The sequence below is a fragment of the Phoenix dactylifera genome, chromosome 11 (assembly GCF_051530095.1).
Source record: "Phoenix dactylifera cultivar Ajwa chromosome 11, Ajwa_hap1_PhDact_Kaust_v1.1, whole genome shotgun sequence".
In the NCBI taxonomy this organism is placed as follows: domain Eukaryota; kingdom Viridiplantae; phylum Streptophyta; class Magnoliopsida; order Arecales; family Arecaceae; genus Phoenix; species Phoenix dactylifera.
The window spans coordinates 20664896-20725843 of record NC_143200.1 but is presented as its reverse complement, the minus strand read 5'-3'; the positions used below and the strand labels follow the sequence as shown (position 1 = coordinate 20725843).

The following is a 60948-nucleotide window of genomic DNA, read 5'->3' as shown; positions in this document are numbered from 1 at the left end:
ATTCATGAATTATCAAAAATAAAAAAATATTTTTGGCTAAATGTTTAACGATTAAAAATTATGTAAGCAGATATTATTGTTATCATGTGTAAAAATTTGGACTCCAAAACGTACACGCGGTCCTCTTGTTGGATTCGCCAATAACATTAACGGAATCAATCAGATCTTAACGTGGGCACACGCTGTGGGTTCCACACGCTCACTCCCCTATAATTCTTTCATTAAACAAATATAAATAAAGAATGAGTCAAGCGCAGCTATTCCCACCCAATCTCGCCCTCCTCTTCCCATTCTTTCTTCCCTCGCTTTATAGTAGTTAGTGGCCATCACGTTCTCTCCATCTCTCTCTCAATAAATCCATCACCTTCTTCTCGTTCTTCCTTTTTTTCCACAAAAGCTTGGAAGCAAAAACTCTTCTTCCCTCTTCCCCACTCTGCTTCCCTTCACTTTCCTCTGTTTTTTTTTTTGACAAGGGTCTCTATCCTCTGTTTGTTCTTAAAGTTGCCATTTTGGAGATTTTTGCTTGCTTGATTTGCTCTCTCTAAGTCAATTCCCATCTCTGGGATCCGTCATTCTTCTGTCTCTCCTGTGGGGGATCTTTCAAATTGCTGCCTTTTTGGAGCAATACTCTTATCCTTTCTTTCTGGATTCTCTCATTGTCTCCCTTTTGCTCTGTTTTAAATTTGTGAGTTGCTGGGTTTTCACTTTTGCGCTCCTTTGTGTTTTCGACCGTTGGTGAGTGGTTGGGTGGCTGGTTGCCTTTTTTGTTGCTCTGTTTTGGTTCTTGGACTCTACTGTTCATGTGTTGGGAGTGCTATGTCATTGGCCGTTGGAGCTCTTTCCAGTTCTGAAACCATGGGATTCCAGGAGAACAAAGAGATTGCTGAGAAAAATGGGAGTTTGATGGCAAGCGAAGGAGAAAAAGTGGAGAAGAGAGAGGATGGGGACGACGTAGAGGAGGGTGAGGGGGAGGAGGGCCTCAACAGGCAGATGAGCGAGGCCTCTCTCTATGCCACTGGGGATGATGATGAGGAGGAGGATGGGAAAGGGACCAAGGGAATCGATTTGGGGCCTAAGGTTAGTCTCAAGGATCAGCTGGAGAAAGATAAGGTTCGGTGCCATTTCTGTCCTTTGGGTTGCTTCCTTGTTCTTCCCAGTTTCATTCCTTTGTTTTGTTGTAATTATTGGTACTTATGGGTTGCTTTCCTTGGCATGTGTTCCTCTGGGGGGCAGGATGATGAGAGCCTGAGGAGGTGGAAGGAGCAGCTTTTGGGGAGTGTGGATTTGAGCTCCGTAGGAGGTACCCCACTCTATTTCTGCAAACTTTTGTTTGTTTATTATGTACTTATTAAAGGATCCATATTTTTTTATGTATAAATTTTGGCTTCTGTTGGAGGCTGTCCATTTTTCTCTCTCTCTCAAACTGTTGTTTTTGTGTAAGTCTTACTTGAGCAAGATACCTGTAGATGAATTACTAAGTTACTGTTTCAGTCTGTTACTTTGTCCATTCTGCTGTTTCTATCTCAAACTTAGTGAAGGTTGAGCTTTTACCCTATCCCCTCTGTGCTCTGTTTACCAGAAGTTTTCAGTATTACTTTCTGCCTTCAATTTTGTTGCTGCTTCTGCTCTGATCCTTTAACAAAATTTGGAAGTAGAGGTTCAGATATTAACTTATCCCTATCATTGCATTAAGCCATAGCTGAATTTTGGGAAATGGGTCCCCAGCAGTTGCTCCTTTTTTTGTTTATTTGTTCTTCTATGAGTTGTTCTGATTTTATTCTAAGCCAGCTTGGCGATCGTTTTGTGTTTGGTATACTAATTGCTCGACTTTATTATAGAAAATTTGGAGCCAGAGGTTAAGATCCTAAGTCTTTCAATCCAATCTCCTGGTAGACCTGACATGGTCCTTCCACTTCCTATGGTCACCAATTCCAAGGGTGTATGGTTTACCTTGAAAGAAGGCAGCCCCTACAAGCTCAAGTTCTCGTTCTCTGTGAGCAACAACATTGTCTCTGGCCTGAGATACACCAACAGAGTCTGGAAAACTGGTGTTAAGGGTGAGCTTTCCATCTCAAAGTTGGCATTTCAAATTGCGAATAGCCTCTTTAAATGCAATGCTTAATAAATTGCTTCAAACATGAGTTGATTCTATTATGCTCTTAAATCAATTCATTCTTCTTTTGTATCAGAAGAAAATTATTTTTTTCTTCTCATGCGATTAGAAAGAGGCACTATGTTTAAGTTTTAAACTCGTTGGTGTTAAAAATTGATGTCTGACTCGAGCGTTTTCTACTTCAGTGGACAGCACAAAGGAAATGTTAGGTACCTTCAGCCCTCAACTTGAGCCTTACACATATGAGGTACCAGAAGAAACCACTCCCTCTGGTATTTTTGCGAGAGGATCATATTCTGCAAGAACAAGGGTATGATCATGCTGCTCGTTCTACAAACTAATTAAACATGAGTTCTGTTTATATACATATAAGTTTCCTTAAAAGATTCCAATGTTTTAAAAATGAATTACCTGAAACTTAAAAAAAGTTTAAATGTGTGCTGATGAATTGGACATTGTAGTGGAACCAACTGTGCAGTCTTATAATCATGACCATACCATTTATTTCAATATTATTCTATTGTCATAAAATTATGATGGTATAATATTTATATAAGCTTGGTATGATCAACAATGTTTCAAGGCGCATTTCCAGGGGAAAAGCAAAAGAAATATAAGTCAGACTTAAATACTTCTTTGTTATCTTTTTCTAGAGAAACATATCATCCATGCTTGCTCTTCTTGCAGTGGTTCTCTATTGCACCACATCAATGTGCCTTGATCCGATTGCCTGTGAGGATTCGTGCGGGCGTGTGTTTAGTCCCACATTGGTTATTCGCTGGGTAGATCTTGGGTACTTATACAGGATCAAGGAACCCAAACAATACCTTCCGGCTAGCCATTTTGGGTGAGGTCCTGGGTTGTTACAAATGGTATCAGAGCGGACCCAGCCCATAACCTATGTGGACTGGGGGACACTGCAGCACGGATCCATTGGAGCTGACCACGAGCCAATCGTGGTGTTTGTGATTAGATTTGAATAGATATGAACCCTTAGCCTGACGAGGACGTCAGGGCTTGAACGGGGGGAGTATGTGAGGATCCGTGCGGGCGTGTGTTTAGTCCCACATCGGTTATTCGCTGGGTAGATCTTGGGTACTTATACAGGATCAAGGAACCCAAATAATACCTTCCGGCTAGCCATTTTGGGTGAGGTCCTGGGTTGTTACATTGCCATTCAAAGCCTTTATTGTTTTCCTAATGTCATGACTTTCTTGTGCCAGTTTCTTGATGATGATGGCAAGTGCTACTTAGAGATCAATTACACATTTGACATCCGTAAAGAATGGCCGTCGACGACCAGTTGAGAGCACCGTCTCCGTCTTGAGAATTTGCATGCCTTGAGAGGCTTTGAATTATCTCAGCAATTTCAGCAAAATCCAGTTGGTGATAAGAAGAGAAAGGCTAAATATCTCTGAGGGCATCACTTATGAGGAAGCTTGGTACTCTGAGATCTATCCTTTTCTTTTACTTGTTAGTCTGCAATGCCATTGTGGGTGAAGGAATTTATTTGTTTGGTTGTTTTCACTCCTTTCTTGTTGCAAGTTTTAACCATCTGTATATGGATTGTTAAGGAACAGCATTGACAGAGTCACATGAATTACTACTATTAGTCTATTTGGCAGCGCATAAACACCGGCTTGTTCTTGCACAGACGTCAGCTGATTTTGTTCCTTGAAGGAATTTTTATGCATGACTGTTCCAAAAATTATTGTATTCAATGATTGTTACCTATCAGTGAGTTATATATTATCTATCAGTGAGTTATATTATCTATCAGTGAGTTATATATTATCCATGACCAACCCTGTGGTAATTTTCCAAACCATGCATCTGCCTGTATACATGTACTCTTCCACTCAAATGCTTTTCCATGATCTCGAAGCATCAGCTCAGAAGTTCCCTACATTTTTGTTCCTACAAAATGATTTATGTTTGATTGAACATTTATTTTCTTAATAAATTTTAAAAAAAATTTAAAAAAAATATTTTAATTTTCAGCTAGTAAAAATTAAATTTTTTTATATCTTATATGAATTTTTTTAATAAAATATAAAAATTTTATTTTTTATAAAAAAAGCTTTTTCAATTTTTTTATTTTTTAATCATATTTTTCTTCCTTTGGTTCTTGAGAATCAAACAAGTCCATGATGTCCCCCATAAACCCACTTTATATAAATATATGCCAAATAGTGTTCTCCACCAGTATTCATGGCAATAAACTAGCATTTTGTTTTCTGCTCGGAGTGGAGGCTTCTGAGGTGACTGGTGAGGATATTCCAATGCTGTCACATCATACTGTCCCTTTTTTTGGGGGCAAGCTAGCGTAGACTTTAAGGATATATACCATCATGGTGAATTCAATTTTCTTTTGTGATCATTATTCTTCGCATGGAAGAAAATGTTTCAGATGTTATTAACATATTTGAATGGCCAACCACTAGATTTGTGTCTGAATGTCCTGTAATTCTATTTTGACTTATATAACTCTCACAAACTTTATGTGATAATATTAACATATTTTAAATTTAATTTACTTTCTATATAATAATAACTCTAGTTTGATGGTTCATAAAGTTTATCTATAAAATTTTAATCCATATTGTTAATATTCAATTTATATCTATATTTATTAAGCATTCCATTAATATCCTTATCTATATCTAAATATACTAAATGAAAATAGATAGATATATGGATAAATATTGATATACAATCCATTTTTATCCCTAACCGGCATTGTTAATATTAAGGTTTTTTGTTTTTTGATAGATAAGATTTCTTATTTGCTACTACACTAAAAATACATAATTTTGATCCTTTGATCAATTTTAATGCGACTTAGTATCAAAACTTTGTTATATGTGAATTAGTTTCATGGATCATATACTCTCTCTCTTTCTCTGATTCTATCCAATTTCTCTTTCTCTTATCCTAAACCTTATCTTTTCCTTCACATCCAACAAGACCCATGTAAATTAGTTTTCTTTTTTAAAAAATCCTTTTTTACTCCAAAATGCAAAGATTTTTGTCTCAATTTTTCAATTGGATCGAGGGGTATTTTTATCTCCAAATTTCAATCCAAGATTACTGCCCCTAAGGTGATATTGGAAACGTGATGTTAAGAATTGATTTTACATCCTTGGGTTGGGGGAATGAGGTTGACTTGAGATCGATACTATGTAAAATTACCATAGTGCAACTAAATATAGCAATCTCATCACCATCATTTATATCATCTATGATATCGAGATGATTATCCCATACCAAATGCCCCCTATATTTAACATGAAGCATGCGAACGAATTTTAGCGGTCGGCAATTCTAAGTTCTAGAATTTTCAAGTTAGTAGGCTCGGGTGAACCCGATCCAATTTGCTCAAGCCCACCCTGCCCAAGTTGCATATCCTCCAAACCCCTAAATTTTCTGCCGAGCCCAACCTGGAAGGAAATGGTCCCTTGTGCACCACCATGCGGGTCCCAATTTAGTTAATTACCATCCCTCGTCATTAATGGGGCTTTTTAAGTGCTCTTTTATCTTCACTAACCAAGAAAAAGGAAAACAGTGATTGTGTACAATAATGAATGGCCTAATATATTTGGTTTGTGTTGTTTCGAGAAGATACTTCATTCAAATAACTGACTTTAAACATTTTACCAACTCAAGAAGTCCTAATGCAGGGCAATCTATCATGTCTTAAATTTTCCTTTTTTAATTTAATTTAATTTTTTTTAAAAAAAATTCATGCGGTTTACTTAGCACAGGCTTTGTTACCAAGATATGATGCTAGCAGGAATGCTTCTTATGCATCATCAGAAAACGAAATTTTTCCTGCACTTTCGTAGCACTGTGATATTTGGATCCATGGCCTATGTCCACATATATTTAGTCGATTTGATTAGGGCTTGGCAAAATAAAGAACATGAGGAGTTTACTGCTTTGGCAGCAGTTGGTAATCTAATGCACTACAGAATGGATGAAGAAACAAAACGATGCAAAGCATCATTAGGCTAATTTTCATGTAATGAGACCCATAGTTGGTTCCTCTGCACATTAAAAACAAATATAAAGCATGGTCTCATGGAAAATATTCAGAATTCCATTAAAATCTTAATCAACCACTTCAGACCCAAATTGCACGCACCAAATAATTGCGCAACCTAGCGAAGCAAACCTTTATCTCCACTCCATTGCGGAGCTAATAACCTCCATTATTAACAATACAAAATTGTTATTGTTGCAACTAGGATCCAAGCTGAGGTCGGTCGGTACCGAGGTGAGAAAAGGGTTGGCCAAGAGCTGAGAAATTTGAGATGTTGAAGGGCTATCGATGTCGCTCCGGAAAGTCAGCCCAACTTGAAAAAGAAATCTGTTTGCCGGAAGGTTTTCGGTAGGGAACCCTCCGATGCTTAAGTTAGTGGAACTCTAGAGTCATAATGGGAGAATGAGAGAGAATAAAAATGGTAGAAGGTTCAAGAGAGTTTATCGGAGGGTACCCCTAGTCACCCCTATATATAGAATGGGGTGAGAGTGTGGGTGAGAGTGTGTTACCCTAATCGTCGGAAGGCGCAATAAACCTCGTTTCTTACTTGCATAGTGATGGCTCCTTGCGGCATGCATGTGGCAATAATTGCACCAATTATGCATTTATGGCCGAGCTGGTACGACCGTTGCCAAGACCATAATTGCAATTTCTTTTATGATCTTCAATATTACTCCATGGTTAGACCAAGCAGAATAATTCCTCCGACCAATACTAAGATCATTCACCTTGGACAAAATAGAGGCCGGGGACGTCGGGACAATCTGAGGTCAGGATGGCTGCATCTGTTATAAACAGAATGGAATTCATAGCTGCATCTTAAACACTACACGTATCTTACAATCTCTAGCTAAACAAATTTCTATTTCCACAACCTACATTCTTGATGAAACAGGTGCACACACGTGAAATCACAGTAACATAACTTTGGATTCATAAAGTAATGGATGGAGAAATAATATCGCATGTCTTCTGTGGTCGTGCATGCCGCCAATCATAACTGCTATTTTCTGTATTGATGCATCAATATGAGCATTTGATGTATGGAGTTCATAAAAATATGCTGTTATGATTGATGGAATGCATGCACAATAATAGTGCATGCTTTGTATGATATAATTTCTTCTCTTCAACCCTTGATCAATGCTTTGCAGCTCTCTGGACATAAAACAATGCACAGGCTTTTGGAAGACGATGTTGCTGGTTCATGGGTTCGGTCCCAACATTGCCATCCTTTCGGGACCAGCTCACGTGCTCGTCACGAACACCTGCTATTTAAGGTAAGAACTTCAATAATGGTGATAAAGGAACTTTGGATGAGCGGATAAAAAACAAGTAGTTCTGGGAAAGGTGGAAGGAAGTCTACGTTATGTGTTACAGTGCTCCGGCGGAATATTTGAACCGAGCTCGCCTATTAATAGTGTCGGTCGCGGAAAACAGCGAGGCTCGTTTGGTTGGAACGCGATATTCTTTGATTTTTAGCCATTTTATCATGAGATGATAGGAATCGTACCAAACCCAACTATTGGAAGTTGGACATGGGCCCAACTACATTGGAAGGTGAAAGTGCTTGGGAGGTAAAAAAATTGGATTGGGGCCCAAATATATTGGTATACTGGGACTATGATTAGGTTGAATTTTATTAAAGATTAGGTTAATTTTAAACTTTGAGGCCAAGGAATAAACTCTTGAACTAAATTTAGGTTATGTAGGTTGGATCTGGTATTTGTTTTACCAATCATAAGTCAGGGGAACTGAGATTGGGGTCTAGTATGGCTGATCTATTGGCTAACTTTTTAATTTTTTAGGTTGATACTCTGTCAGTCTTAATTAAGTGCAGTGGAAGCTATGTTTGATGGTGTCAGGATGGTAGCAATTAGTGCATAACTAGAAACCTTTTGACCTTTCCTATAAGATCAAACAAAACGTAAATGGCACTTTACTATGATGGTTTTAGTGAAACTAGTTACATTCTAATCCAATGTAACTGAAAAATATAATCCAATGTTCTGTTATCACATACTCTCACTTCTTTCCTATGCATCAAGATCAACTTGCAAGGATGGGCCATCAAAATAAGCTTTATGGGTGGTTGAAGGTATCTGAACAATTGAATATGGATTTCATCTTCATTTCATGAAGTTCTCGTAACCAAGAATATTGCAAAATTCTTCCTTGAATTAATGTCATGTGGCAAAATTTCTTCTTGTGTGCTATTTTGTGGTATGAGTATATGGCCACCTTTAAACCAAGTTTTAATGGAGTATTCATAGAGGAAATGGATCCATTGTTCACGAGAATGGAAATCAATTAATTTAGTATAAATCATGGCATCATGCACCAATAATTGTGCGTGTCCATCACAAAATGAATCATTTCCCCGAAGAATATCCAGCTCGCTGCACTTTAAAGTGGCAACGTAGTCCCCATATTTCTTCCACTCTTTGCATGAGAGCCCCACAGGATCAGAAACTAATGCACTAGAGGACAGGATGGGGACATAGCAGCAAGGAGACAGCTCTTTTATAGACTTAAAAGCAAGCAATGGGCCTTTTGACATCCCTTGATGGTGAAAAAAACTCGGAAGATAGAATATTGTTAAAGAAATGCTCAGATTATTTATTAGGCCATAGTAATTGGGGCTCTTGAAGTCGCATTTCCACAGGGCTATATATGCTGTAGAATGTTGGTTGGACCTTTGGCTTCATTAAAAACACAAATTTCTCAACACTAGCCCTTTATCAGTGACCATAATTTTCAGATATCAATGATATGGTCAACTAAGAAAATGATCATGATTAATTCTCAGCAATAATTTCTATATTTGTCAGAAAAAAATCAAAATATTTTCAAAATTTTAGAAGTTAAATCACACTCGTACTTTATAAATCTCTCTAGATTTTAAACAACTCATCATGTCATTCAAGTAAATTTCAAATTAAAGATTTCTAAAAATGTTCGGCAATGCAATTGCATGAATGCCAGCCATATCCAACAATGGATTTGACAAAATACTGCCAATTTTATATCGTATATTAGCATCATTATCATCAATAGACATCCAACCCTTGTTCTAAAGAATCACAAAGTGCAGGATTCATGTTATAGAATTATAGGCCAGCATTTCTTAGAAAAGAAAAAGATTAATGGCACCAACATATCTTCTAGACCAGAGCCCTCCAGATGTAGCCAAATCTCTTGGTGTCATCTTGCATTGCTGAGTGGTGATCCATCAATGTAGATACTAGAAATACAAGCCATGCATGGGCCCCTCGTAGCAATAACAACTCTCACGAGATGACAAGCTGCTGAGAAATTGCAAAGAACCCTCGACCGTGATAAATTTGGTGCTAAAACTTGGGGTAGAGGACAAGGTGGAACGCAACATTTCAATAAATAAAAAAGATCATTAGTTGGAGGGTCAGTTCTGAAATCTTACCTGACTTGTACTGTCTTGAAGCTTCCCAAGAAGAGCTAATGCTCGCTTCATTTGGTTCTTCTGAGTTACCTACTACCACCCTCACGGCATTGCCGAAGCTCTCCCATTTAAGGCCCTCTTTCAGGTCTGTGCTTCACACCCTTCTCCTCACTGCATTCAAGTTCTCTCGTGGTGAGTCTTAAATCTTGCTTGTGCTGCGACTCTTGTGGCATTCTCCTCGAGTGTTCTTCTTTCTAAAGGTGGCCTGTGTTTTATAGATGAAGTACATAATGTGTTTCTTTCTAGGTTTCTAGATCTGTGTCAATGGCTCCTTTTGTTATTATATTTGGCTTTGATAGAAGAGGTTTTTGTCTCAGTTCTATGTTTTCTACCTTCTTTTCTTCCTGCTGGCTCTGGGTTTCCTAGTGTTATACTTTTCTTTGTTGTATGGATTTTGGGGCTCTTAGACATTCTTTTGGGATCCTTTTTGGTTGGGTCTAAGTGCAGCTTTATCTTTTGCTGGAATTTTCTTCTTTTCTGCTCTCTTATTATGATTTATTTTTCCAAACTGAAACACTGTATAATTTAGTTTTTATCTTTCTCTTTGTTAGATCTAGGAAATATCTGTTTGTAGCTCTCAGTTATTTTGACAAGTTTTCTCAAATTCTCAGTGGATCTTTTTGTTTGAGATATTACCAAGTTTTTTTGTTGTAAGACACCAGATCTATGTCTTGCATTGTGTTTTGCCGGCTTGCATTTCTTTCACTGTTGTATTTTATATCGATAATCACTTTTAGGATGTAGACCATTTCTTAAAGCGCATGGCGTATTTTTGTATCTGTCCCTCCTTCGAACGTGGCATAACTCCATCTGTTGTGGTTTTATCTTAGAGGATTGCTCATAGATGATGCTTGGAAATGGTGAAAAGAGTCGAATAACTTAGATCTGCTCTTTTTAATTTCTATAAACTTGACTTAGGATGACACTAGATATTCTATTCCTCTGTTTTCCTTTTTCTTCCCCCCTAGAGATACCCAACATGGGAAAACGATTATACTCAGTTCAATCATGTTTATTAAGGGTGAAAATAGATGGGATAATATCCATTCAGATCTGAATCTATCTAGATATGAATAGAAATTCGAGTATCTGACTAATATTCATATTATTATCCATGTCCGTCAAAGAAAAAACGGTTGTAGATATGGATAGTTAACTACATGATTTGTATCCGAATATTTAATTTTATTTTTAATCCTATTTAATTTTATATAGCACGATCATATTAATATGCTATTAACTTGACTTATCATTTACTTAGTTATATCTTTAATTCTGCAGATATAAAGTTAATCATCTGACTTATATTGTATTCGTATCCATACTATCGATATGCAATTTGTATCCATATCCATTTAAAATAAATATATATACGAATTTTTGCACCCGACTAACATCAGAATCTGTATCTTTATTCGTCAAACAAAATAGATATGGATATGGATATAGTAGTACCCGATCTATATCCGATTCGATTTCCACCCTAATGTTCATGACACTGATTCCTTTTTTATTCTATTGAACAAGATATCCATGTTGTTTAAATTATACAATTATGCGCACGTAGGGTTCAAAAAGGGTAAGAGCAATCCACCATAGTTATAGGGCAAAAAACATGTTTAAGTTTGTATCATTGCACAGAGTAAATGAGTGAAGGGAGAAAAACTGTCTTTCAGAATGTGTTTTAAGAGAGCTCATTCAATTTTTCTAGCATAAGAATTTAAGTTCGCGTGGATTAGATTTGCTTATTTTGATGGGTCATGGTTCCTGCAGGGCCCTTGGGTGCTTGACCACTGAGAAAGCAAAGAAAAGTATTGGATCAATGGGGCTTACCACCATTCTTCTGGCTTGCAGTTTTGTAGCCATAATGACTTCTTCTCCAACAAATGCACAAACTACCCCAGCACCATTTCTCCCTCCTTCTCCGGCACCTGCCCCTGCTCCACACTTTGTAAACCTTGCCGATCTGCTCTCCGTCGCCGGTCCTTTCCATACCTTTCTCAACTATATTGAACAAACTCAAGTCATCCAAACCTTCCAAAACCAAGCTAACAACACCAAACAAGGCATCACCATCTTTGTTCCAAAGGACTCATCCTTCTCATCACTTAAAAAGACTACATTCTCCAACCTTACCCAAGACCAACTTAAGACCCTCCTCCTCTACCATGCCTTCCCCAAATTCTACTCCCTGTCCGAATTCAACAACCTTAGTGCTTTGAATCCTGTGAGCACATTTGCTGGCGGCGCATACACTCTGAACCTCACTGATAATTCTGGACTTATTCATGTCGCTTCCACATGGTCGAATCCAAAGATAACCAGCGGCGTGTACACAACCCCGCCTGTCGCAATTTATGAGGTTGACAAGGTTCTACTTCCAATGGCAATCTTCAGAACTAATCCACCTCTAGCACCAGCTCCAGCCCCAGCTCCAGACGCTACGAAGCCATCAGATTTAGGTCCATCGAGCCGGAACGGAATCGGGTCTTCTCCCAAATCTTCCGAATCCTCGACCACTGAAAGTTCTGCATGCAGCATTAGCCTCAGCCTGTTCAGTTACTTGGTCATGGCAATTTCCAGTCTCTTGATGTTTATGCTGTGAGAATGCCGAGTTATAGTGATGGACATGCAGTGCTTTGGTTGTGGCTCTATTTTCTTTCATTTCATGTTCATTTTTTTCAACAGAGTAGTTATGTTGTTGAAATGGGATTTCAGACATGCAATATGTTAAAGTTACCATTGTTTCATTGTATTTTTTGTTTTATGTAATGACATGGAAGAAATTTTCTTAATTGCCCCTGATTTGATATTTGTGTCCTCCTACTTGTTTTCATTGGGTCCCTGGAACATTATGATATGATGTTTGGCTTGCGAATATTAAGCAGTGGTATTGCTATGGGCAGACTTGATGGCAATCAAGTTTATCTGGCCAAAGTGTTGCAATTGAATTGTATACCACAGAATGAAACATCTGCAGGTCTATTCCAAAAAAAGAAAAAAGAAAAAAAAACAGCGGCAGTTCGGTAACTATTAGCCAAAGTGTCCGGGATTGTTTTTATCTTCTCTTATGTGGGCCGGACTTTCTGCACAACTTATGAAAGTTTTTATAATGAAGTTAAAGAGTGCAAAGACAAGGTTTGAAGTTAAGACCTCTATTTTTGATACTATGTTAAAATCACCAAATATCCCAAAATCTTAAACTAATAGAATAAGATAAATTTATTTATATATTTTATGTTTTCTTACCTAATGCAACTAGAAGTTTCCCAATATAATTGTAGCTTAGAAACCTATGGTTGTTTGCCATTGTACAATGTTCATTATTATGTAGTCAATTTTATAGCCTCATTTGAGTTATACTTATAGATACATTTAAGGCTTCATGCGCAGTTGGGGAGAAATGTTTGGATGCATTTACACCTGTTTATAGGCTTTCCGGGTTAAAGCCTGGTCTTATCTTTAATTTTGTTTGTGTTTTTTTTAATATTTTTTAGTTTTATAAGAAAATATAAAAATGCAGCACAATAACTGGTTTGAAGCCCAAAGTCCGGGTGGGGCTTGGGCCTAGAAGGTAGGCTCGAACGCCGATCTTTGGATATGGTTTTCATATAATTCCTTGCTGGATGTCAGTCAAAAAATTTATGTGCTAATGTAAGATTTATGTAATTTTGATTTTAAAAATATAAAAGAAGAAATAAAAGGGTGGCTTTCTTGGACTCACATGCACCCTTTTCCCTCGTAGCAAGGAATTATATGAATATTTCATGTGTTTTAACCTTTTTTTATTTTTCAAATAAAATGTTGGTTGTAATGAATATATGCAAAACCATTAAATCTAGGGCTGCAAATTGAAAGGGCTGCAAAAAAAGTGCAACCATAGTGCCACGACTAGTTCAAACTAACCCATGAAACTTCTCTATAATTTTGGTGTATATAGGTATCAAATTGTAGTAAAACTCTTGTGTTAACCCTTTTTTTTGGGTTAAAAACGGTATTTCATATATCTCTAATGTGAGTACAGCCTGTCAGGTCAAACGAAAGTAAAAGATATAGAGAAGGAGGTAAAACTGCCAATGACGTCCAGATGAACTTCCCAGAGTGGCGAGCTACAAATAAGGCGACCCAGTTTGCTGCTCCGAAACACATGTGTTGCCTGAAAAAAGGTAAACTCACTGGTCAGTCGACGTATCTCCCCAATCAATGGAGGGTCATCCCCATACGTATCCACACCACAGATCCAGTCAACCACCGAGGAGGAATCTCCCTCAAGACACACCCTATCGGCTCCGAGAACATGCCTTGCATAGGAGATACCCTCTCAGGCTGCCCGTAACTCTGCCCCGACAACGGTCAAATCCGGGGTGCGCCGGCCCCCAGCTGCAATAAGCCTGCCAAGATGGTCTCTGATCACAAACCCCACACCTCTCAAATCTCCATCCACACATACCACCATCGAAATTCACTTTGAGATAACCGGGGGTGGGGATATCCAAGAAAAAAGGGCAAACCTAGACGCTTTCGAAGCAGTACGAGTACCCCAGATGTCCCTAGTCATCCCAAGAAAATTCGGTGTTGTCACTGTGGAAACCTTCATAGCATGGATCAAAGCTCTCTCCGCCACTGTCCTCGGGGACGACCTCTTACCCTCAAACAAATGGGCATTCCTATCCAACCAAATGTGATTGGCTAAGTATGCTCTCATAATCTCCTCCTCTACGATGCTCGGGCTTCGCATAGAGTCCCTAATCTGATGTAGTAGATCCTCAGCCGACTCCCACCCCGGTGGAGGAGAAACATGCGACCACCTCTACACCTGCACCACCTTAGGGCACTGTAAAAGAACATGGCTAATGATCTCTTCAGTATCCAAACACAACTCGCAGCTCGAGGTAACCTGCACGCCTCACCTGGCTAACACACTCATGGTAGGTAGGCAACCCCAGGCCACCTTCTATATGAAAAGTGCCACACGAGGGTGAATCCTCAGTCTCCAAATCCATCTCCCATCAATCTGCCGAGCGGGCTCCCTCCTGATCAATGTCTGAACATCACTGGCCCGCACCCTCAATCGCCTTGTCGGCATCCATACTAATCTGTCTGACTCCTCCCCAACTAGGATAGGCAGGGCAAATATCTTCTCCGCTAGCTGCTTACCAAAGGCATCCTAACCAGCCCCTCACTCCACCTCCTTCCTCTAGGCACCAACAAATCACTGACCTGATATCCCGCTAATCTGACCGTGTCGACCATGGTCGACAACCGACTGATAGGTAGCTCGGTCATCCAACTATCCTCGAGAACATCGATAGACCTCCTATCGCCAATGGCCCACCAGATCACCGGAAGTACTAATGGAGCTCTGGCGTATATCTCCCTCCATATGGGTGAGTGATGATGGCCTGCTCGAACTCCGGTCACTAGGGCACCGTTCTTGGCCCTCAACAAGGAGGACCACAAATAATCAGGCTCCAGCAGAAATCTCGCTGCATGTCGCGCCACCAAGGCCTCCCTTCTCGCCACCAGTGAAATCACCCTCAATCCGCCCTGCCTGATCGGCTGACATACTACCTCCCATGCCAACAAATGGATGCCACCTCTACCGTTGCGCCTTCCTCAAATGAAGTTCCTGAAGAGTTGCTCAAGTGATCTCAGCGGCGCCACTGGAAGGATGGCGTTGGAGAGTAAATAAATCGGGATAGAACTAAGTACTGACCGTGCCAGCGTGATCCTGCCCATCATGGAAAGTATGTGCATCTGCCATCCCTCTAGTCTATGTATGATGCAGTCTCGATAGAGGAACAATCCTTGCTGCGGAGGCGTTGACCTGGTAATGGGACCCCCAAATATCTCAATGTACCCTCCTGCTCGCCAACCTCCAGTATCTCCTTGATGAAGGCCTTCACTTGCGGCTTGGTCTTTGGGCCAAAAGAAATAGCAGACTTATCGAAGTTAACCCTTTGCCCAGAAACCGAACAATAGTCCCATAGGATCCTCCTGATAACCTGAGCCGTCTGTCTGGTCGCCCATCCTAACATCAAGCAAGTCATCGGCAAACAACAAATGAGAGATCGGAGCGGCCTCTTGTACTGGCCTATAGGCCTCCAAGGCTTGGGTGTGCACTACATGTCGAAAAGCTCTAGAGAGCGCATTTGCACAAATAATAAAGAGAAAGAGGGACAAAGGACATCCCTGGCGAAGCCCACCCAAAGACTCAAAGTATTGGAAAGACGTACCGTTCACTAAAATAGCAAAGGAGGGAGCCCTCATGCACCCCATCAGGCCATCACCCATCTAATCCAGGTCTCATGGAAGCGAAAACCCTGAAGGGAGAGCCGAATGAAGTCCCAACTCATCCTATTATAAGCCCTCTCCATATCTAGCTTGATCACCATCAGGTTCCTCCTCATCGGAGCTCTCCTAAGATCGAATATAAACTCCTGAGCAATAAGGACATTATCTGAGATGCTCTGTCCCCCCACAAATGCTCCCTGCTCAGGACTGATAAGTCTCGGAAGAATGCCCCTCAACCTGGCTACTAGGATCTTCGTCGTCGCCTTGTACAAGGTGGTGCATAAGCTGATCGGACGAAAATGGCCAGGCTCAGTGGCATCCATCTGCTTTAGGATCAGGATAACAAAAGTCCTCTGCCAATCTGGGGACATCACGGCTGTGCTAAAAAACTACTATATTGCCTCCATCACATCCCGCCCCACTAGGATTCAATACCTATGGAAAAATACCGGTGGAAACCCATCCGGTCCGGATGCCTTGTCCCCCTTATGTTAACCCTGAAAGACTTGAACTAGCCCGAGCACGCGGCGTGCCGGGACTAATTCAAACCTGATAGGAAGTAATATTGCATTTAAGTTCTTAAAATTACTGATAGTACAAATAAGTTTTAAAAATTGATAGAAGGAAGTAATATTGCCGACGCTTCAAAAGTTTTGTAACATTCCTATCAATACAGAGACTTGTCTATAATTTCCTTCTATAATTGATACATGCTTAACATTCCTCAAGTTTACTCATAGCTAAATTGATGATCGTATCTCCTCTACCTCACTGCTTGACCCGTTTTAGTATAAAAGCATTTCATGCTAACAGTTCTCATGCTTAAGTAATTATAAAATAGATCACATTTATCTTAATAATTTTCAAAAGTATATGCAACTCCTCCAGCTATCATTCAAAATAAATCATACGAAGACTTGTTAATATACAATAAATCTTGAGTAAGACTTGACTTGTATTTAGTTAATTATCAGATTATATTTCATGCCGCATGGACATGATGAATTATTGCTTGTTTTCATAGAAAATTATGTAATGTACACTTTAGCATTCATACGATATTAATCAAGAAAAAAGCCCCGTAGGAAGTTCTTCTCAAGAAGAGAAATGAAGACCATGAACATAAACAGTAGTCACTACATAAACCTTGAGTTTATGCAAGATTTTTGCAAATTAGAGCAGTGGTTTACATTAAAGCTATTGGTCATGGGGCAAAGGGTGAGATATCTTATATAAATTTTCTTCTTTGGGGTGGGTTAGGTCTGATGCTCATTGAATTATCTGATGGTATAATATAGCATTAGCCCTTAGACCATGCATCAGTTACGCTAAAATATAGTCACATGTGAGATAAATATGAACATGGCATCAAAGCTGAAATGCATGATGAAAGGGCTTGTGCTGCATTTGATCATTAGATTGTCCAAACCAACTTCTGGATCCAACATTCTTTGTACTATAATTTTGAGTAAATTACAATTTTTTTTTGAGATTAAAGATAAATTATATTTATATCTAATAATACAAAAAATCTATACTTAACTCTTTGTGGTTTATTTTTTATCTAATACTTTCATACATAACTTAAGAGAATGTTAGTTAAATTGCTAATTTTTAAAAGAATTTAGATACCGTGTCAGAAAAATTTGAAAAATAACTAATATAATATTACCTGACATAACAACCATTTAAGAATACCAGGGAATATATATATATATATATATATATATATATATATATATATATATATATATATATATATGAGATAAATGGATTCATTAATATTATTAATATAACTAAAAATAAATATAAATTTTATAAATTATTAAATATAAATATAATCAATATGAACTTGAGAGAATTTTTTTATAACCGGCCGCCCGGTGCTGAAACCGGTCCACCTCCTTTACGCAGCATGCCCCCGGCGTTCGGATCGCTTCGAGATCTGTGCGGTGGGTGATCTAACGGTGGTGGATGCGGTCTACGGAAACGCCATCATGGTCATGGCACGGCCCCCCCGATTTTTGCGGTTCCGCAGAAAAACTGAAAAAATCGTTTTAACCCTTCAAACCTTATTTATTTATTTATTCAGTCTTTTCTTTTGCTTTCGGCAGAGAGCCAGTCAGCCAGATCAAAAGCCTCGGCCCCCACCACTCTCCCCTCCGTTCCCCCCACGATTCCTGGAGTTCGAAATAGAAAAAGGGAAAGAAAAGCCCGAAAGGAGTACGGAAATTTCGCTTTCTTGCATGTATCTTTGATTCCCACAGGTAGCTTTTCTTCAGATCCCATCAGCAAATCGTGAGGTCTCTTTCTTGTTTTGGGATTGTGAGGGCTTTTTTTCCTAATGTTATTCGTTTTCTTGGAACAAGATGCGTATTCTCGATTGGAATCGATCAAGATCATGGTTTATGATGATGTCGATCTGAAATTGATTCAAAGATTGGATTTTTTCATTGTGTTTTGATTATTTCGACTCTTGATCTTGTGAAACCCGGGGATTGAATTGCGAAAGAGATGTCAGCTGCTGGGGTCCTCGTCTCCGATCCCGGGCTCCAGAGCCAATTCACCCAGGTGGAGCTCCGCGGCCTTAAATCCAAAGTAAGCGTTCGAAACGACCCTCCTCCTGTTATTGGTTGTGATGAATATCCGATGGTATCGCTTCTTGACTTGAGAATTATATATTTATATTCGTGCTGTTCATTCTGTGATGGGATTGGATAGTTTCTTTCCGCGAAGGAGTCGGGTCCTGTGAAGCTGGGAGATCTGCCACCGATGATGGTGAAGTTGAAGGGTCTCAATGAGTTGCTCACCGAGCAAGAAATAACGGCGATCTTGGGCGAGTCGTATCCTGACACCAACAAAGATATAGACTTTGAGTCATTCCTTCGGGTATTGTTCTTGAGCTTTGGGTCATTGTTTCTTGGTCGAAGTTTATGTATGATGAGAGTCGGGGAAAGATTGATGGAGCAGAGTTGATTTCTTGGGCAGGTATATTTGAATCTACAAGCGAGGGCAGCAGACAAATTGGGCAGCACGAAGAACTCATCATCATTCTTGAAAGCAACGACCACCACACTCCTTCACACCATTAATGAATCAGAGAAGGCATCGTATGTGGCGCATATAAACAGTTATCTTGGGGAGGATTCATTTCTGAAGAAGTATCTGCCTCTCGACCCTGCCTCCAATGATCTGTTCAACCTTGTGAGGGATGGTGTCCTCCTCTGGTGAGTTATTGTTCTGTACGTTGTATATTTGTTTGACAAAGCTTGAGAGAAGAAACAGATAGTTATGATTGCTTTTGCATGTCAATGTTTGCAATTCTGTTCTGTAAATGCTACTGGTTTTTAGTAAGAGACCTGATTTTATCCACAACTATCAATAACAAAAAGTTCTCTGATATGATTTAGTAAATTGATCAATGTTGCGGTGCCGGGGACAATAGATGAAAGGGCAATCAATACGAAACGAGTACTCAATCCATGGGAGAGGAATGAGAATCACACTCTTTGCCTTAATTCTGCAAAGGCTATTGGGTGCACCGTGGTTAACATTGGAACACAGGATTTGGTTGAAGGGAGGGTAAGTGCGAGTGAAGTTGTCATTTGATAAAATGGCCATCTAATTTAATATTTCCTTTTTGGCTTCATTAGTTTTGGTGTAATTATTTATAAGTTTTTCTTGTCAAGTATCTTCTTGCTTGCTTTTGTTTTGAGGAAAAATATCCAGCTTGGACAACATGTTTGACAAAGACACCTACCATTTTTTTTATCTTCTTGCTTGTGTTATTAAAATGAATTGAATAGTTTTTTTTATTTAGTTATTACCCTTTAGTTAGTGCAACTTGTATCATAACCAAGCGTTGTCCCAACTATTTGGTTGATGCTCGTTGTGCAAATGTTCCTATTTAGGGCCATCCTTGATGTTACTTGAAGCTCTTTGACATCTTTTATCATAGCCTCCATTCATATTATTTTAGGTTTCCCTTTTTTCTGCATTTATCAACTCAAATTAAAGTATCTCTTATGATTTGAGCCTAAGCAGATCTTCATTATAAATGCCTATTACCATCTTCATTGATTCCCAGTCACTTTGTCCTTAGTTTGTGCAACTCTTCTAGCTCCTCTCACATATTGAATTCTTACTTTAGTCTTCCTATTTATACGACATATTCATCTTAACATTCTTACTTTAGTTTTCCCGAACCCTCTTTATTACTTAATACTTTGAGCAATGGGACACTGCTAAGATATGCATCAATCACATAACACCCAAGGCATATATTCATCGCATTGAACTAGTTCTAATTATATAACATATGTTTTCATCTATCTCTTTGTTATTTTATATAATAAAGACCAAATAACAAAAATCAGTCGCTTTATACTACCTCTTGTCCATCAATCTTAATTGAGGCCTTATCTTTTTTCTTTTTTTGTATTTCCAATAAAGTTGCATTCCATATACTTTATTTTTGTTTTGCTGATTTTTAAACATTTCTCCTCTAAAGCTTAGTTCCATAAATATAATTTTGTACTAATCTAGATTTTTCTTATTAATTGACGTTATATGGTCCATGCATAATATACCCCATGATACACCTTTTTGAACATTAATAATAAGTTAAAGGATTATACAACCTTAAGTCCTTAACTATTCTAGAAAGCTTCTGTTTGTGTTTGAAAATGGCTTTTGGTCTTTTAGTTTTCTTTAGAAGCTGCTTTCTACATTAGAAGTTGCTGCTATGAGGATCCTGTTTGAAAATTGTCTACTTTTTGTTGCATGTGGAGCACCCTGTGCTCTTATTTCTTAATTAACTCGGTACTGCATTTCTTGCCATCTGAACTGAGAAATTATTATTATTTTTTTTATGCAGCCTCATTTGGTACTGGGGTTGATATCTCAAATTATAAAGGTACACACTGGAACTCTCTCTCTCCTCCTCCCTCCATCCCTCCTTGCTCAACAGCAGTTGTTTGCGATCTTTAATTGAAGTGATTCAATGTTCTGAAAAGAGGGTTATTATAAGAAGAATTGATGGTTTCATTTGAGCATTGCAACTTTGATGGCTCAGGTCATGCAAGCAGTAGGCTAAAATAGTTGTTCTCTCTGGAAAGAGAGAACCTTATATATACAGTATGTATGATGATATATCAAGAATCCAGTAATGTACTTGACTGACCGGGTGACCAATAATCAGATACAACTGTTAGCGGATCTTAACCTCAAGAAGACACCTCAATTGGTAGAGTTGGTGGATGACAGCAAGGTCACGTAACAGTAACCTTTTTTTTCTGTTTTTTGGATGCCTATAACATAGCATTATAGGATAATTATGTAACTTATAATGCTGGTATTGTGATATGCAGGATGTGGAAGAACTGATGAGCTTGGCACCAGAAAAAATGCTACTGAAATGGATGAATTTTCATCTCAAGAAAGCAGGTTACAAGAAAACTGTAACAAATTTTTCTTCTGATGTTAAGGTACATACCAGAATTTGAATTAGAAGATTTTGTATCATTTTTTCTCCTTCAGTTATGCGCACCATGTTGACCTCACTAACAATGTTCCTAAAATATATTAGAAGATAGAGTAAATCATACGCGCATAGTGACAGCAACATTATCATTGAAATGCCATGATCCAGAAAACTTTTAATTCAGGTTTTAATATTGCATTCATGCTGGAACCCTTTGAGTTCAGATTAATGTTTATACTTACATGAATCCTGCTCGTGCGTGGACACTTTTGAAAGCTTTAATCATTTCCCAACAAATCTTAGTCCTGTTTTTTATGCGAGAGGATCAAAAAAACATCATGGGAGAGGGACTTATGGGGATCTGCTGTATTAGTGCGCTATTTCTTTTCCTGACCAGGAGTGTTAAGTACATGGGTGCTTCTGTTCTGAGTTCTGACAAATCGATACTTCTATTCTGTTATAACTAAAATGATGTCTCTCATACAGATAATTTACGATAGGACTTTTTTGAGAGCATCTTTATCATTTTATGGTTGTAAATTCGTGCCACATTGGATATGATCATAGATCTTCTGTCATCAAGAGCAGCATTTCTGTTTTTGCTAAAAACTTATATTTGGTTTCTGGTAATTAATATTATTAAGGAAGCAAGTCAGATGTACTTTTCTGCTCTGCAATTGACAATTGTGAACATCAATGACATTCTAAGATATATAATTCCTCGTCCATCAAAAAATTTAAAATTTACAGCTGTAACATTGGAGATTCTTTTCTACCTCTAAAGCTCCTTTAGGTGTATGTTCTGTTCCATATGATGGCACTATGTTTGTAGAATTTGATCAATTATTTGTACATTGAAAATAAATTTGGTGATATTTTTTAAACAGCAACTTTGTTGACTCATTTCATTTGTCAACCTGGAGAATTTGATAGACACCTTTATCGAGTGAGATAGTTGCTTTTCTAACCATCATGGAGTACTGCTCTTGCATGTACATGTGATTAATGTTTCTCTTCTTGGGATTTTCTTCTCATTCCTTTCTCTTTCCGTTATGCATCCGTTAGTTATTACAATGTTTTCTTTATCTCACAAATGCATATACTTACAGGATGGAGAGGCTTATGCTTACCTTCTCAATGCTCTTGCTCCCGAACTTTGTAGCAAAGACACCTTGGATACCAAGGATCCTAATGAGAGGGCAAAAATGGTACTGGACCAAGCAGAGAAATTGGATTGCAAAAGATATTTATCTCCAAAGGACATTGTTGAAGGCTCTCCTAATCTGAATCTTACATTTGTAGCACAAATATTCCAGCACAGGCAAGAACTTGCTTTTCCTTTTTCCCCTTATACATTGTGCATTGTAAAGAGCTCCATTGATTGTTTATGAGTGGTTTATTGCATTTCATTGGAATAATATAGTAAATATATTAAACTAATGGAGACATTTTAAAACAATAGTTTATTCTTCCTTTTTGGTTTTAGTTTTGCCGTTGGTTTTCATTTGATGTCAAATTCTCTGGCTGGCAAGTTCATGTCCTTTTGCTACTTCCATTTAAGTTTGCTATTGTCTTTCTGTCCTTGCTTCTTAATCAATCCAAGGTGATTTTTAGACTCCCAAAATTGTTTTCTAGTTTCAATGCATTTGCTCAGATTTAGAATATGAAAGAACTCAAATAAAAAAAATAAGCTCATATTATGAAAATTTTGTTTACAGATTGACTTCTCAATTAAAGAAGATAAATCCTCAATTTTTGATGGAGAAGTAATGAAAAAGAAGGAAACAGTGAACAAGAATAGACAATTTATATCTTCACTTATTTTTGAAGATTTACAACAACATTTTTCTTTCAAAGACCTAAAAGATACCCTTGTGGTAAAAGGAGTCTTTTAAAGACTTACATTACAAAAATAATCATAAGATCTTAGTTTAGATTGCTTTGATGGCCAGAAGAAAAATGGCAAACAGGAAGAATAGAGGCCCAAAATGCTGTTTGGTTACCTACGATCTGGGGTAAGAATAATAGTTTTTAGTGATGAAAAGGGGTGTAGCTTTCTCTTGAAAAAGAAAGGGTGTGTAGCCTCTGTTTTATATCTTCTTGTTCCATAGAAATTCTTTATTTTTCTCTCCAATGAGGGAGATCTCACTTAAAGGTCACCACCGAGTTCTCCTTTTTAAAAAAGCTGATGGTCTCACCTCTTAAAACTTTGCCTGTATCATTTATATCATGGATGCACTACTGTCTAAGTTATGTACCAAAAATATGATCCATTAGCTGGTATAGTATCATCCCTCAAATCAGTGCTTGAATTTGCAATTAACCCCTAAAATAATATGAAACTACTAAACTTTAAGAACTAAATTACAACCAACTCAGTTACTCCTAGATGGTTTCGTGCACATCAGTCCCTCCATTTTGGTTCATCACATGATCATGCTTATTGCATCCCTTCCTCCCCCCAACCCCCCACCCTTCCTGTTGGACCATTGTTAACTTGCATGACATGGGACAAAACCATATCTCTATCTGTATATGGCTTATGCTGTTATAGTGCACTCATTCTAACTCTACCCTTCGCAGGCTCAAAACATATCCTCCTTTGCAGTCTTTTCTTTGCATGCTCATTTATTCTAAATTTTTCTATATTTCCCAAACCTTCATGCGTATGGTATAATTGGTCTGAAGGTTCTGTGCTTAGCTGTCGCATTCAATGATTACAAAAGACTTCATGGAACTTATCCACTTTATTGACCATGTTCAAATATTTTAAAAAGATTCTTTTGCGAGCCTATTTGTATAATTGAACTTAGTGTAAAAAGATATCTGTTGAGGAAAACTCTCTACCTTTCCATATTCACCGCATTCTGCATTATGGCCATTCCTAGTATGCCCTTAGTTGGTGTCTATTTTTTTAGATCATTAAAATAAAAAGTAGATGAATTTAAAAATGAGCCAGTCTATTGTCATCACCACCTTGCTGACAGCAATCACATACCCAGCTCCAACCTCATAGCAATGGCCCTTTTATTGAGTATGTGTGGAGTATAAGATTGACCTCCAGTGATGGCTGATTGCCATTAGGAATTCCCTAGTCTCTTCTTGAGTAGTTTGTACATCTTTCTTTGCTCCCATATATTTGTTTAGCTTTTATGAATACTAGATCCTGACACGTGTGATGTGCATGATTTTTTTTCTCAAAAAAAAATATTGCATGGTCCTCATCACATCTATCTGTCTTCCAACACTTGGGATTAGGAAAGACTCTAATCTCTATTGGATATCCACTGTAAAATAAAAAATAAACACGGCAAATTTTCCCTCTTTTTTTGGTGCTGGATTTACATGGATTCTGGAGAAACAGAGAAGGAACTCAATTAGGAAGACTTCAGGCATGGAGGTCCGCCTCTTAGCCATTAGCATTACATATAGTTAGATAACATCAGATACGCCTTGGTCTCATGGCTTGATAAATGAGCTCCCTTGGTATATCAAATTTGTTTACCAGATCGTTAGCACTCTTGTGTCTGTCCCTTCTTTTCAAACTATTTTTTTCCAGTCAGTTGCATGGAAAGTGAAGCCGATATAGTTTCATGAAGTCCTTGTTACCTAATATAGTTAAAGTATTATCCCATGTTGTTTCATTGGAATGAATTGGAAGTTCTATTCCACAATGATCCTCATCTCATGTTTTTTCATGTTTATAAATTTTATCACAGTGAACTTCCTCCATTCATATAGCACAACTAGCTTCATCCTAGTCTTCAAAATATTTTTCCATCCCTGAGTGAAACGAAAGACAGAAAAGGTGGTGCCTGTTATCTTTTCTATTGTGGCACCTGTGCACAAGATGCCCGCCTGCGACACTCCCTTTTCTCCTGTTCCATTGCAAAACAGGGCCTCACCTTAAGTCTTCTGAAAAAGAAGGTTCCAATGAATCCAAGGAAAACAGCACATTTATGGCCATGACCAGCTAAAGATCACTGCCATCTCACAAATTGGATTCGAAGCAACTTTATTTTATGAGCATTCTTATAATGACCAAGGCCCATTCTTGTTTTTCTAACTTAATCTTAGAGCCTTTACAACCCTAAATGCCATTCATAAGCATCCTCCATTCCAAATTTTCATTGCTTTCCTACAAGCTTTACACATCTTCTATATCTATGTGGTTAATATTAGAGTTTTGATAACAGCCATTACTATTCATTGTAAAAAAAAAGTACCAAAAATCAACAGCAAAAAAACAACGTTATTTGGTTGTCACTGTTCATGGAATATTTGACAAACATCATGTTGGAGCAGCAAAAATCACCCTCACCAGGATGAAGAGTAGGGAAGGATGAAACATCTGAAAGGAAAAAAATACCTCCATCTTTTAATATAGGCAATAGATGTTCAAGGCTGGAAAAAATTGTCTCAAGCCCTGCCTTCTGATCATTATTTAAAAATAGTGAGGTGTTAATCTATTAAACATTTAGATGTATTTATATAATTACTTTCTTGTGGGAATATTGAAATGATGATCGGTAATATTCATTAGAGTTCTTTCTACTCTAATATACTCTATCTCATTTTAAGATGTAAATGTAGCGTAGTACTAATAATCTTTATGTTATACAGGAACGGTCTGTCTGCAGACAGCAAAAAGGTGTCCCTTGCAGAGATGATGCCTGATGATATCCAAGTATCTAGAGAAGAAAGAGCCTTTCGGTTGTGGATCAACAGTCTTGGAACTGCAATATATGTTAATAATTTGTTTGAAGATGTCAGAAATGGGTAAGTTATATTTGACATATGGTGATGGCTTATTTTGCTATCTTGCTAAATGATAAAAGTACATGCAGATGGGTTCTTTTGGAAGTACTTGACAAAGTGTCTCCTGGATCAGTTAATTGGAAGCAGGCAACAAAGCCTCCTATCAAGATGCCATTTAGAAAGGTGGAGAATTGCAACCAAGTTATAAAGATTGGAAAGGAGTTGAATTTTTCACTAGTAAATGTTGCTGGGAATGATATTGTACAAGGAAATAAGAAGCTCATTCTTGGTAAGTGGTAATGTTGTTCTGAGGGTACTGATTGTTCTTTTTTATTTTGTTAAGTTTAATATTTTCCATACTATATTAATTGTAATATAAAAAAAAATTTCCCCTTTTTTAGCTTAAATTCTAATGAGACGGTGGTCAGTCTTATTGCACTACTCTTAGAGGCACGAACATTCCTTTTAGGTAGCCTGATTGTTTTGTCTGCATATTGTGTATGTACAGACATACAGAGACATGCTCTGCTCCTAAATCTTTCTTTGCCCACATATTATTGTGTATGGATATTGTATGAGTGGAAAATTAATGATTCAGAAATGAAGTTTTCAGAACATATATCCGCCAGCATATCTTTTCCTTTTTTAGTTTCTTTGATAAGGTAACAGTGTGCTAGATGGCATTACAAATTGTTTTACTTTACTGAGCACTGGATTCTGTTGTTTCTTTTTTCTGGGGCATAGTTATCACATTGATACTTGAGGTGTTCGAGCAAACTTTTTATAGCAGATTATTTCTATAGATATGCCTGTTTCCATTGTTTACTAGTTTGGTGAAGGTCTCAGCTACAAATTGTTAATGGTGCACTGAATCAAGTCAATATGCCTAATTGAAGAAGATTGTTTATGGTAGATGAAATCCTTTGTTTTGATTCATTCTGTAGGTTATCGAAATTTCTGGAATAAACTTCAGCCTTCGAAACTACTTAGAGTTTAGCCACTTTTGAGCACTGACTAATTTAACTTTGCTTAATCATCTCTGTATATATATGGAGATAGGCTGTACATCGGAGGTATTGAACCAGAGATGATCACGGTAAAAGTGGGCCTCGTAAAATTCCTTATCTTCTGACTGCTATTTAAAGTTATAGCTATGCAAAATAAATTTGTTAGGTTTTAGGTATGCAGGAGTCACTACTTGGAAACAAAATAATCGACTTTGCCTGGTCATTTCTTCAATATATCATGCAAATATATTCAACAAGAGACTAGCAGAATAAAAGGTGTGCTTATGGGTTCCCATGTCCACATACTTCTTTTTAAACTTATTGATGCAAAACAAATTGTTAGCTGCCAAATATATGTTATTATACATTATAACCATTAACCCTCAGTTTCATCATCACCTTCTCATGGGTTGCTTTTGTTATATCTTTTGTCACATCTGGTTGATGTTAATCATCATTTTGCAAACTTCAAGCAAATGGCTACCTTGGTGCAATAAATTTTTAAAGCAAAAGGCAGTTGAGGAAGAGTGGTAACATGTGTTTGGAGTGATAGAAGATGCACTAAATAAAATTAAGCTTATCCAACTATTACGGTTCCATTTTTCTTTTTTCCATCTTTAACATGCAGAAAACTAAGAGGGTTTCCTTTGTATGACCTGAAGAACATAAACATAGAAGGTTCCGATACTTTTCCACCATGGAAATAGGGTGAGGTTAAAATACCCATCGGTGCGATTAAAAAACATTTCCACTACAAAATTCAATGCTTGTGATTGAAAAATGAAAATCTAAATATTGGATGTGATCTAGAATGCCTAAAATGTGTCTACTTACAGAAAATCATATGTTCTGGAGACCCCTAGACTAGGCAAGAGGCCATTCCAAAATCAACACGCTATATCATCCCATCATAATTTCATACTTGGGATGCCTTGATGCTAGGCTAGGGCTCTCCGAAATATAATCTTTTGTAGATAGATATTCTAGGCCATCTAGATCACATCCAAGGTTTAGATTTCCATTTTTCAACAACAAACATGAATTTGGTGGAAGATGTAAAGTCCTTTCTTTACACCCGGTGGGTAACATAACCACACCCATACACACAAAACATTTATACGTACATACTTACATATGCATATACATATACATATACATATACATATACATGATTGCTTATTTCTGCTGATCTTGGCCTGACCTTTTATTTTTTGTGCCATTAAAAATGGTTGACAGGTTGCTGCTTCAAGCAATAATTTGACTCTTTCATCTTGCTTTCTTTTAGCTTACTTGTGGCAGTTAATGAGATCCAATATTCTCCAGCTCCTGAAGAACTTGAGATGCCACTCCCAGGGAAAAGAGGTATCAGATGCTGATATCCTAAGTTGGGCCAACAATAAAGTGAAGAAATCAGGCAAAACTTCTCAAATGGAAAGTTTTAAGGTACTCTCATCAATTTCCCATTGCTTGTTAGCTCTTTTTTTTTTGAGAAATATTACCTGTCAGCTCTTTAAATATTATTTTTCTCTCAAGTTTTCCTCTTTTACTTTCTTTGTCCCACCAGGACAAAAGCCTATCAAACGGAATATTTTTCCTTGAGCTTCTTAGCGCTGTCAAGCCAAGGGTTGTAAACTGGAAACTTGTTACAAAGGGTGAAGATGGTATGCTCTTTCGCCAGTACACATCAAATCTAATATTCATCTGTTATTGTGTGGCAATCAATCTTGAGGTCCTGGATGTGCATGTTTGTGAGATAAATTTGTGGACTTGTTTGTATGTTTACAGAAATGAAGGTGCGAGAATGGAATTAGGTTGAATTTACTCTTGTTAATCATATACAGGATCACCCATTGTTATGATCTTATTGTCACATACAGGATCACCCATTGTTATAATCTTCTGCAGATGAACAGAAGAAGTTGAATGCTCAATATATAATCAGTGTCGCGAGAAAGCTCGGATGTTCCATCTTTTTGTTGCCTGAGGACATAATGGAGGTAAAATTAGTATAACCAAGATCCTCAAATGTAGCAATATACTTTTAGATCTTCATGTTGTGCGCACAACCCATATTAGAGCACAATTTACTTCTGATTTTTTTTTTTTTTGTTAATTTGTAAGCATAACCATGAATTTATCAAATCCTGGATTATCTATGCCAAGCATATTTTATTTTACTGGTCATTGGGATGCCAGCACCTTCCTGTACAATCACCTTTTTGGTAAAACTGCTCAGATGGCGAAAATCATCGGATGGAATTGAATAATTGGCTTGTTTATTAATTGATGGACCATCCTTCCTTTTGCCTTTGGTCCTGAAGAAGCTTTGGGCATTTTTTTCTAATTCAATTCTTATGCATTGAATGTTTCTTGCTGCTGTGGCAGGTAAACCAGAAGATGATCCTTACGCTAACTGCCAGCATCATGTACTGGAGTTTGCAGCAACCTGCAGAGGACTCTGAAGCACTCTCAGAAACTACAGAGCCTGCTGTTGAGGTGTCTGAGCCATCCACCTAGGATGCTGCCTCACAGAAATCTCCCTAAGATAAGATGAAAGTGATGTTGCAAACAGCATTTCAAACTGAACTGTTGATGATGTGGCTTCAGACATCTCAAAATTTGAAAATGGCAATTGTACTGTTGGAGAGTGACTCATAAACTCAGTCTGTCCAAAGATAAGCAAAGTGAAAAAAAAAGGAGAAGGCACCGAGCATTATGGTAGAAAATTTTTTATAGATCCACCATATAGTAGGATGCTTTTTTGTATCTCATAGTGCTTATAACCAAGCAAAACCTTTTTGCTTTAAGTTTCTCATTTGAGAAGGAAAAGAAAATTATAGGTATCAGAATGTGTTTATAGGTTTTTTAACTCTGTTATAGGTATTCTTTGACAGTCAAATTTTAACTCTTGTCGAATAATTTTTTCAAAAGTAGTGGCATTTTTGTGGCAGGTATGGGAGAGGACAGTTTCTTGGCATGTAATTTTTTTTATAAGAATTCTTGTATGACTTAGCTTGTGAGTCAATATTTCTCTCTTATTATTCAGAAATGTAGAGTCGACAGGTTTTTTTTCACCAGTGACTTGTTTTGGGTAATGGTGTGGTAGAATATTGCTGGTTAAAATCAGCTAACAGGCTCGTCTCGGCTGGTTGGCACCTCCCTCCATGGAAAGCTCCCAATTTTGGCTCAGGATGGTGGCACGTCCACCGAATTTCTGGGGCAAAACTTGGTGCATGATAAATTCAGAAGACTTCGTGGCCTGTGTTGTGATAAAGACCTGGAAGTGGCAATATTTTCTGTTTCTTAAGTTTGAAATCTTATGGAATGTTTCAAGCTATCTTTAAAGCAGATGGAAAAGGTTCTGTTCAATGATGTCGTAAATCACAGTGGCTGGCACATGTGCTTAACCATTGGATTTGAAGGTGCTTTACTTTAGGGTAAAAGATTTGAAAGGTTCTTTCTTTACCCTCTTTAATAGGAGAGCCCTTTTACGTTTTAGTTCTCACTAATGGGGAAGCCTGTGGTAAAATTCACGAAGGACCTGTTCAGATTGTGTTAGCCTAGATGCACAAATATAATTGATAAATTAAATATTTTTAATATTTAAAAACAATAAATAAGAAGAATAAACTAGCAAATAATTAACTTGACAATATACTAATAAAATGAAGAAAGAGAGAGAAGATGGCCTGTGGATCGAAGCACGCTGATGCGCTGTCTCAGGAAAGTTTATGCCTCCCACGCACGGGTCTGCTGGCACAGATCTCTTAGAGATACGACGACCCAATACAGAACCACGTCTTCCCCATTAGTGCGCCTCTAGGGAAGAAAGAAGAGCACGTTCATGCTTGCAGATAGTTCAAAAGAAACTTAGAAAAATTATGAGAAGAAGAAAAATTTTATTTTTTTCTTTTCTCCCCCAATGATCCCTAGAGCTCTTTTTATCTAAGACTCTTGGAATAGGAAGAAGAGAAAATTTTTGATTGTACTTTGAAATGATTCCTATAGCCCTTTATATAGGCTCAGGCACGTCAAAAGAAGAAGATTCTCCTCCCGTGGATTGATTATGTGTCTTCTTGTGCTCCTTTGATTTTTCGGCTTATTGCATCTTGGCCGTTCATATTTTCTTCCTTCTTCGAGGGGCCTTTACATGCTTGCTCTTGTGCTGGATGCATGACACTTGTCATGGTTTGCTTTCTTTGAAAATTTTTCCATGTTTGCTTCCTTGCTTGTGCACGAATACTTGCCACTTGGCCGTTAACCAATTTGGTTTTCAAAATTTTAAATTATTTGATTTAATTCAACAATCCCCCACATAAATTAAATATTTAAAAAATTTAAAGTCAAAATAAAATTAAAAAAAATAAAATAAAATACTGAGTATCTTATATTATGTAATAGGTATAGGTACCTTTCGGTTTGAACCTTCACTTAGTGACAATTGATTACACTACAGGAAACAGCACCTTACCCGACGCTTTTGTGGAGCTTTGCCGACGCTAATTAGCGTCGACTAAAATACCCCCGACGCAAAGCCAAGCGTTGGCAAAGCGTCGGATATACCAGAGTGGCAAAAGTTTGTGCCGACGCTTGAGTAAAGCGTCGGCAAAAACATGGCTTTACCGACGCTTATATAGCGTCGGCGATAAACCGACAGAGCGGTTTCCTCGACGCTTTTTTGCGTCGGCAATTCCTGATTTACCGACGCTTGTATAGCGTCGTCGGCGTTAACCTTTCCCCGACGCTTTTAAGCGTCGGAAATTGCTCAGTTGCTGGCGGTGCCACGACCTTTTTTACCGACGCTTAAAAGCGTCGGCAATTGTCTCGGTTTACTCGACGCTTTTTTGCGTCGGCAATTCCTGATTTACCAACGCTTGAATGGCGTCGTCGGCATTAACCTTTCCCCGACGAAATTGCTCAATTGCCGGTGGTGCCAGGACTTTTTTACCGACGCTTAAAAGCGTCGGGAATTTTTTATAAAAAAAATAAAACAATAATCAGTATTATAAAATACAAATTACAAAACCTATATTATAACAATATGAACCTGTATTACATTGATACATTGACACAAATACTCAGATCATTCAAAATATGAATATTGATATATCTGATTAAAACTCCATGTTTTTGACTCATATATCAGAAAAGCTGCCATACAAATTACAATGTACTCTGAAAAAGCAAATTACAATGTACTCTGAAAAAGCAAATTACAATGTACTCTGAAAAAGCAGAAACATATACATATCAAACTCATAAAAGATAATCTAGAATGCATCAGGGACGGGATTCAGCTCCATCATCATCTCTACTAGCGTTTGAAGTATCAGGAATCTACAAAAAAAAAAAAAAAACTTTAGAAGTTAAGAATAATGTGATACATTAACTCATATATCATAATTGATAATATATAAAATATTAAAATATATATAGTTATTTACCTGAGAAGGGAGAAACCGTTGTAACATGGAAGAAATATTCGTAAGCTGAGACTGCAAATTTGCTTGGTTTTGCTTCAACTCATCAATAGTTGCTTGAAGCCGACGAACTTCTGCAGTGTTACTAGATTCTCTGGCATTTCTTGTATATGTGCCCACTGAAGACAACTGAGTGGGGGTAACTCCAACGCCGTAACCCCTCACTCGACCATAACGCTCTGGGCCCATCAATTCAGCGAGCACTTCAGCTTCAATATTATGGGTCGCGTCGGATGATGATGACCCCCCGACGCGCTCCGAAATAAGATTTGTTGCCCTATCTTATATCTCTCCAAAAAAAATTCAAATTAATGTATGCCAATAATAAAACCAAAAAAAATACAGCACAAGCCAAAGATGAATACATACAACTATATCTCTTGACTCCTCCCGGACAAAGCTGCCATCTCGGTGGGTGTGAGTCATCCTATAAAACTCCACCCTACCAGGCTCCCTCCCATTATCATCCATCTACAACAAAAAGTATATTTCAAGAGTATACATGATAGAATAATTTAAAATAAATTTAAATTATTTCAAGAAAGCTTACGAATTCAGCTCTACGCCTCGCATAACTCATGGAGCCTGAAGTGTGAGGAACAGTCTGTGATGCTCGAGCAGCTCTACCAATATTGGAATATATCTTCTCCGAAAAACAATAAACAATGTAATGCATAAAATGTATAAATTTTTAATCTATAATAATAGTAAATACAATCTAAGGTATTGAAAAAATATACACAACCTGAGCTCTCTCGGAAAACCAGTAGTGGACAAGCTCCCTCCACTGATGAGAGATTACATCTGGAGGACAAACACGGGCCACCTCCTCTTCAGTCATGCCCTCGTGCTTCCAATCCGCCTTTAGCTTCGCCTTATATTCTTTCCATTTGCGGTTGACGGACTTCAGCACCCAATCATGGCTATTTGCTGGAAGGACAAACTTTGTCTACATCAAAGTCAAAAATGTTATATCAATGTTAAATCAAAAAATAATTGAAGATAGTAGGCAAATTCAATTCTTTACCTCAACAACTCTAAGAAGCTCAACCTTATACGAAGGAAGCATTTCGTTCCATTTCGTATAGTTGAGTGGACACAATTGTCCCTTCCGCGCAACCGATCCTAAAAAAGTTGATAAAATGCTTGCAGCATTCTTGATGGGCTGCCCTAGTTCGTTGCAATGGACGACAATCTTTTCATCCTCAGGTAGGCTCCATACGTCCCGTGCTCGAGTGGGCCCTCGTGTTCTCCTCACTCTCCCTAGTCCATCTATAAAATAAGAAGTCCATTAAAGGCAAATGATTTAAAATAATTAGAACTGGAATGAACATCTAGCCATTAAAAGCAAATGATTTAAAGCAAAATAGTTAGAACTGGAATGAACTCATAAGTCAAGGAGCAATTGATCAGAGCGAATTAAACATCCTTGACTTATAATTATAGCATTCAAAAAATCAACAAGCCAGAATAAAAATATGAACAAAACCTCAGTGAACAAAATATGAATAAAAAAATATGAATAAAAAATCACTGATGGTCACCCAACCATCAGTGAACAAAATGGCTGGTTGCTGAGTGAGAAGAGTGAATGGACCACCTTTACAACTTCCCTTGAGGGGACCCACCAAAGGAAAGCACGAGATCATCAGAAACAGATGTCCCAATTGCAAAAACAGAAGCTAGGTAAGCACCAATATCACTGAACCAAAAGTTTTGACTGCTGCTTCACCTGTTCATTTCTATCAAAATCTACCCCATTTCCCTCCCCAGGGGAAACAGCGGATCCTAAGAACAGGTCCAACCAATCATGGCACATCCCTAATAAAGATTTGGCATGCATAGATTATAAATAGAGATCAGGCTTCCTTAAAATTCCTTGACAACCATCAGGTCACCAGAAGGCACAATAATAGAAACAAAACAAAACAAAATCTAATCTGTTTATGCCCTTATCAGGACAACATTGAAATGACGGAGGAAGAAGACCTGTTTAAATCAATAGGCACATTAAAGATCACAATAAAATAAGAGTTAATCTATCATCATCCATTAGCAATTATCTATATATGTGTTCACGCCCACAGCTCAGTAGTTACAAGGATATTGAGAGCTTCAAGTCCCATGCATGGATACACTGTCAAAGTGTGTCCTATAAGACTGATCATTTCTGGCAGGTGCTTGCAGCATCCAAATGGCTTATCATTGCTAGTTAAACCTCTTTTGTTACAAAATCTTTCTTAATCAATCTATCCTATATAAATGAATTCAGAAGATTGTTATTTGCCCATCAGTTCTAACAAATATATTCATGGCTTCATTAGACTGTCCATTAAGAATTTATATAGCCGGAAATGGTGGTGTCTGCAGAATAAATTACAAATCTAATAATGTCAGTTCAGGAGTAATTCTCTGTATCAGACTTCAGGTGAATATAAATAATTTATGAATTACAGTAAAATAAATTGCAATGTAAGAAGATCCACACAAAAAATGAAAGTAGCAAATCCTCTAGATCCTCTCACCCCAATATTTTTCTTTTAGATTTAAGGGTCATAACTTTCTCATCTTCATATCATTATTTTCTAACTACATACTGAAGTCGATAGTTTAGCATTATTTGCATAGATATCCAAAATAAAATATAGAAGCATCTTCCAAGCACTATCAGAGAACACCAATTTAAGTTGTATGCTTTTGAGACTAGGTTTATATAAGAAACTAATACATACCAATGCTTGAAAGGACAAAACCAGCCAAGATATCTTCTTCAATCCCTGACAATTTGACCTGGACATTCTCACCAGGTCCAGCACATCTTACTTTATTTTCATCACAGTGTATAGCAAGCACTTTTACATTAGCCTGTCGATTACTGAGCATAGGCAGACCTAATCCTGCCTATGGGCATAAGCCGACAAAGTAATCCATCCAAGAGGGAAGGTTGGCTTAGTGCCTGTAAGACCTTTTACAATACAGACCAGCATAAATTGAATAAAACCTTTCATTCCAATTTCAATGCATTCGGTTTGCAGTCCAAATGGAAATATATTTTTCAAAATACTTCCAATATCCAAAATCATCAAATATGCCATATGTAATGTACTTTTTTAAAGGCAAATGATTTAAAGGCAAAGGATTGTAAATCAAATTACCCAGGACGTCCACGTCATCCGTGTCTGGACGATCTGCAGGTGGAGCGTGCTCCGACTGGGACCCGGACTGAGTATGGGGCTCATCGGGCTGCTGGGAACGATCAGAAGTAGATCCCACAGATGTGTGCTGAAACTCAATATTTCTGAAACGTCTTCCTCGCGGCATATTGTAATCTAGTATGCACAAAAAAGAATCAATATTAGTTAAATATTAAAAGTACATTACTTTTAATATTCTTATAAAAGAAGCATTTGATGTAGGAAAGAGCTCTCCTTGTCATTTGTTAGGTTGCCTATACTTGCAGTCACACATAATAAAGAACTCAATCAACAATATAAGCAAAAAAGTTACGATATCTGAAAATCCGGAATAAAAACACAACAGCAAAGATACATGACAAAAGCTGAAGCCTCCTTTGTCAAACAGACACCTCGCCAAAATAGATATCTCGTAACAAGTGGGTTTAAGGAATACTACCATCCTCACACATATGAAAAAAATATAATAAAAGTTGTTCTTTTTGAAGATCAACATTGGACTTTTGATCGAAAAAAATGCCAATTGTTTGTTAATTTTTGTATACGAGTCTTTGGTCCCACGGATGTGTGCTGAAACTCAATATCTCTGAAACGTTTTCCTCGCGGCATATTGTAATCTAGTATGCACAAAAAAGAATCAATATTAGTTAAATATTAAAAGTATAGAAATAATTTATAAATTGCAAAATAATTTAATGCATAAAACTAATGTTTTACTTACCATTAAGAAACTAGCCAGCTCTCATTCAACATCCATCCTAACCAAACTAGTAGAATTCAGTTCATCAATTGGCGGAACATTAAAAGGCATACACTGAGTGTAAGTCTCATCATCCTCCTCTGTTAACCCTTTTCCCATATCATACAAGTCTCTAGGTTTAGTCTTAATAACAACAGACCAATCTTTATCTTTAGAGTCTTGCACGAAGAACACTTGTTGAGCTTGAGATGAAAAAACAAATGGGTCATCTTTCAATAGCACACCAGTATGTATCAACCTTGAAAAATTTACTAGTGTGAAGCCATTTATATCTTGCCTCAAACCTCTAGATGAGTTTATATCCACCCAATCACATTGAAATAATACTACCTTAAAGTTTCTGTAATAATCCAACTCATAAACATCTGTTAGGGCACCATAATAAATTTTTCCGTCCGCCTCAACCATAACTCCACTATTTTGTGTTTTTCTAAATTTTTCACGTTTTTTTGTATGAAATTTAAAACCATTTATAATGAACCCATCATATCTGTTGACAATATTGTTCGGACCTCGAGCAAGGACTATTAATTCATTGGAACAATGTCTCTCCATCATGGTCGGTACCTAAAAAATTTAAGTCAGATAATAATTAATTTTACACAGTTCCGATCGTAGAATATAATAAAAGACCTAATAGGATTCAACGTCTAACCTGTTTTAATAACCATTCGGGAAATAACTCAACCAACCATCTTTGCTCAATCCTTGGGGTAGGATGAATGTTATTGTTGGCGCTTCGTTGAGCCACTAAAAAATCTCTGCACGAGAAAAAAATTATTTGTTTTGAATATTATATCTGATATGACAGTAAATTGTGATTTGTTATAACCATACTGACCTGCGATACTCGGATATTAAGTCACTGTGAAGTAAGACATAACGATGTGCCTGTGCCAATAATTTATGATGAATTACAGTACTTTCAGCTTTCCCCACAAATCTTCCACCAGATGAGAACTTGTACTCCTCTGCATTATGTATAATATCGTAATTCCTTTGTGGTCGATTAAAAGCAGTTTCAACTCCTTCAAGGTATCTCGAGCAGAATGTCAAACACTCATCAGCAATATATCCCTCCGCAATCGATCCCTCGGGATAGGCTCGATTGCGTACATATTCCTTTAAGCGCACAAGATACCTTCAACAGTAAATTTTAATGCTCAACATCAACATCGAGGAAGATAATAGGATATATATTCATATTAATAATAAATATGGACATTAGAGTTTAGAATATCACCTCTCAATAGGATACATCCATCGGTAGTGAACCGGTCCACCAAGTTTAGCTTCCGCCGCTAAGTGAATGAGTAGATGAACTATAATAGTAAAAAACCCAGGAGAAAAGATCTTCTCCATATGGCACAGTGTTAGTGCAACATTAGACTCCAATTGATCAAGCTCCTTGGGATCTAGAACTTTGGAACATAATGCCTTAAAGAAGGATGATAACTGAGTCACAATTGCAAGAACTTGTTTCTGTGTTGATGATCTTAAAGCCAATGGGAAGATATCTTGCATCAAAATATGGCCATCGTGACTTTTAAGATTCGTAAGTTTTCGCTCTTTAAGATTAACGCATCTTGAAATATTCGATGCATACCCATCTGGAACCTTCATATTTTTCAAAACCGTTAGAAAAAGATCTTTCTCTGGAGTAGACATTGTGTAACATGCAGGAGGTATAAAATATTTATCATTGGGTTGTTCTTTCGGATGAAGCTCTTGTCTTATGCCCATGTCTTTCAAATCAAGACGCGCTTTCAAGTTGTCTTTAGTCTTTCCTTCAAGATTTAACATTGTTCCAATCAAATTATCACAAACATTCTTTTCTATATGCATGACATCAAGATTATGTCGAAGAAGATTATACTCCCAATAAGGTAATTCAAAGAAAATGCTCCTTTTTTTCCATAACTGCTTCTGTGTAGATACCGAGTTTGTGCCATCGTCATTTTCCTGTTCATAAATACTGTCATCATTCTCGAAGTTGTCAGCGTCCTCAAAAACCTGTGTCACTGAGCTGCCAACATCCCCCCATCCCCGCTTCTTTGAACTGTTGAATGCCTTACCAAGTATATAGTTAGTGCCATGAGTTTGTTTAAGAACTTCAGTTCCAGTTGGTGGAATAGGTGCAGATCGCAACTCTATAGTACCATCAAACTGATTATTCTGATGTCGAAATGGATGATTTGCTTCTAACCATCTTCGATGACCCATATAACAGAATTTTCCTCCATGTTTTAACCAATATGAATGAGTTAAATCTCCACAAGAAGGGCATGCAATACGCCCCTTAGTGCTCCAACTGGATACATTAGCATATGCAGGAAAATCATTGATTGTCCAGATAAGAGCTGCACGCAATTTGAATGTTCGGCCAGTGAAAGCATCAAATGCATCAACACCCTGCCATAGCTTTTTCAATTCATCTATTAAAGGCTGCAGAAAAATATCTATATCATTACCTGGGCTCTTATCACCGGGAATAACCATTGACAGAATGAGTGAAGACTGTTTCATACACATCCATGGTGGTAAATTATATGGAACCAAAACAACTGGCCAAGTGCTGTATGTAGAACTCATCGTTCGAAATGGATTAAATCCATCCGTTGCCAAACCCAGCCTTACACTGCGAACATCAGAAGCAAATTCGTGATGCCTATCATCAAATGCTTTCCATGCTAAACTATCCGCTGGATGTCTTAACATTCCATCCCTTGTACGTCCTTCATCATGCCATCTCATTAAGGAAGCCGTCTTTGATGATGCATACATCCTTTTCAATCTAGGTATGAGAGAAAAATACCTCAAAACTTTAGCCGGAATTTTTTTAGACTGTGTAGCATCCACTTCATTCGACAAATCATGCCCGTCTTCATTTTGTTTTTTCCATCGTGAAGACCCACATGTTCGGCACGAATCTTCATTAATATTATCACCACGATATAAAATACAATCATTTGGACAACTATGAATCTTCTCATATCCAAGATTTAAGTCTTTTACTAGTTTTTTGGCTTCATAAGAAGTTGACGGCAAAATAACACCTTCTGGAAATGCATCTTTTAATAATTGAAGAAGCATAGTAAAAGACTTCCCAGACCATCCATTCAAATATTTCAAATGAAATAAATGCACCATAAAAAAAATCTTCGTAAATTTCTTACAACCCGGATATAGTTCTTTATCACAATCTTTCAGCAAGTTATGATACCGAGTTGTGTTATCTTCAGAGTATATAGGTTCCTCAACATGTATAGATTCAGTAACGGTATGCTCATCACCTATTGGAGCTCCTTCTTGCTCTCCACTAAAATCTGTTAAATTTTTAATATTATGTTCAAGAGCATCTCTGAGTAAGCCCCTCATATCATCTTCTACAACAGGATTTCTGTCTGTGTTACTAGATCCAATACTAGCAGTGTGTTCTATAACTAAGGGTTGGTTAGATGAAGACGATAATTTAGACTCTCCATGAAATATCCATTCTGTATAACCCTTCAGAAAACCATTCCATACCAAATGTTCTTCAACAATTTGTGGAGCGATAGCATAACAATTTACACATTTTTGACATGGACAAAAAATATTCCCATTCATTTCAGATTTCTCAGAAGCAAATTTAACAAAATTCTGAACTCCATTCAAATATTCGGCACTGGATCTCGACTTATTTATCCAACTTTTGTCCATTCTATTAAAATACTGATTGAACTGCAAGTAATATAAAAAAATAATAAACAAAATTAGGGTATGAATCACCAATACGAAATCATGGTACAAAAAGAGACACAAGCAATCAAAGCCCTATAAGAGACACAATACGTAGCCCATTGATTTAGCTAAGGCCAACCCCATGCAGCCCAACATTATAAAGACCTACCAAAACATACCTACATATGCTCTTGCAAAAAACTATTGGAGAAAATGAACAATTAAAAAAACACACATACTCATACAAAAACACATACCACCACACTTACTATTAAAAAAATAAAAGAAGAGGGAATATAGTTAGTGTTTGAAATTGCAAAGATTTGCCAATTGTCATGAGATCTTAAAAATCACAAGCACTGTGTTTGAATTCCAGGATTGAAGAAAAGAATTTTTTTTCGCTTGGGAATGTTATGATGTTAATGTGATGTAGAAGTATCTTAGTAGTATCACGTTCGAAAAATCTCCACTATTAAAATATAAGTTACTAAGATTTTGTCCACCATTCGTGAATCTTTTTCATTACCATCTATTAGTCAATGCAGCGCTCTATTTTTATCCTCTTCAAATTAAATATACCCCTAGTAGCTCTTGCTTAAGGGAGAGAAACAAGAGGATTTTACTGGCTAAGAGTGAGAATGTATTTATTAAGCATTTAGGCATGGATTAGAACTATTATTTATTTTTTTTATTCTTACCCTCACATGCACCTCAAGTGCCAAGCTCTGGTTTATAATAATGTGATATGACAAGGTAGACCTTATATGAATTAGTGGCAAAAGATTCATAAACAAAGCACAACAAACAAATATTTGACAAAAGACTCATAAACAAAGCACAACAAACAAATATTATGCAACTTTCTGATCAATGCTAGAATTGTCCATGGCCTGGATGAAATATCAGAAAAATGCCGGAAATTGGCATGTCCACCTACTTGACAGAAATATGCCACATCTCATGCCCCATCTGTCTCACATAGCCCTGTTTACTTTAAGGCTATTACCCTCAAAACCCTGGAAAGCTCCCAGTTCCCAACTGCCTACTTTTTTACCTCTTTTTTTACTATTAAAATGTAAAAGAAGAGGGGATTTGTATCTGCATCTCCCTCAACTGGTGAAGAATTTTCCCTACAGGAATTAGGGAAAATTCCTGATACTGCCTGAAAAACAAAATGCATTCGGTGTACCAGGCTCGGACTAAACAATCAATATGCAATTAATAAATGTTAAAAGAGAGTATGAGGATCACTTACCTCAGACGACCGCCGAGTAGCTAGGGCTCGGGATGGAGGTTTGATGTCGGCGCGCAGCTAGGGCATCGACCGAGAGAGGATGAGGAGAGGGGGCCGGGCAAGCGTTAAAGACAAGAAGAAAACAAACAGGAGGAGGAGGAGGAGGAGGAAGAGAAGGAGGAGGAGGAGGCTTACCTCAGACGACGGCGAGGTCGACGGCGGCGGAGAAGCGGAATCTTCGATCGCCGATCGAGGCTACGGATGGAGGTGAGATCAGTTTGCAAGCCCTGAAAACAAAGAAGAGGAGGAGGACGAGAAGGAGGAGGAGGAGGATGAGGAGAAGGAGGAGGCTTACCTCAGAGAAGGAGGAGGAAGACGGCAGCGGGGAAGCCACGGATCACGATGGAGCTGAGAAGTCGGCGATGGAGCTAGGGCATCGACTGATAGAAAGGGCCTCGACCGATAAAAATGGAGGAGACGGGGCCGGTTTGGGGGTTTAATGTTTCCTAACGACGCTTTTAAGCGTCGTAGTTTCTAAATCTTTGACCGACGCTTCAACGCGTCGTCGTTTCTTTGGATTTACCGACGCTTACTAAAAGCGTCGGCAAAGGTTGGGCTGGGCCAAACTTTTCCGACGCTTTCCCTAGCGTCGGGAAAACACAGTCGCCAAAACTCCCATTCGTTGTAGTGTAAGGTTTCTAACGACGCTTATAAGCGTCGTTGTTTCTTAAACTTATAACGACGCTTTATAGCGTCGTTGTTTGTTTCGCTTTTCCAACGCTAACCCAAAGCGTCGGGAAAGGTTGGCTGTGAGCCAACCTTTACCGACGCTTTCCCCTAGCGTCGGAAAAAGTAAGTCGGCAAAACCAACATTTGTTGTAGTGTTACCTCTGTGGAGCCAAGGTGGACTATGCCTTGAACCTTGATCCATGGCTCAGATTTCATCAACATCACACATAATATAGCGTGAACATGCTCGAAGCGGGTTTGCGCTTTACGGCCATGCGCAGGTATCTCTTCATGTGTGTTATTAGGAAACAGCCCACTTTCCACAGTCGCGGCCTCACAACTACACGCATATAGGTGAATTCTAAAAAAAGTACGAGCAAGTAGGTACCCTGCCTCATGGGTCTCGGATTCATTAAGAGTAAAAACTCAACCTAACTCTTGCTTTTTATGAGCACTGTTGCCCTAGGGATGGGAACAAATAGTGCTCCTCATTAGTCACCTATTTAGCTTGTTTGTACTCATTGAACCTTTTCAGGTTGGGTTACCACCGTGGTGACTTTACTTATGGGCTTAGCCCCATCCCCCTCGACAATTCTAGAACCACTGTTCTAGATAATCCTTTGATAAGCTGATCAGCTGGATTCCTTTCGGATCTTACAAAATTTTGTGCAATAAAGTTATTCTTTAATTTGTATCTCAATGATTTATGGTGCACTTTCAAGTGCCTATTCATTTTCACATTTGTATTTTCTTGATTGCATTTATCTATAGCAGATATGCAGTCACAATGAATAGATATAGAAGGTAATGGTGAAGTCTCAAGAGGCAAATCTATCAGTAGATCTCTAAGCTACTCGGCCTCAATGCTAGTGGTATCTAGGGCAATCATTTTAGATTCTATGGTGGTCCTAGCCACTACAGTTTGTTTGGTAGACTTCCATGATACAGCTGCACCTCCTAAAAGGAAGACAAAACTAGCGGTGGATTTGGTGTCAACTATATCACTGATCCAGTTAGCATCACTATAGCCTTTCAGAACAGCAGGATAACTACAATAGTGTAATCCCAAAGATATAGTACCGTTAAGGTACCTGAGAATTCTTTCTAGAGCAGTCCAATGATCATTATTAGGATTGTGAGTATATCTACTCAGTCGGTTCACAGAGTATGCAATATCAAGTCTGGTATAATTTACAAAAAATCCTAAAGAACCAATGATTTGGGCATACAAGCTTTGATTTTAACTGGATCACCTAAGTTTTTCTTTAGATGAAGAGATGGATTATAGGGAGTAGATACAGGATAACAATCAGAGTAGTGAAACTTTTTTAAGAATCTTCTCCACATAATGGCTTTGGGATAAAGTTATTTCATCTTCATTCTTCATGATTTTAGTATTAAGGATTAGGTCTGCTTCTCCTAAATCTTTCATGTCAAATTTTAGAGATAAAAATTGTTTTACTTCATTAATAATTTCTAAGTCTGCTCCAAAAATTAGGATATCATCTACATATAGACATAAGATTATAATTTTGTTATTCTTCTTTTTATAATATACACATTCATCTGTGTTATTAATTTTAAATCCATTAGTTAGGATTATTTCATCAAATTTAAGATGTCATTGTTTGGGGGCTTGTTTTAGACTATAAAGAGATATAATCAACCTACATACCTTTTTCTCTTGACTTGGGACAATGAAATCTTCGGGTTGGTTCATGTAGATCTCTTCATCTAGGTCTCCATTCAAGAAAGCGGTTTTAACATCCATTTGATGTATAACCAACTTATGAATGGAAGCTAAGGCAACAAGAATCCTAATGGTAGTGATTCTAGCTACAGGGGCATAAACATCAAAGAAGTAAATTTCAGATTTTTGAGTAAAACCTTTGGCTACTAACCTAACGTTATATTTGTCTGTAGTTCCATCTGGCCTAAGTTTCTTCTTAAAGATTCATTTACACCCTATGGGTTTACTTTCTGGGGGTAGGTCTGCCAATTTTTAAGTGTGGTTTTGGTTTATGGATTGCATTTCATTATCTATTGCTTCTTTCCAGAAAGGGGCATCTAGAGATTTCAAGGCGTCCTCTAAAGAAGTAGGAGTGTTTTCTATTAGGAATGTGTAGTAGTCTTCTCTAAAGTTCTTTTCAACTCTAGTTCTTTTACTTCTTCTAGGTTCAGTTTCTTCTTTTTCTTCTTCTCTAAATCTTGTTCTGCTAGAACTAGTCCCTAAATTATTATTGGTATTTATTTGATCATTTATCCTTATTTTAGAGGGAAATATACTTTTGAAGTAGATTGCATCTCTTGCTTCCATTATGGTGTTGTTATTAATTTCATTTATTTGAGAGTTAAATACTAAAAATCTATTAGCATTACTCTCAATTGCATATCCTATAAATATTGCATCTACTATTTTGGGTCCAATTTTTTTTCTTTTATTTTCTGAAATTCTTACTTTAGCTAAGCACCCCCAAACTTTTAAGTATTTTAAGTTAGGTTTTCTATGTTTTCAGATTTTATATGGTTATCATGATGTTTGAATGGAATTCTATTCAAGATATAAAATGTAATTACTAGTGCTTTCCCCAAAGATTTTCTGGTGCACCGGAACTATTTAACATAGAGTTAATCATATCCATTAAGGTTCTATTCTTTGTCTCAGCTACTCCATTAGATTGAGGTGAATAAGAAGCTGTCACTTCATGAATTATCCCATGTTCTTCACAGAACTGGGTCAGCTCAAATAAGGCATATTCACCTCTTAAGATTTTAATCTTTTTATCTGGTTGGTTTTCAGCCTCTGCTTTATATACTTTGATTTTTATTAAGACCTCATTTTTAGCTTTAATAAGTTAGAGGTGACAGTATCTAGAAAGGTTATCTGTGAAAGTTATAAAATATTTATTTCTATCCCTTGAGGTTCTTCCTAAGTCACATACATCACTATGTATGAGTTCAAGGAGATCAAAATCTCTACTTACGGAATGAAAGAGACTTTTAGGTAATTTGGCCTCGACACATATCTCACATTTGTCATTATTCTTAAGTTCTGATTTTGGGATTAAGTTCAAGTGCATTAACTTTTACAAATTCTAATTTGATATGCATACTTAATTGACGAGTGCACGACAAGGTGACATGAAAAAGCTAGGTTGCAATCCATGACATTGCCACGTGAGTTGGCTGTGCTTTAGGGAGTATCAAATAAGAAGTTGGGTCCAAATGAATTAATTAATATGGTATGGCTATTAGGGAGGTCATGGATGCTGTGAGTACAAACTTGGCCAATTTTTTTTTTCATACAATATACGATGCTAAACTAATACAAACTCTTATAACGAACCCCCTGAAAATTAAGGCCTAGTCAACCAAAAACTTTTGCCAGTAAGGAAGCCACCACATAAAAGAAAATGATGATACAAGCTTTTGTTGTTACGGTCCCTACAAGCAAAGAACCATGACTTAAGCTTGTAATTCTAAAAATAATTCTAAAATGTTTTCCTTGATCATCGTACTGCCAAATTTAACAATTCCTTTTCCATATAAAATAATTCTAAAATAAATAATCTCTTAAAAAATTACTAATTTTAATGCCTCTAATAAAATCTTTGCCTGTAAAATAGCCTCACTACAAGAAACTTGGACATTAGCGACGCTTTTTTTGGCTATTAGCGACGCTTTTAAGCGTCGTTAGAAACCATCCCGACGCTTTCCAAAGCGTCGGTAAAGCGTCGCCTATGCTACAGTGGAAAAAATATTTTCCGACGCTTTTAAAAGCGTCGCTAATTCCAATTTAACGACGCTTTTAAGCGTCGCGCTTTACCGACGCTTTAAAGCGTCGCGAATTACCATTTGCCAAAAAAATTATCAATTACGGTCTGCATCTTCTCCTCCCTTCTCCTCCCTTCAGAAATATAAACAACCTCCTCGATCAGTACCTTTATTCCATCTGTGCGGAAGGGTTGGGTTTGGCTATATAAACAGTTTTTTTTTTTTCAAATCTGCCGATGTGGGACTAAAATGAGGTGATTTTTTGGATTCCGACGACGCTTTTAACGACGCTTTTAAGCGTCGTTATTTAACGACGCTAAAAAGCGTCGTTATTTAACGACGCAAAAAAGCGTCGGTATTTAACGACGCTAAAAAGCGTCGTTAAAAGTTCGACGACGCTTTTAAGCGTCGTTATTAGCCGACGCTTTTAAAAAGCGTCGGCAAATGTTGACGGGAAAAATTTTTTGCCGACGCTTGGAATAAGCGTCGGCAAATAAGAGTCGCTAATATCCAAGTTTCTTGTAGTGCCTTCAACGTTTCTTAAGATTTGAATGCGATCATATTATGAACCAATTTCTTAGAACTCCAAAGTTCGTTTGGGGAGCGTGATTGAGACTTGACAAGCAATGACGTGCACACTAGCTCAACCTCCAATGTGGTCGATTGAACACCCATCCCCTGTCCTTTTCTTGACTCCTTATCAGAGTAACAGCGACCCAACAAATATAAATTGCTACGTGAAAATAAATTAAAAAGACTGATTTGTAGCTTAACATAATTTTGACACATGTAAAAATAAGAAGGTTTATATCAAATTATTGCACCGATATCTAATTTGAACTTTAGATGTCTAATTGAAAAATCTAAAGAATAACAGCCAGATCGGCTCCAGATCGGTAGTGAAGCACTTGGCTCACTTAAGTACCAGCCTTTCTTAAGCACGTATGCCTTTTTGACAAACTTTTCTTAGACACCGTTATTCAATAGATAATTTCACTAGATATCGTTCAATTTTATCCTAAGTGCAATATTAAGCTAGCTCCTATGAATTAACCAATTTTCGAATTTCCGTTTGCATGGAATCTGGAAATTACTCTGTAAGAAGTCCAAATGGAGGTATTAATAAACCTCTTGGAGGTTAAGCAATCTAATATTTTGCTTGAAAAATTAAGTACTAAACTAAAGCTAGCATAAATGTGTAACAGCTAAAATAGAATAATTTATAATTATGCAGCAAAATATTTAATAAATATTGCAATCTAAAATCTAGTGCTAACAGTAGATAAACTTTTCTGGATTGTTAGCCTAGATGCACAAATATAATTGATAAATTAAATATTTCTAATATTCAAAAATAATAAATAAGAAGAATAAACTTGCAAATAATTAACTTGACAATATAATAATAAAATGAAGAAAGAGAGAGAAGATGACCTGTGGATCGAAACACGCTGATGCGCTGTCCCAGGAAAGTTTATGCCCCCCACCCATGGGTCTGCTGGCATAGATCTCCTAGAGATACGACGACCCAATACAGAACCACGTCTTTCCCATCAGTGCGCCTCTAGGGAAGAAAGAAAAGCACGTTCACGCTTGCAGATAGCTCAAAAGAAACTTAGAAAAATTATGAGGAGAAGAAAAATTTTCTTTATTTCTTTTCTCCCCAATGATCCCTAGAACCCTTTTTATCTAAGATTCTTGGAATAGGAAGAAGAGAAAATTTTTGATTGTGCTTTGAAATGATTCCTAGAGCCCTTTATATAGGCTCAGGCACGTCAAAAGAAAAAGATTCCCCTTCTGCGGATTGATGACGTATCTTCTTGTGCTTCTTTGATTTTTCGGCTTATTGCATATTGGCCGTTCATGCTTCCTTCCTTCTTCGAGGAGCTTTTCCATGCTTGCTCTTGTACTGGATGCATGACACTTGTCATGGTTTGCTTTTTTTGAAAAATTTTCCATGTTTGTTTTCTTGCTTGTGCACGGATGCTTGCCACTTAGCCGTTAACCAATTTGGTTTTCAAAATTTTAAATTATTTGATTTAATTCAACAGATTGTTGTGCTGGACTCCGAAGCATGGCTATGCTTTGAAGTTGAGGAAGTCATAAATTCCCCAAAGATGAATCTCTGAAGTTGAGCTCATCCATATTATTGCGGTTCCTGTATTCATTAATAAACTAGCATGGGGGTGGCACTTATCAGATATCTGAGAGAGATGCTAATTCTTCTGATTTCTTTAATTTGTACAATTGTACTGCTAATATCTGCATTCCCTGATGCTTAATCTCGGTGCTTTCATATGCTGATCTCAAAGGTAAATCTGAAATAAACAGATAAAATTTCCACTTCAAGATGCAGATGACCACACCGCAGTATCATACTGATCTTGCGACCGATGATTAGAATTCTAGAGATCGTCTGCCGACGTTCAGGAATTTCATCTCTACATGTTTGAGTGGCATTGGCTTTAACCCTGGCTGTTAGGTTATCATGTCTGACTAAATTCTTATCCATATCTACATGTGGGCTCAAAAAAACCACTTTGAACTTTCGTGTCACCATATGCAGATAGGTTCTACTTGTTTTAAATTCATCTTCCACAAAAAGGATAAAAGAAACAAGAAGAAGAAGAAAAAAAAAAAAATCAAATTTAGCTAAATAGGTATATGGATAAAGAAACATGTTGGCTCTATCTTTTTGCTCCGGAATATTTGGGCCATAGTAGACGGAGATATTGCCTTCCAGGCTAAGCATGTCTATAAGAAGACCAATGAAACCGCGGATTGGAGAGTGTTTTTCTCCTTGTTTGTCTTAGAACAATAAAAGAAAGAAAAATTACAAATCTCTTCCTCCCTTTCAAAACCCACCACATCACTCCTCTAGTCGGACAAAATTATGTCTCTTCCCCCTCTTTTTCCTCGTCTAGTCTGAATTAGTGTGCTGGATGAAAGTCAGCAAAACAAATTTTGTTTGAAGTTGCTAGCAATGTCAAACGCGCATGCATGATGCTGGTATCTTTTCTTTTTCTTTTTCTTTTTCTTTTTCTTTTTGTTGGTGAAGCGGGTGGGTTATCTCACCCTATTATAAATGCATCCTGAAGAATCCAAGTATAACATATTTGAAAGCTGAGCAGGAGTTGAAGACACTCTCCCAGATGGTGTCCACAGAATGACTAGCCATGCATGATACCACCACCATTTGCCTCCCTGAAAATATTGTTGGCAATAAATTTGAAGCAGAAATAAAACTAAACTATTCTACTTCAATAAATAATAGGCAGTAATAGGCTAAAATTAAAAATTAAAAAAAAAGTAAAAGTAGGAAAAATGGAACCCGAGATGCTGAGGCGTGGTATGTTGGTCACTTTCCTTGAAGTAGATTTCGCCGCCTTACAGTGCACTAGGCTTGGATGGCGTTCTACTCCTGAGATACAACAGCCTCTCGTTCCTTCTGCCTCGATGATTTGCACGGATCAAAGAAGGCTTTGAACCCAGAATCAATATGCTTCAAGCCCGTTAAACAATTTTGAAAGAAATATTTTAACCGGTGGGAATAGAGAGTATTTTAACTGGTGGGAATAGAGAGTAGAGAGTGAAAAAGAATTGTTTTTTTCTAATCTGTAGAGGCCTTCTATTTGTAGACTTCTACAGACGTATGGCTACAGGGCGCGTCCTTTTCCGTGAGGCGCGAAACCTTCGCGTGGACGGGCGCGACGTCCTCGTGGGCGCGATGGGCGCGATCTTTCGCGTGGACGGGCGCGATCCTTCGTGTGGAAGCGCGTTGCTGCGCCTCCCTTTTTGCACGGTCGTAAAAGCACTTGCTTTTACGTTCGTGCAAGGCGCGTCTTGCTTTTACGTTCGTGCAAGACTACTCGAACTCACAATCTTGTGAGAACAAACCCCACACATAAACCAACCATACCACCAAAGGATTGTAATAATATAAAACATTTAATCATTAATAAATACAACAATCCCCCACCTGATTAAAATGTTTTCAAGATTTTATAAAAATAGTCATACCGGGCTTTTATGTCACGACTTCAATAAAGGTAGCTTGCGGCTTTGAACCTTTACCTAGTGAAAGTATACTTTCATCTGAAAGGAATAGTGGTAGCTAAAAAACTTTGAACCAAATCCTTTAGTTCAAATTTCCATATACTTCACTCATGACAAATGCAAATACTGGGTTCATCATAGGTGGTGCTTTTTGGCCTCATGCACCAATATCTCAGTTTCATGAGCGCTCTAGGGGTTAAACCCTTATCCCCATAGACTGCGGCCACACAGTCACACTCACATAGGTGAATCCTCCAAGGGTGCTCGCAGCACAGCACCTTGTCATAGACTCGGACTCATTCAGAGTTTTAAACTCTTTCGTATACCTCTGCTGTATTTAGCACTCACATCATAGGGAGAGACCAAATGACATAAACTCATTTTAATAATAGTGCTAACTAATCATTAAACAACTTGTTTTTTCTGTTGAACCTTTCATCTTGGGATCTCCAGTCAGAATAGGTTGGGTTGCCATTGTCAATGATTCTTTATGGGTTTCAGTCCCATCCCCCTTGATGTTTCTATGACTTTGCTTCTAGCTAGTCCTTTAGTCAAAGGATCTGCTAGGTTACCTTCAGATCTAACAAATTCCAAAGTCACGATACCATTTTTAATTAGGTATCTAATTGTCTTATGTCTCACACTAATGTGTCTTCTGTTTCTTTTGTTATATTCAGTATTTCTACAAGTATTAATTGCAGCTTCATTGTCACATAACAAAGAGATAGCAGGCATAGGCTTTTCCATAATAGGAATTTCTGACATAAGATTCTTAAACCATTGTGCTTCTTGAGATGCAGAATCTAAGGCTACAATCTCAGCCTCCATAGTGGATCTGGTGATCACAGTTTGTTTGGATGATCTCCAAGCAACAGCTGCACCACCCAACATGAATATGTATCCACTAGTTCCTTTTCGGTTCATTGAATCAGTGATCCAACTAGCATCACTGTATCCTTCAAGTACAGTGGGAAATCTTGAGTAATGTAAACCATAAGACATGGTACCTCTCAAGTATCTAAGTACTCTGTCCAGTGCTTCCCAGTGACTAAGACTAGGGCAACTATTAAACCTACTGAGCTTTCCTGTAGCATAGGAAATGTCAGGTCTACTTGTATTTGCAATATACATCAGTGTCCCAATAATCTGAGAATATTTTTCTTGGGCTACTGGATCACCTTTGTTGCACTTCAAGTTCAAACCGTGCTCATAAGGAGTACTCACTGGTTTACAGTTGTACTTATCAAATTTCTTCAAAATTTTCTCAATATATTGTGATTGATCAAAGATTATACCATTAGGTATTCTGGTAATTTTGTTACCAAGAATTACCTCTGCCTGACCTAAATCTTTCATATCAAAATTATTAGATAAAAAATTCTTGATATCAGTTACAATATTTATATCAGTACCAAAAATTAAGATATCATCAACATATAAACATAAGATAACACATGAATCATTTTCTAACTTAGAATATAAGCATTTATCAGATTCATTTACTTTAAAGCCATAAGAAACAATTATTTCATCAAATTTTCTATGCCATTGCTTAGGAGCTTGTTTTAAACCATAAAGGGATTTGACTAACCTACAAACTTTTCTTTCCTGTCCCTGAGCCACATATCCCTCTGGCTGTTCCATATAAATCTCTTCCTCTAAATTACCATTGAGGAAGGCAGTCTTGACATCCATCTGATGGATAATCAAATTATGGATTGAAGCCAGTGCAATTAAAGTACGGATAGTAGTTATCCTAATCACAGGAGAATACGTATCAAAGTAGTCAATACCCTCTTTCTGAGAAAAGCCCTTAGCAACTAATCTTGCTTTATATTTTTCAATTGAACCATCAGGTCTTAATTTCCTTTTAAAGATCCATTTACAACCTAAAGCCTTACTACCAGGTGGTAAATCAGTTAGAAACCATGTTTCATTAGTCATAAGTGAATTCATTTCGCTATTAATAGCTTCCTTCCAAAACATAGAATCTAATGAGTTCATGGCATCTTTATATGTTTTAGGATCATCTTCAACCATAAAGGTATAAAAATCAGATCCAAAATCTTTCTTTTTCCTAATTCTTTTGCTTCTACCAAGTTCATTAACATCAATAAGTTCATTTTCATTTTCATTAGAAGGTGAACTACAAGATGCATTATTAGATCTATCTATTATATGCTTTTCTATTTTATTCTTAAAAGGAAAAACATCTTCAAAGAAAGAAGCATCTTTAGATTCAATTATAGTATTCTTGTCTATGCCATTAATATCAGAACTAATGACTAAGAATCTATAAGTAGCACTATTAAGAGAATAACCAAGAAATATAGCATCAAAAGTATTAGGTCCTAATTTTCTTTTCTTAATTAAAGGAATATTAACCTTAGCCAAACAACCCCAAACTTTTAGGAAGCTTAGGTTAGGTTTTCTTCCTTTCCAAAGTTCATAAGGAGATTCATTAGAACCTTTAAATGGAACTCTATTAAGCAAGAAACATGCAGTAAGCACTGCTTCCCCCCACCAAACCTCAGGTAAACCTGAGTTGGCAAGCAAAGATCTTACCATATCTTGCAAAGTCCTATTTTTCCTTTCAGCCACTCCATTAGACTGAGGTGAATAGGGAGGTGTTACTTCATGTAGAATTCCATTAATTCTACAGAATTCATTCAAGTCATTAGAGGTGTATTCTCCTCCTCTATCTGACCTGAGAATCTTTATTCTCTTGTCAAGTTGATTTTCTACTAAAGATTTATAAGACTTAAATATCTCAATTACTTCATCTTTAGTTTTCATCAAATAAACTTGACAATACTTAGAATAATCATCTATGAAGGTTATGAAATACCTTCTTCCCCCTTTAGTCAAAGTTCCATTTAGTTCACATACATCCGAATGAATTAATTCTAATAAGGTGGAATTTCTATTTACCATTTTAAATGGTTTTCTAGGTTGCTTAGACTGAACACAAATTAGACACTTTTCTTTTTCATCTAATGAAACATTAGGCAATAAACCAGAACTAATCATTCTTTTAATAGTATTATTATTCACATGTCCTAATCTAGCATGCCAAAGAAATGAAGAACATACTGAAAGAATAACTTTATTATTACTATAAGAAGGAATATCCAAAGGTACATCATTCATTTTATTAATTACATATAAGCCATCACACTCATAGCCTTTGCCTACAAATGTTCCATTCTTTGTTATAATCACTTTCTTAGATTGAAATAACAAAGAATAGCCACTCCTTATCAGAAGAGATCCACTGATCAGATTCCTCCTTCCTTCGGGTACATGGTACACATTAAATAGAGGAAGTACATTCCCAGATGTAAGCCTTAGAAGTACTTTCCCAGTTCCAAGTACTCGTGCCGAGGTAGAATTTTCCATAGTCACTGTTAGGCCGCTCCGGACCTGATAAACAGTAAAAAGGGTACGATCAGTACACATATGAACATTCGCACCTGTATCCACTAACCAATCGGTAGAATGAATTGCCAAATTTAACTCTGGACTTAAAGTTACATACCGACATCAGTACTAGAAGGACCAGTACTGGATAACACCATGTTGGTTTGTGGATTGGCAGGTTGAGGAGGTGCATGTTCATAGTTCTGATACTTCTTCTTCTTCATCCGGCATACTCGTGCCATATGACCGGATTTTCCACAATTGTAGCAAATCGGCCTCCGATCATTCTTATTGATCTGGTGTTTTGGCTTCATTGATTTTCCTTTGTTCTTAGGTCCACCCTTTTCAAATTTGGAGTTTTTGAACCTATAAGTTTTATTCCGGCCTTCCACAAAATTCACCTTAGTTAGAAACTCAGGGTTCATAATTTGCTCATTGTCTTTCTCAAGATGTTGCTCTTGGATCCTAATGGCAGATAGTAGGGTTTTCATGCTCATTTCTTCGGTCTTATGTTTTAGAGACAACCCAAATTCTTTCCAAGAAGGTGGAAGCTTGTCAATGGTACAAGCAACTTGAAGGCTCTCAGTTATACCCATTCCTCTTAAGCCTAATTTATGATAAATCACTGTTAGCTCATGGGCTTGGTCAACTATGGGCTTTGTGTCTACCATCTTATAAGACAAAAATTGACTAGCAGTATATTTGTCCATTCCGGCATCTTGGATACCATATTTTTTATTAAGATCATCCCAAATCTCCTTAGAGGTTTTCAAAGTGCAATAGACATCAAAGAGGGGATCAGAAAGATAGGACAAAATCCTACCCCTACACAGGTAGTCTTTCTTCCTAAATTCCTCTAAATTACAAGTCCTCGCCGGTTCATTCTCATCCTCATTTGGAGGAGAGTCAAAAATTATGAAAAATAATCCAAGCGTGGTTAAGAAGATTTCCATTTTCTCTCTCCAACGCTTAAAATTAGTTCCATTAAACTTTTCAGGAGGAACCGGGTCACTTGCATTGGCCATTGGGGTAACTCTAATTACTAGCCTATTATACGTAGAAATCTACTTCAAGATTGTTGGCAATAAATTTGAAGCAGAAATAAAACTAAACTATTCTACTTCAATAAATAATAGGCAGTAATAGGCTAAAATAAAAAATTAAAAAAAAAGTAAAAGTAGGAAAAATGGAACCCGAGATGCTGAGGCGTGGTATGTTGGTCACTTTCCTTGAAGTAGATTTCGCCGCCTTACAGTGCACTAGGCTTGGATGGCGTTCTACTCCTGAGATACAACAGCCTCTCGTTCCTTCTGCCTCGATGATTTGCACGGATCAAAGAAGGCTTTGAACCCAGAATCAATATGCTTCAAGCCCGTTAAACAATTTTGAAAGAAATATTTTAACCGGTGGGAATAGAGAGTATTTTAACTGGTGGGAATAGAGAGTAGAGAGTGAAAAAGAATTGTTTTTTTTCTAATCTGTAGAGGCCTTCTATTTATAGACTTCTACAGACGTATGGCTACAGGGCGCGTCCTTTTCCGTGAGGCGCGAAACCTTCGCGTGGACGGGCGCGACGTCCTCGTGGGCGCGATGGGCGCGATCTTTCGCGTGGACCGGCGCGATCCTTCGCGTGGAAGCGCGTTGCTGCGCCTCCCTTTTTGCACGGTCGTAAAAGCACTTGCTTTTACGTTCGTGCAAGGCGCGTCTTGCTTTTACGTTCGTGCAAGGCGCGTCTTGCTTTTACGTTCGTGCAAAACTTGCACGGTCGTAAAAGCAGCAAGAGGGATACTAAAAAACCGGTGGGAAAAAACGGTGGGAAGAAGGACTCAGGACTCGAACTCACAATCTTGTGAGAACAAACCCCACACACAAACCAACCATACCACCAAAGGATTGTAATAATATAAAACATTTAATCATTAATAAATACAACAAATATGAGTCGCCTCAAACCGCCTAGGTTCCTAGTGATCCTCTAAATGTCCATCAGAACCTCATCCATTTCACCACCATACTAGAATTTCCCTCTAGGATAATATAGTTAGGGCATATCTGTGCCATTTCAGTGGGATATGGCAATTACTCTAGTTCGGCACTTTGGGACATGTCTCAGGTCCATTTCAGTGTGCAAGAAGTGGAGCTGAAGTTTCAGGCTTGTGTTGCTTGTGGCAGCACCTAGCCAAAGGATAAAGGTGTCTAAAAGCAACAAAAATAATAACATAACTTGATCCACGGGTGATGGCCGGTTGCTTTATTTGTTTCATAATTACAGTGCTGCTCATTGATACTTCCATTGGCACCTTGACTATCTCATGTTAAACAATTGTGTTGCAGGGACAGACGCTTTGGCCGGAGCCTCACGCAACAGTTAGCCCACATTAAACTAGCAGAGAAAGAGGACTGCGTTCCTCCCGAGGTATTGTCCGCTTTGGGCGCTCCGGCCCGCGCGTCCAGCGCAGACGGGGGGAGATTGGTGCCCTCACGGTTTTGTCCCACAAAAGGGCCCTCAAGAGGAAAGGATTTCCACCCCCCATTTAAGGCACAGAACCTTTCCGCTACTAGCCGATGTGGGACTAAATTCGGATGCACCCCCCCACAACATAGCCCCCCTAGCGGGAAGGTTCCTGTGGCGCCTCCCAGTCCTAGGGGGTAGTCTGCGGCAAGGGGCGCGCCCCTTCCTCTAGCGCCAATCTGTTGCGGGGACGGACGCTTTGGCCGGAGCCTCATGCAACAGTTAGCCCACATTAAGCTAGCAGAGAAAGAGGACTGCGTTCCTCCCGAGGTATTGTCCGCTTTGGGCGCTCCGGCCCGCGCGTCCAGCACAGACGGGGGGAGACTGGTGCCCTCACGGTTTTGTCCCACAAAAGGGCCCTCAAGAGGAAAGAATTTTCACCCCTCTATTTAAGGCACAGAACCTTTCCGCTACTAGCCGATGTGGGACTAAATTCGGGTGCACCCCCCCCACAACATAGCCCCCCTAGCGGGATGGTTCCTGTGGTGCCTCCCAGTCCTAGGGGTTAGTCTGCAGCAAGGGGCGCGGCCCTTCCTCTAGCGCCAATCTGTTGCGGAGACGGACGCTTTGGCCGGAGCCTCACGCAACAGTTAGCCCACATTAAGCTAGCAGAGAAAGAGGACTGCGTTCCTCCCGAGGTATTGTCCGCTTTGGGCGCTCCGGCCCGCGCGTCCAGCGCAGACGGGGAGAGACTGGTGCCCTCACGGTTTTGTCCCACAAAAGGGCCCTCAAGAGGAAAGGATTTCCACCCCTCCCATTTAAGGCACAGAACCTTTCCGCTACTAGCCGATGTGGGACTAAATTCGGGTGCACCCCCCCCCCCCCCCCCCCCCCCAAACAACAAATTGGTTTTGAGATTCCTTGCCTTTTTTTTCTCTCCTTCTAGGAGAAACATTGTTCATGATGGCAAGTCAGACGAAGGTTGTTATAGAGTTTTTGTGCAGCATGAATCAGCAGAGCTATGGTAATCTATTGGCTAGTCTGAGGCTTGAGATATTTTCTTTTTTTCTGCCTTCCTGTGTTGACAAATCTGCAAGCTCTCTGAACTTCCTTTACCATGAGTTATGACATGCAGGACCTTCATGTAACGAAAACTCTTCCTCTAATTGTTGCTCTCTCGGAGGCCCTTATGCGGATTTATGGGCAGCAAGAGTGACTCAAAGATGCTACCTATAGCTTTAGCTGGATTAAGGGTGACTTGGCGATGGTGATTGGTTGGATTCAGGGTCGAGCTAGGAAGGTGGGGTCGCATCCCCTGATTCAGAGCATCTGGCGCTTAGCTAAAAGTTGTATCTCCTTTAGGGCGAGGTATGTTTTCCGAGAGGTGAATAAAGCTGCAGACTAAATGATCTCCTTTATAGCTTATCATTCTAGCAGACTTTTCCAGGCTTCTAAGGCTCGTGTACCCAGAGTCTTTAGAGATATTTTATTTTTTATTTTTTTTAAATGTATTCATACGAGAATATCTGTGTTAGCAAAAAAAAAAAAAGTTATTTTTTGCTTTAGCTAAACCTGCAAAAAGTATGTATCCTCGAAGGTAGAATTGTAATATTCCAATGAAGCTACCCTGAAAAGATTCAGAAGTATCATGGTGTCCAATTATCTCTTCGGTTATGTTGCCTAAGACTTCACTTATAAATTTTGCTAAAAATAATTTCTAAAATCTTGAATTCATCACTTATCACTCGGTTTTTTATAATTTTTGCATCTTTTTTATAATTTTCGTCGGCTTCGTTGCAAAAGTAAAACCATGGTGTACACCTGCACCCTAAAAGATCATCTAAAGATTATTACACCCATGTTTATTAGATCACGTTTTATCTTTTCAAACCGCCGGTTATCATTGAGTGTGGGTCCCTGCAAATGGGACCAAAAACTCTTATGCTTGCGGTTAAACCTAAAAGCCACGGATCCCGGCAGGCAGATGGAGTAGGTCAGCGAAGCCTAACATACAGCTAACCTTGACCCTTTGTATTCAAACACTATGATAGAACTGCAACCGAACTTGTAATTTTGACCTTATAATATCCCAGTCCTGCCATATGCTATGCTTTCTGTGCTTGCAGTTCTAAAGAAGTGTTTCGTAGTTTTAAGTAGGCTATGCACCATGTGATGTGGAACAAGATCCAGTTATTTTTGCTATTGTGAGCACCCGTATAGGTATGTGTTTAATCCTATATCGGTTATTCACTGGATAGATCTTGGATACTTATACAGAATCAAGGAACCCAAATAATACTTTCTGGCTAGTCGACATTTTGAGTGAGATCCTGAGTTGTTACAAATGGTATCCGAGCAGATCCAGCATATAATTTATGTGGATTAGGGGACACTGCAATACGGATCCATTGCGGCTGACCACCGGTTGATCGTGATATTTGTGATTAGATTTGAATGGATTTGAACCCTTAGTCTAACTAGAATATCAGGACTTGAATAGAGGAAGTATGTGAGACTCTTGTGGGCGTGTGTTTAGTTCCACATCGGTTATTTGCTGGTTAGATCTTGAATACTTATACAGGATCAAGCAACTCAAATAATATCTCCGACTAGTTATTTTGGGTGAAGTCTTAAGTTGCTACAGCTATGACACGGCAGCAATGAAACATATGATGCATTCCAATGAGTATGTAGAGTTTGTGCCCATTGCTATCTGTGAACAACTTATTCCTTGCTTGCTAAGAGGACGTGCCAAGCATGACCACCTGATATGTTGAGCCACAATGGGTAAGGGCAAACATAAAAAATAGTTTTTGAGCTGTTTCTGAAGAGCTGCGGTTGCCCCAAACTTGTCTCCAAGTTTCCCAAAAAAACTTGTTAAGGCAGAGAATATTTGGCTATACTCAAAATCGCGACAACCAAACTCACAACCGGATAATGTCTTTGACTTAGTTGGGCTCTGCTTTTAGCTCACAGAATAAGTAAAATAACATTATACTCAAAATCTACTTGCCACTTTTGGTTTATAAAATCTAAACGGGCATGAATCTAGATCTAAATACTACACAAGAAGCCTTGAGACATCTCATTTGATCTTTTATAGTGGGGACATGGAGCATAAGTTATCCATGGCAGTCATTAGATACCATCACCTACCGTATGCTTAAGATTCCTTATAACCACCTGTTAATTGCAACGCGCGATGCCCAGTATTGGTCCACGTTCGGTGGGCCCCGCAACCCCTTGAAACCGGCTTAGGCCCAACAGATGTTGTCGGACTGGATTCTAAAATGTCCAACCGCGGCTTCGAGCTTCGAGACCCTTACGTGAGAAGCAAAGAAAAGTCACCCAATTGACCATGTTAGCCCCACCTCTATGTGTTATTTAATATTTTATCCTCCATGTTCATGAGATGAGCAAGGATCGGTATCGATAATTAGGCTCAAAATTTTATAAAATCTATAGGATTATAGGCTGCGTTAGACCTATATCCATAAATACTCATGAGCTATTTCTGAATATAGACCTAGCCAAGAACTGTGATTTTGCTGGTTGTACCGGCTTAACCCACGAATTCCATAGAATTTTTAGCCCAATCGTCCTTTTGAAAGCAGCGGTGATTGATTCCGGTCGAACGACTCTGAAGAACGAAACTCGAACAAGCCTTAAATGTGCATCAAAATATCATAGTTCTAGATTCAATGTTTAGGATGGGTTTGGGTTGTATGACTCGCCTTTTTCGATGACGTCAACTGTTGGATCGAGAAATAGCCACTTCAAGAATTGTGAAGAGGGATGAAAAAAATCTGGATTAGTTTGAGATCCTATACAAACAATAAAGAAGACCAGTAACTCTTTCGCCCGAAAGATACAACCTAAATCCATTTAGGGCTCGTTTGGTTCGCGGGAAAAGAATGGGGGAAAGTGTGGTCAACGGGAAAGTAAGGAGATGCCTCTTGTTTGGTTGGAGTTTTCAAAGGAGAGAGAAGGGAAAGTTGTATTCCCATGGGAATGTGATTCCCACATTTCATGGGAAAGTCTTTCCCATGAGAAACATGGGAAAGTTACTTTCCCATGAGGCGGGAATCACTCCATTTTTACTTTTTCCCAAAAAGTCCCTTCAGCATTAAAGAAGCATTAAAGAGGCATTAAAAACCTAATTTTTATTAAGGGCATTATAGTAATTATATATAACTTTCCTAGGAAAGTGGATGGCCAACCAAACATAAGCACATTGGAAATTTGTCACTTTTCCATGGTCAACCAAACATGCCAAAAGTACTTTCCTAGGCATTCTCTTCCTAGGAATTTGTTTCCCAGGAATCATGTTCCTAGGAAAGAAAATGCTTCCTGCGAACCAAACGAGCCCTTAGAGGCACGATCCATTCACACAATGGCATGCTGTTTTGCTTTCCTTCCAATGGCTTATCCTGCAATAAACAATCTTATTTAAAAATCAGCTTTGATATATTCTTTTATTTCTAATAGGTATTTTTATTATATTTTATATCATTTTTGTGGAGTACCGAACATGTTATCCATTTGACCGCAGAGTAGGGAAAACAAGCCAAGCTAAGCCAAAGAAGGAGGCTCCTCAGGCTGGACTTGCTATATATAAGGGCTTATCAAGCATGCTTTTTTTTTTTTTTTGGTCAAAACGGCAATTCATATAGCTCTAGCGTGAGTACATCCTGCCAAATCAGAAGAAAGTAAAAAATACAAATGTGGCGGTAACTCCACTGTGGATGTCCAGTGGAGCTCCCCAGAATGTCGTGCAACATGGGAGGCGACCCAGTCAGCAGCCCTGTTCGCCTCCCGAAAAATGTGCACGGCCTGAAACTCGTCCATCTCCATCGCCAGTCTGCGGGTCTCCCGAATGAGCGGATGTCCATCTCCATACCTATCAGCACCCCGGATCCAATCTATGACTATGGAGGAATCCCCCTCAAGGT

At 38.1% G+C, this 60948-nt stretch overlaps 5 protein-coding genes across 9 annotated transcripts; 3 read left to right on the top strand and 2 right to left on the bottom strand.

Annotated features, from left to right (window-relative positions):
- Positions 1–237: 237 nt before the first annotated feature.
- Positions 238–3865, top strand: LOC103711360 (rho GDP-dissociation inhibitor 1-like). The gene is made up of 5 exons (XM_008797472.5): positions 238–1110; positions 1234–1300; positions 1839–2057; positions 2299–2423; positions 3337–3865. The coding sequence occupies exons 1-5, from the start codon at positions 817–819 to the stop codon at positions 3418–3420; spliced, it is 789 nt and encodes a 262-aa protein (XP_008795694.1). The 5' UTR covers positions 238–816; the 3' UTR covers positions 3421–3865.
- A 5725-nt stretch (positions 3866–9590) lies between these two features.
- On the top strand, positions 9591–12428 carry LOC103711359 (fasciclin-like arabinogalactan protein 7). Of its 3 annotated transcripts, none has more exons than XM_008797471.4 (2): positions 9591–9718; positions 11407–12428. In XM_008797471.4, exons 1-2 carry the CDS (start codon positions 9633–9635, stop codon positions 12236–12238), a joined length of 918 nt encoding a protein of 305 aa, XP_008795693.4. In that variant the 5' UTR covers positions 9591–9632; the 3' UTR covers positions 12239–12428. The 3 variants fall into 3 exon arrangements, with proteins under 3 accessions (XP_008795693.4, XP_038984136.3, XP_038984137.3); XM_039128208.3 differs by having other exon boundaries at positions 9638–9765; XM_039128209.3 differs by having other exon boundaries at positions 9708–9833.
- Positions 12429–18041: 5613 nt separating this feature from the next.
- LOC120104929 (fimbrin-5-like) lies at positions 18042–30104 on the top strand. Of its 3 annotated transcripts, none has more exons than XR_005507280.3 (14): positions 18042–18525; positions 18649–18816; positions 18916–19154; positions 19338–19509; positions 20804–20842; positions 21128–21196; positions 21297–21413; positions 22519–22730; positions 26033–26188; positions 26257–26456; positions 28460–28617; positions 28739–28835; positions 29052–29171; positions 29560–29616. XR_005507280.3 is itself a non-coding variant. In XM_039116838.3 (14 exons), the coding sequence occupies exons 1-14, from the start codon at positions 18442–18444 to the stop codon at positions 29689–29691; spliced, it is 1935 nt and encodes a 644-aa protein (XP_038972766.2). In that variant the 5' UTR covers positions 18042–18441; the 3' UTR covers positions 29692–30104. The 3 variants fall into 3 exon arrangements, 2 of the variants coding, with proteins under 2 accessions (XP_038972766.2, XP_088563301.2); XM_039116838.3 differs by having other exon boundaries at positions 29080–29171; positions 29560–30104; XM_088707175.2 differs by having other exon boundaries at positions 28739–28967; positions 29080–29171; positions 29560–30104.
- A 2187-nt stretch (positions 30105–32291) lies between these two features.
- On the bottom strand, positions 32292–36309 carry LOC120113188 (uncharacterized). Its single transcript, XM_089926390.1, has 6 exons — positions 35810–36309; positions 33682–33926; positions 33400–33603; positions 33205–33297; positions 32619–33125; positions 32292–32511 (listed from the first exon to the last, which is right to left on the bottom strand). The coding sequence occupies exons 1-5, from the start codon at positions 35973–35975 to the stop codon at positions 32958–32960; spliced, it is 876 nt and encodes a 291-aa protein (XP_089782516.1). The 5' UTR covers positions 35976–36309; the 3' UTR covers positions 32292–32511; positions 32619–32957.
- A 635-nt stretch (positions 36310–36944) lies between these two features.
- Positions 36945–39392, bottom strand: LOC148715117 (uncharacterized). The gene is made up of 2 exons (XM_089926400.1): positions 37450–39392; positions 36945–37369 (listed from the first exon to the last, which is right to left on the bottom strand). The coding sequence occupies exon 1, from the start codon at positions 39390–39392 to the stop codon at positions 37848–37850; it is 1545 nt and encodes a 514-aa protein (XP_089782526.1). The 3' UTR covers positions 36945–37369; positions 37450–37847.
- Between the last annotated feature and the right edge of the window lie 21556 nt (positions 39393–60948).

What these genes read in the sequence shown, in the direction of transcription:
- LOC103711360 (XM_008797472.5), top strand. Translation starts at nt 817, where the DNA reads ATGTCATTGGCCGTTGGAGCTCTTTCCAGTTCTGAAACCATGGGATTC. An exon ending in CTGGAAAACTGGTGTTAAGG is followed by an intron (nt 2,058 to 2,298) that starts GTGAGCTTTCCA and finishes TTTCTACTTCAG; the next exon opens with TGGACAGCACAAAGGAAATG. An exon ending in CATATTCTGCAAGAACAAGG is followed by an intron (nt 2,424 to 3,336) that starts GTATGATCATGC and finishes TTCTTGTGCCAG; the next exon opens with TTTCTTGATGATGATGGCAA.
- LOC103711359 (XM_008797471.4), top strand. Translation starts at nt 9,633, where the DNA reads ATGCTCGCTTCATTTGGTTCTTCTGAGTTACCTACTACCACCCTCACG. An exon ending in CATTTAAGGCCCTCTTTCAG is followed by an intron (nt 9,719 to 11,406) that starts GTCTGTGCTTCA and finishes TGGTTCCTGCAG; the next exon opens with GGCCCTTGGGTGCTTGACCA.
- LOC120104929 (XM_088707175.2), top strand. Translation starts at nt 18,442, where the DNA reads ATGTCAGCTGCTGGGGTCCTCGTCTCCGATCCCGGGCTCCAGAGCCAA. An exon ending in AGGATTTGGTTGAAGGGAGG is followed by an intron (nt 19,510 to 20,803) that starts GTAAGTGCGAGT and finishes TTTTTTATGCAG; the next exon opens with CCTCATTTGGTACTGGGGTT. An exon ending in AGTTGGTGGATGACAGCAAG is followed by an intron (nt 21,197 to 21,296) that starts GTCACGTAACAG and finishes TGTGATATGCAG; the next exon opens with GATGTGGAAGAACTGATGAG.
- LOC120113188 (XM_089926390.1), bottom strand. Translation starts at nt 35,975, where the DNA reads ATGCCGCGAGGAAGACGTTTCAGAAATATTGAGTTTCAGCACACATCT. An exon ending in GGTTTTCCGAGAGAGCTCAG is followed by an intron (nt 33,298 to 33,399) that starts GTTGTGTATATT and finishes TTTTCGGAGAAG; the next exon opens with ATATATTCCAATATTGGTAG. An exon ending in CGAGGCGTAGAGCTGAATTC is followed by an intron (nt 33,126 to 33,204) that starts GTAAGCTTTCTT and finishes TTTTTGTTGTAG; the next exon opens with ATGGATGATAATGGGAGGGA.
- LOC148715117 (XM_089926400.1), bottom strand. Translation starts at nt 39,392, where the DNA reads ATGTATGCATCATCAAAGACGGCTTCCTTAATGAGATGGCATGATGAA.